This window comes from Pecten maximus, chromosome 13 (assembly GCF_902652985.1).
Source record: "Pecten maximus chromosome 13, xPecMax1.1, whole genome shotgun sequence".
In the NCBI taxonomy this organism is placed as follows: Eukaryota; Metazoa; Mollusca; class Bivalvia; order Pectinida; family Pectinidae; genus Pecten; species Pecten maximus.
In genome coordinates, this window is record NC_047027.1 from 3,478,578 (window position 1) to 3,550,666 (window position 72,089).

The following is a 72,089-nucleotide window of genomic DNA, read 5'->3' on the forward strand; positions in this document are numbered from 1 at the left end:
CCCAAACATGCTACAGGCATAATATTGACCCCTTCGGGCAGGTGAGCTAATACACTGTCCATTAACGCCTCGTGTAAACCACGTGGTTGGTTAATAATACGCTTCTTAAGAAATAAATCGTGCCGACACATTATGGATTAACGTTCAATAAAACGTTTTATGATACAACTCGGGAATATGGGTAATGTTAAATGTCTAATGTTTAAATTTCAAATGTCATGAAGAGTTGGGAATGAGAAATCCAATGGGAAAAATGCTGGAAAAAGGCCATCCACAAGCCCCCTACGCCAGGGCCAGTGGTACTAGCACACAGGAATTGAGTGGCGGACAGGCAACACAGGAAGTGGTTCCAGGCCGACAGGAAGTTGAAACTCGGGGTGATTTGCAGTCTGCAGGGTCAGCCATGGTAGCTGATGAACAGAGCACTGAAGGTATAACCATCTGTAACCCTATTCTAAGCATTGGAGAATGTTTCGGTAAAGAACAAAAATAAAATCAACGACGAATGTGTTGATCTAGGGATTATATTAGAGAACTCCTGGGTAGCTCGGCAAGATTCGACCCCTAAATCCTTGTATTTTTTATTATAATGTTTATATGTTTTGATTATAACTTTCAACCCGTGTAATTACGCCCATGTGTGTACCAGGTATGGTGGGGGTGGGGGTCATCCTAAAATGAATTGTAGGACACAAGGGGCAATGGGAATAAACAACAATTTTCGTCTCGCAAAGGTTCCAACACCCCAACCCAGCATTCAAACACAGGACGGCCAAGACATATGGGCCCTAGGTCATACTCCAATTAAAATTGAACCCCTGACAAATACTTAGAGGTGTATATAGAGAAACTAGCTGCTAAGAATTGATAGAGGGATTTTCTAAGGATTTTCGGCTACATTTTACAGGTCCTCGAACAGCTTTTATATCAAAGAATTTGGTCTCTGCCAACCAACACCCCCGAAGCAGTTCAAAAGAAAAAAAAACATCGGAGATTGAGTTTGGTAGAATTATGGGCCCATTTTCAAAACCCCCTATTGCAAATTTTCCTATCTCTCCCATAAGATATAATTAAAATCTAGATGGCCATTCTCACTACGTTACATGAGGAAGGCTGTGGGTTCTATCCACTGGCCGAGACATACCAGAGTCTTTACAAATGGTAGTTGCTGCTCCTGCTTAGCGCTCAGCATAATAAGAGTGGGACGACTGGTTCGCCTGTTGTCAGTATAATATGACCGGATGGGGTGTCCTGCTGGGTGTCTGCGGCAGTATGCTTCAGTGAGGTAGCACTATATAAATCGGCAAAAGTTCCGGCCTATCACATGGAGACCTAACACAAACACGCATGCATGTCGCGCGCATAGGAGGTCGTCTTTAAATGACCTTAGCTGTTAATAGGACGTTAAACGAAGACGCACTAGCACTGCAAAAATTCATCCTCTAATGAAAGTTTGCGGGGTTTCCCACATTTCTTGGTGACGCGTTTGTGATGCACTGATCCCCGATCATACTGAAGTCGACTGGCTTTGGTTTTGACATAATTAAACAGTGAATCAAAGACAGTTTTATTTGGTAATCCTGTCCAAAACTGTCAAACTATCACTGCTCAGCATAGCCCTAGCACTGAATGATGGAACTGATTGTTTTTGCCGACTATGTTTTTATAAACTGATATGGCATTTCAGAGATTTGATATACTCTGCATTTTGCTATAAAAGTAACTGTTCACGAACATTTTGATCATCACTTGTCTTTGCAGACATTGGCCCTGCTATTTCATCAGTATGCATACCCGAGTGTGTTAGTTCTGTCACACCACTAGATGTAGGTATCTTTGCATATATATGGTCACTGTCATCAACAGTGAGGCATTCAGCTATGTTAATTTCTTATGGTACGGGCACAACCTGCAATATTGAAAACAGGTAATTAGTATACATATGTACACATGATAATATCATTGATGAATGACATCAGCGGTGTTATCCAGTATTGTTGTTAAAATACATGTATAGTGCCATGTATATATGAATATCATGTAGTAAGAGTAACAAAGATTTTTATTGTTCATTATGATATGGAAACATTTTACAGCTTCTAGCACAAACTATCAAACTTACATGTACCTTTAACTACACGCACATGCTTTTTGATAATTTAAATCTTAATATAAAAATTATTTATATTTTATTTACTGATTGTCATGTATAATTATAATATTTTATGGTTAATGCTGATTGATTTGACAGCAAATCATTCTCTGACCGAAAATTTATACCTGGGGCCAAAGGGCACTGTTTACAGTGTGTTTGGGTGAGTTGAAGGTGGTGGGGGTTAGGTTGTAAACATTATCATAGTCAGTGCAGTCACTATTTACAGTCAAGTGTACGAATATTATATATTACCATTTTGGCACTTGCCTTTGCGTCATCAGTATCTATTTCACTGCCGATATCGTTTCCCACATGTGTTTAACTGGGCAGCAGATTGTATTCCCTTGTCCAAAGCATCGCTCCATTGTTTACTTTTTTGGCTATTTGTATGTAACCCTGGTAAATACTAGTCGCAATATACCGCTCGGCTAGAGATCTTTTCTTTAGCTCGATCGGTTGAGCGTTAGACTAGTAAGCCGGAGGTCCCAGTTCGATCCGTAGCGGAGGCAGTGATTTAAGTTTAATAAATCACGCGCTCTTGTCACATAGGCGCACATGTAGGGACCATGGCATTATGTGATACCACAACTACTGGAGACGTTCATTGAACGCGCCCCGCACGTGTAAATATACCGGATGTGGAGCAAAAACATGTGTTCTTCACAGCAACAGTTTTCAGCTTTGTTTCAACTTAACACCCAGTTCTTGTTGCCTTTCCGTGGTGTACTCGACTGCCTGTGTACCCGTAAGCTGAACTTTGGTGCTCAGGTTTCCTGTGATTCAGACATTTTCGAATGATTTCCTTCGTTCGAGCTCGAGTCATGAGCTTATAGTGTTCACACTGACATTTTGTAATTGCCGGATCGCGCCGCTGAAAGTAAAGAGGAGCCTCACCATATAGACTTTGTCTTTTTCGCTAATTAAAAATTATTGTGATCACTATATTACTGCCTATATTTATCAATATTATCTACATTGCTATTGTATTTCATTTGTAATTAATGGTATGTATTTTTGGTGAACGTTTTTGGTAGTTTTGAGCAATATGGGTTATAAGTTGTTTTTCTAACTTGCTTTTTCTCTCGTGACCCGACCTTGACCTGTGTATGCACATCCGGTCTAGGGTTGACTTCCGGTTGTATTGTAAACATTGATTTTTAGGTCACCTGAGACGAAGTCTCAGTTGACCTATTGCAATCGCCTTTTGTCCGGCGTCGTCCGTCGTGCGTCGTCCGTCGTGCGTCGTAAACAATTTACATTTTCAACTTCTTCTTAAAAACTGCTGAACCAAATTCAATGAAATTTTACAGGAAGCTTCCATGGCTGAGGGTGAACCAAAATTGTGAATTATATGGTCCCCACCCCCCAGGGGCCTGAGGGGCGGGGCCAAAAAGGGTCAAATTGACTAAAACTTCAAAAATCTTCTTCTCTACTCTCAGATAAGGTAGAATCAAACACTCTTCATAGATGAAAGGGTCTGAAGGTGCTTTACCAAAATTTTGAATTTCATGACCCTGGGGTCTCACGTTTGCCCCTGGGGAGGGGGTAAACTTTGCTATAGTTTATATAGGGAAATCACATTTTTGACTATTATTTGTTGGATTTGTATTGGAATTCATTCTAACTTGTATCAAATTATCAGCATGGGAAGACACTTTGATGGTATGTACATGTTGGCCCTAGTTGACCCTCAGGGGCTGGTGGGCGGGGCCAAAAAGGGTAAAATTTACAAAAATTTCAAAAATCTTCTTCTCTACTCTCAGATATGTTAGAATAAAATACTCTTCATAGATGGAAGGATCTTAAGGTGCTTTACCAAAATTGTGAATTTCATGACCCTGGGGTCTCATGTTTGCCCCTGGGGAGGGGGTAAACTTTACTAGTTTATATAGGGAAATCACATTTTTGACTATTATTTGTTGAATTTTTATTGGAATTCATTCTAACTTCGTTAATATTATCAGCTTGGGATGACAGTTTGATGGTATGTACATGTTGGCCCTGACTGACCCCCAGGGGCTGATGGGAGGGGCCAAAAAGGGTCAAATTAACAGAAATTTTAAAAATCTTCTTACAGCCCATTTAAGGTAGAATTAAATACTCTTCACAGATCGAAGGGTCTTTAGGTGCTTTACCATAATTGTGAATTTCCTAGCTCTGGGGTCTCGCGTTTGCCCCATGGGAGGGGATAAACTTTACTATAGTTATAGGGAAATCACATTTTTGACTATCATTTGTTTTGTTTTTAAATTCATTCTTTCATTCAAATTTACTGAAATATTTCAAAAATCAGGTGACCGTTAAGGGCCATGGGCCTCTTGTTCTGCATTAATATAGTTGTTTTGCTGTTATATCATCTAGCCCTGCAGGTAGGGCGTAAGAATTCTCAATAACCAAAAGGCCCAGGGACTTGATATTGGGCCTGTAGTATGCTGGGGTGAAGGGCTACAAAGTTTGTTCAAATAAATGACCTTGACCTGCATTCAAGGTCACATGGGTCAAATAGGCTATAATCTTCAAATGACTTCTCAATAACCAAGAGGCCCAGAGACTTGATATTGGGCCTGTACTATGCTGGGGTGAAGGGCTACAAAGTTTGTTCAAAGAAATGACCTTGACCATCATTCAAGGTCACATGGGTCAAATAGGCTATAATCTTCAAACGACTTCTTCTCAATAACCAAGAGGCCCAGAGACTTGATATTGGGCCTGTAGCATGCTGGGGTGAAGGGCTACAAAGTTTGTTCAAATAAATGAACTTGACCTTCATGCAAGGTCACATGGGTCAAATAGGCTATAATCTTCAAATGACTTCTTCTCAATAACCAAGAAGCCCAGGGACTTGATATTGGGCCTGTAGCATGCTGGGGTGAAGGGCTACAAAGTTTGTTCAAATAAATGACCTTGACCTTCATTCAAGGTCACATGGGTCAAAAAGGCTAAAATATTTAAACGACTTCTTCTCAATAACCAAGAGGCCAAGGGACTTGGTATTGGGTCTGTAGCATGCTTGAGTGAAGCGCTCCAAAGTGTGTTCAAAGTGACCTTCATTCAAGGTCACTTAAGGCCCTGCCCTGCAGGTAGGGCGTAAGAATTGTACCTGCTGCCCCCATTGCATGATCGTAAGAGGCGATTAAACTTGGGATCTTATCTTTTCTCCTTCTTTCTGAACAACTTTCTTCTTCCTAATGTCTCCCTTGACAATGCCTCACTTTTGGCCTTTAGTTGAGCGTTAGCCCCTGTGAGGAAGGCTTTGGGTTCTGTTTCCCTGGCCGGGACATACCAGAGTCTTTAAAAATGGTAGTTGCTGCTCCTGCTTAGCGCTCAGCAAATAAGGAGTGGGACGACTGGTTCACCCGTTGTCAGTATAATGTGACCGGGTGGAGTGTGCTGCTGGGTGTCTTCGGCAGTATGCTTCAGTGAGGTAGCACTCTAAATCGGCAAAAGATCCGGCCTATCATAAGGAGACTTAACACGAACATACCGCAGCCTCCCAAAACACGCATACATGTTGCACGCATGGGAGGCCGTCCTTAAACGACCTTAGCTGTTAATAGGACGTTAAACAAATAAACCAAACCAAATATATCATCTAGTGTTAATACTTGGTGGTGCATACTTAGTTTTTCCTTTAGCTAGTATCTTATGAGCTTATTTTTCCATTTATTTATTTTTGTTGTGCCCAAACACTTCTTTGTTTTCATCTTAGTTTTCTTGGCTTACTTAAGTGTTCCTGTGTTAGGTAATTCTATCTAGTGACACTTCCCCTCCCCCCCCCCCCCCTTTTTTTTTTACTTAAAATACTTTGATATATTGACATTGTTTGACATGGGGTATATGAAGTGACCTACTTCATTTTTATTTCCTGCACCCCTTCAAATCATTCTATAATAAAGGCTGAAAAAGAAATCTGAATAACATTAACCAGTTTGGCGTTACAGTTTCTACAAAATGAAATGCAGAAGATTAGGAAGAATAATAATAATAAGAAGAAACAGAACAAAAACAATAGGTCTTTTGACCACAAAGTGAAAAGCCCTAATTATTAGCTCATTCTTCTGATAAAACTTGTATAATTTTCCAAAGCCGATTACAAGCGATATTTAAGGATTGATTGTCAATTTTGTTGCTTGCATGGACTAATGAAGGGAAGTGAACCTCGTGCAAATGGTACATGAACTGCGAAATCAATCCTTATATTTACGTTAACCAAAATTAAAACTTCGCCACCAGATTGCAAAATTCGGTCGCAACAGTGTGACGTGGGGTGCGTCACTTTGTAACATTGTTATACTTATCGTACATGTGTGCACAGTAGTGGAACAGCAGACAGTCGACTATTCTCGTCGCCAAAGCAACACAAAATATAGTGCCATACACGTTTTGATTATTACGATGTTGATACATTGGTTTGGTTTGGTTTATTTTGTTTAACGTCCTATTAACAGCTAAGGTCATTTAAGGACGGCCTCCCGTGGGTGCGACATGTATGCGTGTGGTGAGTGCGTATGTGTGTTTTGGGAGGCTGCGGTATGTTCGTGTTAAGTCTCCTTGTGATAGGCCGGAACTTTTGCCGATTACGATGTTGATACACATAGATACGATATTTTCAAGGTGAAATATTCATTTATACCAAATATTTATGATATTGTATAATAAAAACTTAGCAATACCCATATAAATACGAATTTAAAGTGCAGTGTTGACAGTAGCTCGAGAAAAAGTGTAACAATGTGGATTTTAGTCGAAGGTTAGCTGGTGATGTACGAGGTGTTCTTGAAATGTTGGATTTCATTGTCGCAGTGGAGTTTTGGGATGTAAATTCTGATAATAGTAAGTAAAGAAACATTGATTTGAAAATTGGCGGTATTCGACGGCCGGAAACTTGTGTCCTCCATATGTTTAGATTGAGTGAAATTACGACAATAATGTGTCCCTGTTCTCGATATAGCATACTTCTGCTGCCAGTCTGTTTTGTGTTGTTAAATAGTGTTTAAATTCAGGTTTATGTTCTGTGACCACTGAAATGGTATTAAGCATGACTTTCGAGATACAGCTTACGTTAGACCTACTGCGCTACGTAGGTCATGAGCTCGGTGCTATCGAGAGTGTCAGTGTTCTGTCAGATCCTGTTTTCTAAAATGTCTGCATTATACTGGCATTTTTATTAGCACATCAAGCGGCTATTCCACTTCTGTTCATATACGTTTAAAACAATAACAATGTTACACAATTCACAAAGTGAAAGTGCATTCAAGTCTGAGGCGGTACAGAACTCGATCGCCAGTGTAAACTCAGTGAATGTATTCACACGCCGGCAAGAAAGTGATTCGCCTCTCAGAACAGAAGCATGCGACCCAAAATCTTCAACGGGAAATGAAGTGATCTGAGTTCACTATGTTCATTGAGGCGGAGCGAAGTGCAAATGTAAATATTACATATTATATGTCTGCAATGGCATTTTATTAAATGAAAATAAAGAACAAAACGACTTCATGTTTTTGTTACTGTACATATATTCGTATATTTCGGGAAACTAAGCAATGGAAAAGGATTGAAATATATATCAGATAAAAGAGAACAATTCTTAATTTGTGTATGGAATTTCAAGAAAATCTATTGCAAAAAATAGTTTTTACAGGAATCCTCCAAAATGTGATGTTTTTTGTCAATAAAGTACATGTGATGTATGTTTCTATATCGTACGCAGCACAAATCGACAATTTTTGCATAAAAATAGTAATACATTATATATTCAATTGAAGCCAAGAAAAAACCGATCAAAATGCACAATTCTATCATTCATAACGTACCAAATAAATGATGCAGAGTTTCCACAAATCCACATTAGGCCTATATGAACGAAACACCATAGTAACTTAGGCGTATACAATCCTCTCTGTGGAGGGCGAGAGCAATCCGCGTTCGATATTATCGATGAGTCGCTTCGTAAAACAGCTTTTACCCGATTGGAAGTCCATCATGGAAGTCGAATGGAAAGGACGTAACAAGGTGATGTGTGTAGTAGACCACAACCTTAGCCTGAGCATATCACGATGCAAAAAACAATGCTAGATTAACCTTAAACAAAAACTTAAGCTAAAGAACAAAACCGCCGATTCCGCGATAGCCGGATTCCGGACGGTCCTCGAGAAACGGACGGCCGCGTTGCATGCGCTTTTATTAGTGTTGACAGTTTTATCAAACATGTCATCTAAAGAAAAAATATGATGTTGACTAAAAATCTACACAGGTTGATCATACACTTCAACATTATAAGGTATTTTTACTTTCAAAAACTTGATATTTTTGTTTTGTTTCAGGTATAGAGACTGACCATAAGACCTGTTATGGCCGTAGGAATGCACGTATGGACCACTTGAACTCTCTGTTGGAGCTAACTATGAGCTGGTGGCGGAACCGCAAAACGGGTTTCATTGTAATGCTATTGCTGTTCATGATGGTCCCAGAAAGGTTGCCACGCCTAAAAGAGACTGTGCGTTAATAATGATCTTTGCCCTGAATGTAGAGATATCCCAGAGATCACTGTATCCTCTTAGAAGGGTAGAAGTTATGAACCGGAGGTTGGGACCACGGCAGTCGTAAGCTGTAAGTTAGTAACATTGTTGATAAAAGATAACGATGAATGTATTTTGAGACTTTGAACTATAAAAGAGGTGGATTCGCGCGCCAATTTGTTTCATTTTCCTTTGTGAATTAAATTAGAAATAATGAAATTAAACATTTTTAAAAACACGAAACTGACGAGTTAAGGTCCATGTTGACGACATTGGGGCGTCTGTCATGACGATCTATGGACACACCGGTCCTGAGCCCGTCACCCCCGACCTTCTCTTACATTCAACAAAACTACCTTAGTATTGTACATTATACAATACCAACACATAAGCCAAATTAAAGTCAACACATTTTGCTTCAAATGGTATACGACTCCTTAGCCTAAATACACCACACGAATATGTAGCAATAAAAATATGATTGGAAGTGACGACTCGAGGTCCTCGTACGTTATATGGTTAACTGAGTCAAGTCGCCTTCACCAACATTGACAAGCAAACCCAACGAACCTAGGTTGACGGGCCGATACAGGGTAGTGAGCCGGGTGCTGTTTGTACATATGTGACACACGTCTACATATGTATCAAATAAGTTGCATCTCTAACTTAACGATAAACCTGACTAATAATGTTGTTCGTAACCCTGAGCTTGTTTTTGGGTGTTATACCTTTCCGGGTCGAAATGGTTTGAGCGTAAACGACACACGGGTGCCAGACGTTTCGCCCCAATATCCCAAATTTTGATCCTAACGTCCCAAAATATCTTGCCAAATGATACCACAGGTACTTGGGGTCAGGAACTAAAGTTAAAAAAACACCCGTTTCTGGTTGTTAGCTCACCTGCCCGAAGGGCAAGTGAGCTTATGCCGTGGCGCGGCGTCCGTCGTCCGTCCGTCGTCCGTCCGGCCGTCCGGCCGTCCGTCCGGCGTCAACTTTCCATTCAAGCAACTTCTTCTCAATAACCAAAAGGCCTAGAGACCTAATATTGGGCATGTAGCATGCTGGGGTGAAGGGCTACCAAGTTTGTTCAAATGAATGACCTTGACCTTCATTCAAGGTCACAGGAGTCAAAAGGCTAAAATCTTCAAACGACTTCTTCTCAACAACCAACAGTCCCAGGGAGTTGATATTGGGTCTGTAGCATGCTCGGGTAAAGGGCTACCAAGTTTGTTCAAATGAATGACCTTGACTTTCATTCAAGGTCACAGGAGTCAAAAAGGCTAAAAAAAAATTAGACGACTTCTTCTAAATAGCCAAAAGACCCAGGGACTTGATATTGGGTCTGTAGCATGCTGGGGTGAAGGGCTACCAAGTTTGTTCAAATGAATGACCTTGACCTTCATTCAAGGTCACAGGAGTCAAAAAGGCTAAAATCTTTAAACGACTTCTTCTCAATAACCAAGAGTCCCAGGGAGTTGATATTGGGTCTGTAGCATGCTCGGGTGAAGGGCTACCAAGTTTGTTCAAATGAATGACCTTGACTTTCATTCAAGGTCACAGGGGTCAAAAAGGCTAAAATCTTTAAACGACTTCTTCTCAATAACCAAGAGTCCCAGGGAGTTGATATTGGGTCTGTAGCATGCTGGGGTGAAGGGCTACCAAGTTTGTTCAAATGAATGACCTTGACCGTCATTCAAGGTCACAGGAGTCAAAAAGGCTAAAATCTTTAAACGACTTCTTCTCAATAACCAAGAGTCCCAGAGGCCTAATATTTGGCCTGTAGCATGCTGGGGTGAAGGGCTCCCAAGTTTGTTCAAATGAATGACCTTGACTTTCATTCAAGGTCACAGGAGTCAAAAAGGCTAAAATCTTTAAACGACTTCTTCTCAATAACCAAGAGTCTCAGGGAGTTGATATTGGGTCTGTAGCATGCTGCGGTAAAGGGCTACCAATTTTGTTCAAATGAATGACCTTGACCTTCATTCAAGGTCACGGGGGTCAAAAAGGCTAAAATCTTTAAACAACTTCTTCTCAATAACCAAGAGTCCCAGGGAGTTGATATTGGGTCTGTAGCATGCTGGGGTGAAGGGCTACCAAGTTTGTTCAAATGAATGACCTTGACTTTCATTCAAGGTCACAGGAGTCAAAAAGGCTAAAATCTTTAAACGACTTCTTCTCAATAACCAAGAGTCCCAGAGACCTAATATTTGGCCTGTAGCATGCTGGGGTGAAGGGCTACCAAGTTTGTTCAAATGAATGACCTTGACCTTCATTCAAGGTCACAGGGGTCAAAAAGGCTAAAATCTTCAAACGACTTCTTCTCAATAACCAACAGTCCCAGGGAGTTGATATTGGGTCTGTAGCATGCTGGGATGAAGGGCTACCTAGTTTGTTCAAATGAATGGCCTTGACCTTCATTCAAGGCCACAGGGGCCAAAAAGGCTAAAATCTTTAAACGACTTCTTCTCGATAACCAACAGTCCCAGAGACCTAATATTTGGCCTGTAGCATGCTGGGGTAAAGAGCTACCAAGTTTGTTCAAATGAATGACCTTGACTTTCATTCAAGGTCACAGGAGTCAAAAAGGCTAAAATCTTTAAACGACTTCTTCTCAATAACCAAGAGTCCCAGAGACCTAATATTTGGCCTGTAGCATGCTGGGGTGAAGGGCTACCAAGTTTGTTCAAATGAATGACCTTGACATTCATTCAAGGTCACAGGAGTCAAAAAGGCTAAAATATTTAAACGACTTCTTCTCAATAACCAAGAGTCCCAGAGAGTTGATATTGGGTCTGTAGCATGCTGGGGTAAAGGGCTACCAAGTTTGTTCAAATGAATGACCTTGACCTTCATTCAAGGTCACGTCGATCAAGTATGCTTAAATCTTTAAATGACTTTTAGTGAAAAGCCAAAGTGCAGAGAGACATTATATTGGTCCTGTAGCATGCTTTCAAATAACTGCAGGATCCATATATGAAAAGATCACTGCATTGCAGGTGAGCGATTTGGGCCCATTGGGCCCTTGTTATAATATAGAGAAGGTAACCAACTCCCACATGAAAATTTTACCGTCGTCAGTCACCTACCTCGCTTCGGTGCTTTATATCACATGAAATTCCCACTAAACAATCAAACGGCCGTTATGGACCGCTTGCGGACATAATTTCCTCTAAATGTAAACATGTTTCACTGTATCAGTCCGCGTATTTAAGCCGATAAATCGACGACATGCTCCAGTTGGCTGTTGGTTCAACCATGACAGAGACAACTTCAACGGAAGTAATAAGTTCACGACACCTAGTGGCGGAGGTCAAGATCTTCGAGGTGTTCCGAGTACTATTATCGCTACGAACAGGTAAGAGAATCTCGATGTATTTGTTTTGTTTTGAGATTTAGAAAGTCCGGGAAAATACATTGTAGTGAAAAAATGGACGAAGATCAAGCAAACGCGTTTGAATTGGTAAAAAACGGACACAACGTGATAATCACGGGCCAAGCTGGATCTGGTAAAACATATTTAGTGAAACATATTGTGAAATATTCAAGAAAATGCCACAAAAACGTGTCAATTGTTTGTTCCACTGGGATAGCAGCCACACATTATGGCGATCTGGGTGCACAGACATTACACAAATGGTCAGGTATTGAAGACGGGAGACATTTAAATGAGGAAATTGCACATTTGGTGAAAACGGATGAAAGATTCATGAAAGCAAAACAAAATATAGAAACTGTTGATGTGTTAATAATTGATGAAGTGTCTATGGTTAGTGCCAAAGTACTGAACCAGGTTCAATTTCATTGCAAACATGTCAGAAACTCTAAGGAAGTATTCGGCCAAATTCAAGTTGTTTTGGTGGGCGATTTTTATCAACTCCCCCCAGTTGCAAACCAGTTACATGGTGATTCTGGCAAGCCATGCTTCCTTCTGCCTTGGTTTGATGACTTTTTCCCCCACAAAGTAGTCTTAAATGAAATTCACAGACAGGAGGACACAACCCTCATCCAGTGCATTAATGAACTAGAAATAGGGCATCCCTCGGATGACACTGTTGCCTTCCTCAAGTCATTGGATCGGCCTCTGGCAAATGAAATGGACTGCATACAGCTGTTTGCAAGAAACTTAGACGTTGATTTGTTCAATTTTGAAAAACTGAACCAGCTAGATGGTGAACTGAAAAGATATAAGGCCACCGATGAAGGTAGTGAATACTACCTGGGCAAGTTTTTGGCGCCAAGGAATTTAGCACTTAAAGTTGGATGTCCAGTGATGCTTGTGCAAAATCGAAGTGACGAGCTTGTGAATGGACTACGTGGCATTGTAACAAAACTGTTATCAGATTCTGTGGAGGTAAAATTCGCGATGGAAAAAAAGACAATTACAACAAATATTGGAAGGACTACTTTTACCACTTTTGATCCTGTGAAAAAATTATTAGTTGCCAAAAGAGCCCAACTTCCGTTGAAGCTTGCCTACGCAATGACAGTACATAAATCGCAGGGCATGAGTTTAGAGAATGTGGTTGTAAATTGCCAAAATTGTTTTCAGGCAGGACAGTTGGGTGTGGCTGTGGGGCGTGCGGTTTCAGTTGATGGTCTGAAAGTTGTGAACTTCAAAAAGTCACTATGTAAGCAACATCCTGTTCACGTGAAACAATTTCATCAAAATATTTCTGTTGGTGACGTCAGAGCTGATTTGACATGTTGTAAACAACAAATTCAACAAGATCTACCATCAGAAGACAAAAATGATGAGCCTTCAGATACAAACATGCACGACTCAGATTTTTCTGACAGTGAAATTGAACACTTGACTTTTCTAGACAATTTCATTGAAACTAACATTCTTACAGCTGAAGAGTCTCTATCTCCATCAAAAGTCGCGTTGGATTCGGTTCTCAAAGAATTCCTGGACACACCTACAGAAGAAAGAATGTTATCCTTCAAACAAAAACTTCTTTGTGATTTCCAGAAATATGATGATTGGTTCAAAGTTCAATTTTCAATGGTCGAGGATTTCGGATTGAACTGTTTCCCAGAGGATGTAGCAAAATTTTCACAAAAACACAGAAATGATTATTTCAAGAAATTTCACAAATACGTCAACTCTGTGGAGTATGAAAGCAGTGTTGTGGAAATTCTGACATATCATAAAGTTGACATTGACGGACCAGAATTTCAGCTATTTGCGTCAGTCATGTTTTACCTTGAAAGGAAATCTTTTGAGTTATTATCTGCTCATCTTCAGCTTGACACTGTGGAACCAATCAAGAACATCTCGTCTCAACAAGAACTGGATTCATCTGCTCGTGGAAAAATCAGATATGTTGGTGGTTATGTAGTTGCCAAATTGAAATATATAACTTCCAAGAAGTTGAGAAATAATTTGTTTGCGGAGGGAATGGAATAAAAAGTGGTAAATCTGAAATGTCAAATGACAATCTTAAATGCTCTGTGTGCATCATATGAGGATGTTAAAGAAATCACAGGTGACCCAGACAGTTTGAACATTACTCAAAGAAAGCAAAATGAGCGGGAAAGTCTTACAAATATATGTGACCCTACTTTTGACTTCTTTATGAAATTAGAAGTGCTCTGTCGCAACAAGCTATCAAATGAAAGCCTAGTTAAATTTGGAAAGAATTTATTTGACCATTATAAAGATGAACTTTGCGAAAATTCAGAACTGTTTGAACTTTGGGCTATAACATTGACAAAGTTGAGAGCTTCTGCTGACAGCACTAGGGATGAGTCTGATGACATCAACAGTATCTTGTATTCTGTTGTGACCATGTGTGAAAAATGTATAGAAATATTTCATTCTGTTTGGGATTTGTTTCTGAAAGTCAGTTCAAGCCAATTCAGAAGAGACTACCTTACATTTCTCAAAAAAGAAAAGGGAAAAGCTTTGAGAAAGAAAGTTATGGAAAAGACAAAGAAATCAACCAAATGTTTCAATATGAAGTTCTTCCATGAAGACAAGTCAGCCAATAAAGAGATCTCCCACTTACGGCTGAAGTCTGAAATGTTGCAGAATGAAAAGTTTCTGCTACTGCAACCATTCACAAAGCAGGATTTAGTTTCACTATGTGTTGCATACAGACTCAAGCTTTCCAGCAATAAAAAGAAGGAGGACATCAATAATGCTTTAGTACAAGCTATATTGAAAGATGGAACCTTACCACAGATGGATGTCCCGTCCATTTCATCTGATGAGCCAGTAGCAGGATCAAGTGGGGTGCAACAGGAAGAAGTAGCTGGTCCAAGTTTCTCCCAGTCTTCGACAACGGACATTCAGGTGACAAGACCTATAGCTAGTACCCAGTCTACAACATCTACTGTTTCTGCTGGTGATTCTGACTATGAAGTCCCAAAGGCTGCTAAAAAGGGAAGAAAAAGAAAATCACAAATGAGAGGGAAAAAGGGCAAGGGAATAATAAAAAGTAGGCGTACGTTTGTTACAGAGGCTACTGAATCTGATGAAAACTGTGGGGTCTGTAATGCCACATATAAGGAGGGAGAACAATGGATATGCTGTGACACTTGTTCATTGTGGTTCCACAGGAATTGTGTGAAAATTAATGAAGAAGATTGGTCGCGTTACACAGATGATGGAGAACCATTTTCATGCCCAATGTGCCAATAATAGAAGGTATTATATTTTCAGATTAGTTATTTACAATCAAATCTGTCTAGAAAGGCCACTCATTGGACCATTATATAGGTGGCACTTATAGGCCAATATTTACTATCAAGGTTGTCTTTAAGCCAAGTTGTACAGTTTTTATAGATAATTAATTACAAATCAGTTATTACATATTAGGCCTAACAGTTGATATTTGGATTCACTGGTTTTACACAAACACAAGTAAGTTACATTTGTTTTTCTTTATCACTTCAGAATTAACTAGCCAGGACAGTTTAAGGTACCTTTTTCTGCTGTTGAGGTTTGCAAGGCAACACTGCACCAACACCACAACCTGCATTGGACTTTCTGGATACTGAAACTTGTCCCAGTATTACTGAATTGACACTATGGCAGTAACCTAAATAGGTAGGATTAGTGTTTGCTCCATTATGTAATGTGCGTTGTTGACAAAACATGTTTTCTATGGCATCACTGTTTACGCGACTTGGTACCACTGATGCATGTGACCTTTGGAATTTATATAAACACAGTTCATGAAATCCTAAAATTGAGGAAACAATGTCTTCTCTGGTTTGGTGAGATATCAGGTGTTTTTCCTTATTTTTGATGGTCTCGTCTGATTTTATGGACTTTTCCCATTTTATAAACCACTGCAGCGAGTCATAGATCTCCTGTAGTCGATCATCGCTTGCATCTGTGATGGGTCGAGGGTCTCTAAAATTTCTTATCAGGGCACTGGTACTTTTCAGTAGACCAATTGTGGCATCAAGCTGTGATCCAGCTTCCCCTAAACTAACCTTATACTGTTCCATCAGATACAACATCTCACTGTTGAGTACATCCTCTGCTAGATGGTTCCTCATTTTACCCTCAGAGGTCAGGAATATATGCTCCTGTGTAAGTTTATGATGGATTGGGAATGGATGGGTAGAAATGTCCCAGAAATATGCTTTACGAAAGTGACTCCATTCAATGAATTCATTATTAAGTTTCATATGCCTTTTACAAATTTTTTCGACACCACTTTTCAATATGTTGTTTCGTATTTTCTTCATTACGTGCGAGTAATCCATGATGAAAAAAAGCTTGGGATTCTGTCTTGAATATATATTTGTAAATGAGCATGTCTTAGGATCAGCTGAATCAAAATCTGGTAATAAAAGTTTGAAGAGATCTCTGTTACTCACCGTCTGTACTGATATACTGTATTTTAAAATCAAACATTGACAACATATTTACAGACTTCCAGACAAGTAAGTACAGTTCATGTCCAGAAGCAGTGGTAGTTGGGAAATGTGCGAAGGGAAACCGAAATCCTGTGAATCCGAGGAATACAAGTTGGGAGAACATGTGTTGCCAGTACTTTTTCCTGTTTATTAGTTTTCAGTTGGTCGAAAATGACGGACTCAGGTGTACACTCTGTGAATCCAATCAGCTTCAGAGTTCCATTAGCCTTTTTAAATTGAAGGTCTGGTTGGATAGACATTTCATCGATGAGTAGGCCACCATATAAACCCTCAGGGGGAATATTTTGTAATTTTGTCTCATTAGTCATCCAGTGAAGCATGTCTTTGTTGATACCTGCCTCTTGGTTAACAGTGTTTTTATATATTTGTAAAATATTTTTAGAAGGTAAAATCATGAAGTTACTGTTCCTAAGTTCAGTATAACCCCTTGGACTTCTACACCATCAAGTTAAACACATTCTAATGATGTCCTTGTCCCACCTCCTTCCATGAGGATCTCTCTCAATTGCCATTTTTTGAGACATAAGAAATGTTTTCATATTTAAATGACAGCCAGGGAATATTTGTTAAAAAATAGTACACATGTCTGTATGATCACTTTCACATAAAATCACATCATTGTTTATGTCACTGTCATTGTTGGTTTTTGTCTCATCTTTGATTTTGGTTTCATTTTTTGCATCACAAGTTTTCTTGTTGTCAATTTCATTTAATACATGTACTGAATTGTCATTAGATTGTAAAACAGGGTTAACTGGTATATACTTTTTACATTGTATGCATGTTAAAGATGATTTAAATGGTAAAATGGCTGTACAAGTTTTTGCCCGATATCTGATGATCTCCACATTTTCATCTGAAATTTTTGAAACATGTTCGCGAAAACAATTCAAATCATGATGAGATGAGTCTTCATTTGTCAGCCCTTCACAGTAACGAAACTGTCGAACAATCTTGAATATGGATCTATGGTCTACATATGTATTGCTGATCTCCAGATCTTTTAGGTTGACAGTTTTACCATTAACTTGAACAGACCACTGGCGACATATATAATTTATAATTATTTCTAAAAGAACTTTAGCACCATTGATAATTGTACCTGTAAAATACCCAATTTTGACCAAGTTCTGTTCAGATGATATTATAAAAAATTCTGGTGGCAGTGAAGATGGTGAAAATTCAGTTGGTGTACTCTCTTTCCTCCATGTGACTCCATAATACCGCTGTGTTAATTTAGCCCAGCAATCCCTGCATCTCCCTGGTTTGGTTTTCACTGTAAAAAACTGTTTTACCAATTTCCCAAACCATCCTGCTTTACATCCAGTTTTTTTCTGAATTTCTGCTAAATCAACATAGTCATTGTCACTAGATTGAATGATATTTTGAAAAAGCCAAGATACCTTGTAATCCTTGTGAAAATCTGACATTTTTCACGTGAAGATAGAAAAAATATAATCGAGGATCGATCACTAGGAAAATTGACGTTCAAAAATTCCGCCAAAACAAATACATCGAGATTCTCTTACCTGTTCGTAGCGATAATAGTACTCGGAACACCTCGAAGATCTTGACCTCCGCCACTAGGTGTCGTTAACTTATTACTTCCGTTGAAGTTGTCTCTGTCATGGTTGAACCAACAGCCAACTGGAGCATGTCGTCGATTTATCGGCTTAAATACGCGGACTGATACAGTGAAACATGTTTACATTTAGAGGAAATTATGTCCGCAAGCGGTCCATAACGGCCGTTTGATTGTTTAGTGGGAATTTCATGTGATATAGAGCACCGAAGCGAGGTAGGTGACTGACGACGGTAAAATTTTCATGTGGGAGTTGGTTACCTTCTCTATATTATAACAACCAGAAACGGGTGTTTTTTTAAAAAGCGCTTTATAATCGATTCCAACGTTGTATCGGTGCATGAAATGATGTTACAAATTAAAATTAGACAATTCCATTATAACTTTAGTTCCTGACCCCAAGTACCTGTGAATGATACCACAAAAAATGATGTCCCAAAAATATTTCTCATGTTTTAAATAGATGGAAAGTTGTGAGAGTGAACTAATATCATATGCATTGGCTACTTACCACTTATTACAGGATTTGTACTCGTGTAAAAGTTGAGGAATTTATAAACTTTATTGAATAGATTATATGGTGACTTACAAGTTACGACTGTATTGTTCGATATACCGGCTGTTTATACTATTCGGAATTCCTTAGTCATTTGACAGCGGAAGTGTTCCGAGTACAGGTAATTTGGCGCGAATATTGCACGTGCGGATTGCCGCGGTTGTCTATATAAGCCGGTACACCTGTGTAGTTCGCCAGTCAGATGGAAAGTCTTTGTAGGACTGCTTGGCTCAGCTCTCCCCGACTCACGTAGTCAGATGGAAAGTCTTTGTAGGACTGCCTGGCTCAGCTCTCCCCGACTCACGTAGTCAGAATGAAAGTCTTTGTTAGACTGTTATGGTAACACTCACTGTCAGTAGTTTTGTGTACTATCGTTATAGTATGGCCATGTAGCCGCTAGTTTACTAAACTACTGTCATGTTGTCCTATAGTATGTGTGTGTTGAGTACGTGACAGAATTGTATAATTTGTCCCTGTGTCTCTGTATATTTTTACATAGTGTTTAGTGGTATCCTAATAAAACTACCTGAACTTTATATATCTTGAGTTGGTGTTTATTTGCCAGACTTCACGTACAAATTATGACCCAGAATGTAAGACCCTGACGGACCCAAGATCACCGAACCTGGGTATAAATATTTTAAAGGTGTCGGTTTGAGGTGAAAAGCCGATCCTTTTACATTGGTGCCGTACTGACCAGGATCTTGGTAACCCGTTTTGGGCATTTTTGAAATGTTGGTGCGATGAGATTTGTAAAACTGAAGTGAAGCAATGGCAAATAGACTTTGTTTGTGTGTGTTTACTTGGAGTGAGTGGCAGTTTTATAAATAAACTTGGTATTTCCGGGAAAATCCTGATGTATACCGGAAGTATGTTGAACACAGGGACCCGTCTTTAATCTGTCGTTGGAAAAGTTGTTATAATTGGCTTGGTTGAATAATATAGTCAGAGGTTTCCTTTGTTAATGCTACAGGGTATGGTGAAGGTGGAGTGTTAGTTTAAGTTTAAATCTATACCAAAGGCTAGGAGGCCAGAGTTGAAAAGCAGAAGTGATAATGCTCTACTCAGCCTCAGGTGACAGGTTAGCAGTGTTTGTGGTTTATATTAAACTTTATAAGGATACTTTTGTTGCTTGGTTGAACTACTTGTGTAGTTAGTAGTGTGGAATTCTTGGAGTGATAAGATTTCCTGTCTAAATATGGAAGAGGAATCCATTTTAGAATATGACTCTGAAGGAAAGGAGTCGGGTCAACCTAGAGCTAACTATGGGTGTGTGAGATTGTCTCAGTGCTAGCTGACTAGTAACGTCAATTAGAGGTTGTAGAGGTATGTCTATCTCATAAGTACAGTGGGTATAGTGGAACCAACTATTGGAGTAGCAACTAATGGGTAGTAAATGACTTTGTGTTTTGCCGGAAGCTGTGTTTTTGTGCGAGTTGCTTTCATTGTGTGTACAGCTTAAAATACTTTGTGATTTGGATACTTAAAAGTTACTGGAACTGGATACTTAGTGTATCTTGCCATTATGTAGTGATTCTGTACATATTGTCTGTGGTTATGTACAAAATGAATCTGATGTGGCAGAGCTCGAGATAATCAAGTGCTTGTTTTGTTATGCATTTTGTCTTATATTTTATTGTATTGTTATTTTGTTATACAGGAAATTGTTTTTATTGTGTTTATGCTTCTGAAGAGTGAGCAACCATGTAGGTAGTTTTGGTAAAACGCAATGGTTGACCATGTTACCCTGGCATGGTAAGCATATTCATGAGAAAACTGTTTACTGAGCACTTTGAATTATGCTCTTGAAGCTATTAACACAGAGAGGAGTGTGCTGTGTAGTTCTGTGATTGAAGTTCCATTTTTATATTGATGTTGTAACATACATGAAGTAACACTATCATTACATTTTGCAATATAGGTTTCTAGGGGAGTGGATATAATGATTTAAGTCATGTTTGTGATTGTTGTGTGTGCTCAATCTGATTGTTTAGTGTGTACTTTACACGAGTGATGTGCAGTGTATGGAATGTAGGTGTTCGATTTCTGGTTGATATGTTGTCTATGAATTCATGAATTATTTTTAGTAATGAATTTCATCCCAAATCTACTGTCACATTGTACATTATGTAATTAACAGGCAGGGTTCATGAATTATTTTGTAGTAATGGATTCTATGCTAAATTATGTGATTATTTTTGTAGCACCTATAATGTTTGTTTACATGTTTTTAGAAGAGTTCGTGAGAGGGACGTATTCCTATTTATGTTAAATGTTTTTGAAGATTGTATCATGTGTTGAATCAAATATATATGTATGATCATTGTTTATAGGTAGTAAGTTGGCATCTCCATCAGAACTAATCGGAGCCTTAATTGTGTACAAAACTTTGTGAAAGTATGTTTGTAGTGACGTTGTACTTTGAAACTACAATTGTGTGTTAAAGCTGATGTTGTGCAGACCTGTGTAGTTTTTATACGATCTGCTGAGATATATTTCTTTGTCATCAAAGTTTACAAATTATGTACATTTTGACAAAAAGTTGTAACTTTTGTCTTAAGGGGGGAGGAGTGTAAAAGTTGAGGAATTTATAAACTTTATTGAATAGATTATATGGTGACTGTCTACTTACAAGTTACGACTGTATTGTTCGATATACCGGCTGTTTATACTATTCGGAATTCCTTAGTCATTTGACAGCGGAAGTGTTCCGAGTACAGGTAATTTGGCGCGAATATTGCACGTGCGGATTGCCGCGGTTGTCTATATAAGCCGGTACACCTGTGTAGTTCGCCAGTCAGATGGAAAGTCTTTGTAGGACTGCCTGGCTCAGCTCTCCCCGACTCACGTAGTCAGATGGAAAGTCTTTGTAGGACTGCCTGGCTCAGCTCTCCCCGACTCACGTAGTCAGAATGAAAGTCTTTGTTAGACTGTTATGGTAACACTCACTGTCAGTAGTTTTGTGTACTATCGTTATAGTATGGCCATGTAGCCGCTAGTTTACTAAACTACTGTCATGTTGTCCTATAGTATGTGTGTGTTGAGTACGTGACAGAATTGTATAATTTGTCCCTGTGTCTCTGTATATTTTTACATAGTGTTTAGTGGTATCCTAATAAAACTACCTGAACTTTATATATCTTGAGTTGGTGTTTATTTGCCAGACTTCATGTACAAATTATGACCCAGAATGTAAGACCCTGACGGACCCAAGATCACCGAACCTGGGTATAAATATTTTAAAGGTGTCGGTTTGAGGTGAAAAGCCGATCCTTTTACACTCGTTTTATACCATTTATTCGCGGAATAATCACTCTTTTGTTGCATGAAGATCGTCTGTAGTGTACTAAGGGGAATAACGTGTTATTAGTTTCGTATTTTTGCTAGCTCTCGCTAAGATGTTCAGGGCCTCGTTTTCAATTCCCATGTGCTTGCTGTATCATGCTGCTGCCGCCATGTGCTTGCGGTAGGCTTGCTGCCTAATTGCTTAATCGCTACTTACTCATCGCAAAGACCATATACTGAATACCAACATGAATCGTCAACGACGACCCAACGCAGGCGCCAGATTAAACAACATCATTCAGCAAGTATTAGAAAACGAAGACTCCGATGGAGACGAGTTTCACGACTCCTTCCAACAGCAGCCGGCACTAGGAATGGCGGACAACGAAAACGCTATTGAACATGTACAAAATGCCTTAGCGACGGAGGCGGAACATTTACAAAACGACCTAGTTGTAGAGACGGAAGCTGATGCTAATCCCCTACCAGACGATGCCGAAGTACAGGCTTTACAGCTACAGCTGACAAAACTACAGCTGGCCCGCCAAACAACTCGAGCTACGAGCAAAAATCGAAAAAGAACGAGAAGCCCTACGGAACGCTACCGTGATGAACACATCGGAATCCACGCACTGTAGATCTAGATCTAACCCTACTCCAGCCGCAGAAGTGGGACTGGCGACAACTGGTAGTACAGGCACAGGTGAGCGTTTTTTATCTCCCATAAATACTGATGTGTTGTCGGATAACAAACAAAAAGCCCTAAAGATTGTGGACTATGTTGTGTTTGTATTGGTTCTTTTACTTATAAACTACCAGGACAACGCACCACTGCTTAGAACATTTTAATGGCGGGTCACAACATTACAAACATGCGCAGTACACAAACCGGAACCATGCGGTTCTGTTATAGGAACGTACTAACATCAGGATAATGACCACGGATAGTAACGGATACATACATAACACTTTTCCCTCTCTCAAGAAAGGTTTCCCTTATCCATAATAATCTGTAATTAATTACAGCTTTCTTAGCTCACATGTTTGTTAAAATTAAACAAATTAAAGTTCATAAGTTCAATGTCCAAAAAATCAACATGAATCTTTAACACAATAAACACTGAACTAAACACACTGCTATAAATTTAACAGTTTTCAATCAGACGCGATGGTTTGATTATATCACGACGCGGATAGCGATGTTCGTGTGTCACATTGGTCGATGGATCAGTCTGGTCAGTATCTGGTGTAGAAGTAGCTACTTCACTGGTTTGAATCCTAATTGAACAATCTGCTGAAGGAATCCTCTGAGTACCAATGGTTGGATTAGGTAAGATACCTGGAAGACTGTCCAGAGAATTTTGAGTGTCTGGAACTGCTTGCTCTCTTGGTTCAAAGTTACAAGCTGGATCACATGTACGTATTTGATCCACATGTCTTTTCCATATAAGGTTGTCCACCTGAATGGTATATGTCATTGGTCCTAGCTTGCGGATAACAATACCTTTGATCCATGAAGGTTTCCGTGGGTTTCCACGGTAGTCGCGAGTAATGACAATGTCACCAATTTCGAACAATCGTGTTTTTGACTCTGTTGGTGTAGTCTTTTGTTGAATTTTCCCAGAAAGATCTGGACGCATAATATCCAACCTGGTCCTCAACTTCCTTCCCAAGAATAGTTCACTGGGTGGAGTCTTGGTGAGACTATGTGGTGTTGTACGGTACGACAACAAAAACGAAGCAAGTTTCTGGTTCAGACTACTATCTGACTGAACCAGGGATTTCATAGCTTGCTTGATTGTACGTACAGCTCTCTCTGCCTCGCCGTTTGAGCTGGGGTGATAAGGTGCAGAAAGTATATGACGTACTCCATTTTCTTTCAAGAATGTGACAAACTCTGCTGCAGTAAATTGCGGTCCATTATCTGAAACTAGTTCTTTGGGTAAACCATACGACGCGAATAGATACCTCAACGCGTTGATAGTACTGGCTGTGGTCGTGGAAGACATGCGTATCACATCTAACCACTTTGAATGTGCATCGACCACTACCATGAACATTTCACTCATGAATGGTCCAGCAAAATTGATATGAATACGGTTCCATGGTGCTGACGGCCATCTCCAAGGGTTTGCAGGAGATTTCGGTGCATTTGGTAGTACTTTCTGACATGCCTCACAGCCCGACACTTTCCGTTCAATATCCACATCCATGTTTGGCCACCATGCATGTAACCGAGCCAGGGATTTCATTCTAACAATTCCTGGATGGTTGCTATGCAGTTCATTTAATATTTCACTTTGATATTGGTTCGGAATGATTACTCGTACTCCTCTGAGTAAGCATCCTTCCTCCATGGTCAGTTCATCACGAATTCTGTGATATGGTTTAAGTTCATCTCCCATTTCCACATTTGGCCATCCACTTCGGGTAAATTCTATTACGCGTGCCAAAGTTGTATCTCTTTTTGTTGCCGCAGCGATACGCATAGCAGTAACAGGTAAGCTGTTAACTTGCATTTTGTTCACTAACTGAGCTTCCTCATAGAACACATAGTTGTCGTCAACTCCACTTTCCTCCTCTTTCATAGGAAAACGTGATAACACATCAGCATTTCCGTTTTTATCCGTTGAACGAAACTTTATGTCGAACTGGTACGCAGATAACTGTATCGCCCATCTTTGCAATCGAGACGCGGCCAAAACCGGAATGCCCTTCTTTGGTCCCAAGATAGTTGTCAGCGGTTTATGGTCCGTCAATAGGGTAAAACGTCGCCCGTACAGATACTGGTGAAACCGTTGAATTCCAAAGATAATCGCTAACGCTTCTTTTTCTATCTGCGAATAATTCCTTTCCGCAGATGTCAAGGTGCGCGAAACATACGCTATGGGTTTGTCGTTCGACCCAATGGTGTGCGAGATAACAGCTCCAAGTCCATATGATGAAGCATCGACAGCTAACGTCAATGGTTTCTTTGGGTCATAATGTACCATAACTTCAGATGAAACCAAAAGTTTCTTGATAGTCTCACACACGTTGGGCTCCATTGCCATTCGACATCATTGGCAAGCAGATGAGTAAGAGGCTCAAGGACAGTCGCCATGTTGGGAATGAATTTCCGGTAATAATTCACAATACCGAGCCAAGATTGAAGTTCACGCTTATTCTGAGGATCAGCCAATTTCATGCTGGGGTGAAGGGCTTCCAAGTTTGTTCAAATGAATAAAGTTGACCTTCATTCAAGGTCACAGGGGTCAAAAAGGCTAAAATCTTTAAACTTCTTCTCAATAACTAAGAGTCTCAGGGAGTTGATATTTGGTCTGTGGCATGCTGGGGTGAATGGCTACCAAGTTTGTTCAAATGAATGACCTTGACTTTCATTCAAGGTCACAGGGGTCAAATATGCTTTAAAAAAAATAAACGACTTCTTCTTAATAGCCAAAAGACCTAGGGACTTGATATTAGGTCTGTAGCATGCTGGCGTGAAGGGCTACCAAGTTTGTTCAAATGAATGACCTTGACCTTCATTCAAGGTCACAGGAGTCAAAAAGGCTAAAATATTTAAACGACTTCTCAATAACCAACAGTCCCAAGGAGTTGATATTGGGTCTGTAGCATGCTGGGGTGAAGGGCTACCAAGTTTGTTCAAATGAATGCCCTTGACCTTCATTCAAGGTCACAGGAGTCAAAAAGGCTAAAATCTTTAAACGACTTCTCAATAACCAAGAGTCCTAGGGAGTTGATATTGGGTCTGTAGCATGCTAGGGTGAAGGGCTACCAAGTTTGTTCAAATGAATGACCTTGACCTTCATTCAAGGTCACAGGAGTCAAAAAGGCTAAAATCTTTAAACGACTTCTTCTCAATAACCAAGAGTCCCAAGGAGTTGATATTGGGTCTGTAGCATGCTGGGGTGAAGGGCTACCAAGTTTGTTCAAATGAATGCCCTTGATCTTCATTCAAGGTCACAGGAGTCAAAAAGGCTAAAATCTTTAAACGACTTCTCAATAACCAAGAGTCCCAGGGAGTTGATATTGGGTCTGTAGCATGCTGGGGTGAAGGGCTACCAAGTTTGTTCAAATGAATGACCTTGACCTTCATTCAAGGTCACAGGAGTCAAAAGGGCTAAAATCTTTAAAGGACTTCTCAATAACCGAGAGTCCCAGAGACCTAATTTTTGGCCTGTAGCATGCTGGGGTAAAGATCTCTCAAGTTTGTTCAAATGAATGACCTTGCCCTTCATTCAAGGTCAAAGGGGTCAAAAAGGCTGAAATATTTAAACGACTTCTTCTCAATAACCAAGAGTCCCATGGAGTTGATATTGGGTCTTTAGCATGCTGGGGTGAAGGGCTACCAAGTTTGTTCAAATGAATGACCCTGACTCACATTCAAGGTCACGTCGATCAAGTATGCTTAAATCTTTAAATGACTTTTAGTGAATAGCTTAAGTGCCAAGAGACATTATATTGGTCCTGTAGCATGCTTTCAAATAACTGCAGGATCCATATATGAAAAGATCACTGCATTGCAGGTGAGCGATTCGGGCCCATTGGGCCCTTGTTTGAAGAACAACGGGAAGACCGAAAGAAACGTTTGGCAATGATGGGCAACTTAATTGATGTGCTGAAATCATTTTCAGATAAATAGGAAAGGTAAATGGGAGAAGTTCCCGCTATGCTGTTTTCTTGCCAGTTGCTAATTCATTGAATGACAGGCATAGGCTTTATTACATGTATTATATCTGAATGATATGGGCGGTGCTTTAGTAATGTTTGATTTGCCGATACCAATTAATAATATGTTTATCACTAATTCAATTAGTCATGTCAATAACTTGCATTCATAATGTTAAAAAGAGGACCTCCAACTCAACACCGAATAAAACATTTCTTGTGCAAAATCTGCACTTAAAAGCAAATGGAGAGTATGAAGAGTATAATGGAGAGTTGCATCATACTTAAAGGATAAAGGGTTTACTTCATAAATAATCGTTGTCTCAATTTTACCACATTTAATACCTTTATATTTTTCAGAATGTGTGGTCTGTATGACTGACTTGAGAAACAGAGTTCTGTGCGATTGCGGGCACTTAGTTTTGTGCAGGGCATATGCATATTCATGTGTCAACTGCCCTATTTGCAGATTAGTTATCCGTCAACGCATCCAAGTGTTAATGTGATCATGTGATTGACGTTATTTTTGATTGACATGGATATCAATGACTCTCTTTTATTTTACGACATGTACTGGTAAAGCAACCTGTGATATACTTTGAAATTCCATTCTCATTTCTAGTCATATAGCATTGAAAGATTCAAATAAATCTTGTTCAGAGTTTCAAACTGATTCCAAAGAATCCAATTAAAATCCATATAAACCTCAAAATGAAAATGTTCAACAATACAGATTTTTGTTATTTTAATACATGTAAAACAGGAATTCATACAATACAATCTTGTTTTTTGTGATCCGTCTAGTTTGCTCTTCTTGCTTGCAGATTTCTTGCTATTAAATTCCTTCTTACAACACCCTCACCATCATGCTCATTAATAGCCAAGCTATGCCCAATAGCATCATGTTCAGGCTGGTCTTGATCCATACACTCTTCCAAGTTTTCATGCTGTAGAATGCAAATATTGTTTATTTATCTATTTAATTGGTTTTACCAGGTCCGGCACACACTGCTTATCGACCTATATAGGTCTATTCACCAATAATATCTATAACCACCTAACGCCGACTGCCCTGCAGGTAGGGCGTAAGAATTGTACCTGCTGCCCCCTTGCATGATCGTAAGAGGCGACTAAACTTGGGATCTTATCTTTTCTCTTCTTTCTTAACAACTTTCTTCTTCCTAATGTCTCCCTTGACAATGCCTCACTTCTGGCCTTTAGTTGAGCGTTCGCCGCTTTGAGGAAGGTTTTGGGTTCTGTCCCCTGGCCGAGACATACCAGAGTCTTTAAAAATGGTAGCGCTCAGCATATTTGGAGTGGGACAACTGGTTCACCCGTTGTCAGTATAATGTGACCGGGTGGGGTGTGCTGCTGGGTGTCTTCGGCAGTATGCTCCAGTGAGGTAGCACTATAAATCGGCAAAAGTTCCGGCCTATCACAAGGAGACTTAACACGAACATACCGCAGCCTCCCAAAACACACATACGCACTCACCACACGCATACATGTCGCACGCACGGGAGGCCGTCCTTAAATGACCTTAGATGTTAATAGGACGTTAAACAAAATAAACCAAACCAAACCAACCTAACGCCGATAGTTATATACACCTATCGCGACAAACACGTGTATTTTAGGCCGACTCGAGAGGATAGTCGCAATAATAAGTATTGATTTAACTTCCCTTACTTTCTGTATCGATGTGTGCAAGGTCATGGCCTCCGACCGGATATAGTTGGCGTGACCTAGATTCCGGGTACAGAGGCGGAGAACATATAGTCCGCATCGGCCTGGCGTAAATCTACGGCAACACAGAACGGACAACCACTCAAAATACATGTTAGTAGTATAGGCGTCTCTTTATCCCCCAACTTGACCTACATTTGAGCGCGTCATTGACCCCTCACGTGACACCTGTGTGACCTACTTAACCTTGGGATACTTTAAACCCCAGACCCCCTGACGTCATTGACCCGTCTCACGTGAACACCTGCATGACCTACTTTAAACCCAGACCCCATGACGTCATTGACCCCTCTCCACGTGAACACCTGTGTGATCTTGAAACTTTAAACCGCATACCCCCTGACGCCATTGACCCCTCTGACGTGAACACCTGTGTGATCTTGAAACTTTAAACCGCAGACTCCCTGACGTCATTGTTCCCTCTCACGTGAACACCTGTGTGACCATGTGAAACTTTAAACCCAAACTTGACCTACCTGTCGAAGAGACTAATTCAACCAAAACTTTTACTTACAAAAACGTATAAAAGGTCCAGGATTCTTGGCATACGGCATCAGTCTTCTCAGGAGCAAAGAACGATTGCTTGGCTACCGCTGGTAACCCTTGCGGTGTCGATTGCTTGGCTACCGCTGGTAGTCTTTGTGGTGTCGATTGCATGTCTACCGCTGGTAACCCTTGTGGTGTCGATTGCCCGGATACCGCTGGTAGCCCTTGTGATGTCGATTGCTTGGCTACTGCTGGTGTCCCTGATGTCCACTCACTTTGCAAGTGAAAAAGACATATATATATATATAAATTTAATTATATTATATTCGTGTATTCAATATTTGATACTTTTACTGCGTTCCTCGATTATAGGCAATACAGAATAAGAGAATTATAATTATACTTACTCAAAAAGGGACTCATCAAACTGTAAATTAAAAGAAAAAAATATTATAAAAATAAAGAAAGTTGAACGTAAAATATAGAAAAAAAAATATTTGCTTAACGTCAAAGTAATTGTTTAAAAATAATTGGTACTTACTATTTACCGATATCCTGGAAGTAAATTCCTGTCACTAGTAGTTCATCATCCATGTTGATTTGACCTGTGTAGAATGGTTAAAATGTGCCTCCTTTTATAGATCTAAATCAGACATGACTCCAGGATCACGAAACTGTCTTTGATTTTTTTTACTCGTAGACGAGTCAGGGGAGATGGCATTATGAAATATAACTTCCTTTGCGATTGGCCGAGTAAAAAGTCTAAAATTGTTTCATAATCACGGAGCATGGTTTCGTTGACGAGTCGTCCACCTGGCTGACCAAATGTGAAAAAATAACCACCTTTATCATACCCAAATAATCATGAGTTAAATTGCATCTGCCTCCTGACTTGAAGTTGTGACAAGGACAATTTTATGACCCCATGGACTTATTGTCCTTAATTCTATTTTTTTGCATTTAAATATTAGATAATGCTCTCGTGATATAACATCTGCCTTTTTGACCTCGATTTGTGACTAGAGCATCTTTATGACACCTGGACTTACTGTCCTTAATTCATTATTTTTTTGCGTTTAAATGTTAGATCATACTATTTGGTAATGTTCTCGTTGCACCTACCTACTGATCTCAATTCTATATGACTAGAGATTTTTCACGACACCTGGACTTCTGTAATCTTTAAACTTGTGCCTCTGCCGAATATTTAAACCACTCCATAGACATGATTGAAATGTTCGCGTACAAGATTAACGGTAAAAATATGCTAATTAAGTTGTCGGTTTGAAAAGTGAAGATAGAGAATTTATTGATTGAATCATACGATACCTTTTATCAATTCAAGGAAAATATATGTAAACATTCCTAATACATTATTTTACATCATGAATTTATAGTAATCCCATTGATAGAATATTATTTTTACGTTCAACTATCTAAAACGTTTCATTTAATATGCGTCACCGTACGCGTGTCAGGGACTTGATTTACATAATTGTTTGCCGCGGCTAGGTCACACAAAGGAGTCGTACGACACACCACATAGCTAAAAAATATCACTTACCACATTAAAACATTAGTCGGCAAACTATATTTATTTTACAACCTATTAACAACATTTATTCAAGTATTAGAATACCCCTATTTATTTTTCTGCTAAAACAATGAAAACTAAATCTACAAATTAAATTTGATTTTTCGACACAACAGTATTAACTTTACGATCCGGTATTGTAGTAAGTGAAGAAAAATAACAATACTTTAATTAATGAACCCAATGTTTGGAGAGTTTGTTAAGGTGTAACATGTGTGCTTAAGTCATCGGTGATGAAGTCAATTGAATATGCGTTATCCTAACAATAGGTCTCATATACGCCCATCTCTATCGCAAAGTTAATGAGGCGTAACGCTATCACTATCTGTCGGCATAGTAAATTCTATACATAACGTTCATTCATAAAACTACTCAGTGACCTCAAGCTAATTTACATTTCAGTCAAAACATGAAAGGGGTCCAAGACGGGGAATTTATCTATACGGACAGATTTAAAATAGTTTAGAGTTATCGTTCTTTGAACTGTTTTTTTCCCAGAATGGAACATTTTTCCGAATTAAGAAGCATCGTCGATTCCTTTGATAATAGCGAGGAATTGGAAGAATTTGCAGAGTTCACTGGATTCTTAGACGATCACTACGTGAAACAAAAACTCCTGGAATTGAACTGGATTTACCATCACTACCAAAACGACAAAACAGTTCAAAACAAAGACGGCTGTTGACATCAAATATCAGATTCATTTAGACAAGGATTTCTGGAACAACAAAAAACTAAAAGACATACACGGTGATCTTCATGGCATGTTTAAACATGTATTAGATGAAGCTAAGGTTGGAGCTGCAGACAACGATGTTGGACGTGTCCTTATCCATCATCCAAGTCTGGACAATGCCATCGTGGTTCCTTTACACCCATTAGAGGAGCTTGACGCCGAACTGGTCATGGAACATGTCGAAAAGTTGCTGCAGAGTCACGAGGAGCTAACCGTGACGGAAGGATTCGATATTGACATTGGCATTGTCAACGTCCCCAAAGGTAGCGGTAGGAGAAGGATTACGGACATATCCGGTGGAGATGATTCCATCAAAAATAAGACGTCTCTTGTTCAAATCGTCAACGAGGACAACATGCGTATGGCTCGATCCATAGCCGTGTGTTGGGCACGTCTCAATACGATTTCTAATGAAGAATGGAAAGAATTGACCCGAAACGAACCACAAGCACCCATGATACAACAGATACTCTGCCATGGGAAAGTTCCAGATTGGTTTTACAGAAGAACGCTTGACCGACAAAGAAAAGAGCAGGGATCTTTGGCTGCTGCCATTTCCGATATGGCCGATGTTCCGACGGACCGACCGGCCAGTTTAAACGACATTCCGACATTTGAAGAAGTGTTAGGCTTCAACATTTTAGTGGTCAGTGCCAGACTGGGAAACAACTTCATCAAGATCACGGACAACGTCGATAGGGAAAACCTGTATTTATACTTGGTGGAAGACGAAGAGATACAACATTTCCATGCCATCGTCAACATCAGTGGATTTTTTTCTCGATCTTATTTCTGCGGGTCGTGTTTGGATTTTTTTCTCGATCTTATTTCTGCGGGTCGTGTTTAAAACCTTAGTCACAGGGAACGTCATTCCTGTAAGACAAATAAATGTACGGAGACGAATGTACAGATGTCATGCATAAATTGTCACATGGCCTGTCGATCTTTGGAATGTTTTCAGCGTCATTTGGATAAACCGAAATACGTGACGGGACCTAATAAAGGGAAACCACGCCAGAAGTCCGAATGTGAAAAATGGTGGAAATGCACTGTGTGTTACAAAGTACTGGACGGTACTTTGCGTGAACCGGAACAACACAAATGTGGAGAGTACCTGTGCAAATCTTGTCAAAAATACGTATTAGAGGATCACCTCTGCTACCTTCGCGCCAACCCTGCTAACGACATGCACATACCCAAGTTTGTCTTTTTCGACTTTGAATGTACACAGGACACATTATTGCAATGCGACGAGGGTTATCTCCTCGGAACATCATGTCGAAATTGTAACGATGGGACGTGTAAGGATTGTACCCGCTGTCAACATTGCTCGTTTTCCTGGTGTGGAAAATCCGAACACCGTCCAAATTTTGCTTTAAATGTAAGGATAAGCCCGTCCACCAACAATGTAAGACATGTGGAACCCGGTGTAAAAAAAGTGTGAAGGATCAAAAACACCCTGCAAGGATACTTGTGGTGTAAGGGAGGTCGTATTCCAAGGAAATGACACCAGCTTACAATTTGGGAAATGGTTGTTTTCTTCTCAACATAAATATTTCACCGCCATTGCACACAACATGAAAGGATACGACGGCTATTTCCTGCTAGAATATAGCATTTGAACAAACTTGGTAGCGCTTTACCCCAGCATGCTACAGACCCAATATCAACTCCCTGGGACTCCTGGTTATTGAGAAGAAGTCGTTTAAAGATTTTAGTCTTTTTGACTCCTGTGACCTTGAATGAAGGTCAAGGTCATTCATTTGAACAAACCTGGTAGTCCTTAACCCCAGCATGCTACAGACCCAATATCAACTCCCTGGGACTCTTGGTTATTGAGAAGAAGTCGTTTAAAGATTTTAGCCTTTTTGACCCCTGTGACCTTGAATGAAGGTCAACGTTATTCATTTGAACAAACTTGGTAGCCCTTCACCCCAGCATGCTACAGGCCCAATTTTAGGTCTCTGGGCCTTTTTGTTATTGAGAAGAAGTTGCTTGAATGGAAAAGTTGACGCCGGGCGGACGACGGACGCCGCGCCACGGCATAAGCTTGACCGTTAAGGCCCATGGGCCTCTTGTTCCATTTTCTAGCAGCCCAACCCCATAAATATCGGCTTGTCCAGGTTTCCACCTCGCGTCGCAAAGCTGTTTTGCTATTTTAGGCCAGTAGGGGGATATTGCTGCAGGCTGAAATTTTTTAATGAGCTAGGTGGTCACGTTGTCCAACGCATCATCTGGTTCACATCTCGATGATAGCGTCTACTCAGTTACATGCATTATAGAGAGAAACTACAAATAGTTTGATACTATTTTGTAATTATGGAAAGCAATGACAGTGATTTTCCTGATGTGGGCTCGATTCCCAACATACTTCCGTATCAATTTGAGCCTATCATCAACAATATAAATTAACAGGCTGTCAACGAGGAGGTTACATCATCAGCTGATTCAGACATCGATCAGGATTCTCAGGACGACCGAGTGATCAACACAGCATGGTTTGTGATTTGTTTATTTTACAATATGTATCGGTAGTGGATGTGTGATCTTAAGATCAATTGTCTATACTTTTCTGTGATAGCCTATGAAGAATTTGTTCTTTATAAAAGCAACAAAACACCATTCCAAGCCTCCACTTATTTCAGGTAAACATGTTGATATCTAGGTAGACAATTAGTCTATTACAAAGTTTGAAATGACGAAATGACTTTTGAACACTGACGGGAAACCGTTAATCCATATACATTGAGATATATCTTACTATTTTTTCATGTGGTATCCACGTCTGACCCGACTGTATAGGCCTATAATGGCCGTTAAACGTACAGATACAGTAGAGCACACTTATTCTTAAATTGGAGCTTCTTATATCAGTAAAAAATACAAACAATAATTTATAGGATTTTCGATTATGAGTTATCAAATTTGTTAAATGGCTCATTATTTGCTCTTGGACCCATTACCCATAAAAAACAAAAACGTGTTATTACACATTATTTTGTACACTTTTGTATCCAACTTGTGTACTTACATCGAGAGAATATATTATTTTAATAAAAAAGACAATTTGAATGTGTTTTGTTGCGCCGTTTTTTATTTTGGGCAATATTTTATGTGCAAAGTCGCCATTTACGGCAAGCTGAAAACGGACAATTTCAACATCGAATTTTTAGACTGGTATTAAATAAACTCAAAGAATAGTTTTTCTAATCGTTATTTAAAGAACATATTCTGTATGTAAATCAGTCTTTAATCTCGTCGGTAAAGGAATAAAACGGTTTTGTAAGCGGCACGTTTCTTCACGTAACGTCTGTCACTTTGTTAACATATTGATGAATGGTCTAAATCTGTGAAAATATAACAAAATGTGGATGTTTCAATGGTTATTCCTCATGAAAAGATATTATATTTGTAATATATGTAAACAAATCATAGTTATAAAGCGTAGGTTTCCACACATTCATCGTCGTTTAACTCATGCGTAATGTCTGTCACACGGAGTGCTGGTTACGTGCTATAATTAGATCATGTGGAAAACACATTTTGGAAAACACCGTGTGCAAAAAATGTGTACAATATTTATTTGTGAGCTCCCGGTATGCTTTGCGGTGACCTTCCCGGGAATCGGTGATTGTGAAGATGGTACACACTTGTTGAAGACGGTCCGTACGGAAGTTACGTGATCGAGGTAAGTAGTCCAAAGTTACGTGAATCACAACATATCAACATATACAAGTCAAACTAAACGATATATTTTGTAAACAAATGTTTTTTTTCACATACGATACATTGACAAATCAATGTTTGAGGCCATCACGTTCGATGACAGAATGTAAACAATCACATATGTGCATTTTGTTCACATATGACGACACGATCATCGATTCACGTAACACCTGACAGACAAGCATGTTACGTGAGATTGAAACTTCGGTTACATCGAATTAAATAAACTACTGTTTACTCTTGTAAAATATGTATTCTAATGATTGAACTTTGGAAAGTATATTATATGACAAAATAAAATCACGGTCTTAAAAATAACTGATATATTACACATGTGTCTGTCATTTGTCCACACATGTTACGTGACATTTCTGTACCGTTACGTGCGATGTTTGATAATTGTAACCAGTTTAATATTTAAGAAAACTGACTTTAGCTTGATTTTATTTCCTTTTTTATAGAAACAATGTTAACAATAGGTTCAAGATCATTTTAAACTACACTTAATTTTAAAAAGATAAAGTAAATATGGCCCATTATGAACTTATCATTGCATGAAAATTTGCTGAATTTTAATTTTAATCCACGTCTGTTGTCATTCAATATCACAAAGAACTATTATTATTTCGTTCAGCCAATGTATACGTATGTGTATTAATAAATTATTATCAATAATCATGATTAAATAAAATTAATTTTGAATCATCAAGGTGTTATATAAGATCTAGTTAGACTTTTTGTATCTAAATAATTGGAATTTTAAGGAATGTTTTCAACTTTAAACTGTGGAACGTTACATATATTAATATTTTATAATTACTGTTATAATAATTATATAGATCTATAAACATATATTGATCTACATGTAACACAAAACAGTAACAAATTAATACTATTAAAGTAGGAAATATAATGTAGGCACTCATAAATTGAAAGTTTAAAATGTACGTCCATGCTCGTTTAATCGCATTCATATAGGCTACCAAGGGCAAGTACTATTCTGGTTGAAAGTTGACCAGGATTTAGTAGCAAAAATAAATAATCTTATTATATATTGTGTCAACAATTACATGTACGAGAATCTTTTGTATTGTCTCTTCGACTGAATCATCCATTTCAGACCAGATGTTGCCTTATTGGTCAAATAGAATGGTTTTATTATATATATAAAAAAAAAAAATTTATGTATACATTTTAAAACAAGTTTTGTGATATGAATAAATATGAAATTCATTCTATTTGCTTAATAATTTGATATGACACTAGCTAATATTGGCTCAAAACATACATATAAAAAGTATTTACTTGGTTGATAAATTCCTTATTGCATATTCACTCAAGTCAGATCCTCATTAAAAAAAAACAAATTTCATTGTAGAGTACCAAGCAACATGCCCAGCAAACTTAAAGTGGTATTAAAGAATACACACGATAAAGAAAAACATGCTGAGCGAATGCGAGTGGCCAGACATGAATGGTCGGAGGAGCAAAAGCAAAAAAAAACGAGAAATGTCCAAGATCAGAATGAGGGAATACAGAGAAAGAAAAAAGACGGAGAGAGAAAAGACAAACAATTCAGAAGTCCGAAAAATGGCAACAAGACAAGAAAAAAAAGCAAAAGAAGAGCAAAATAAAAGAAAAGCTGAATACAGAAAGAAATATAGAGCTGGCTTGTCAAGCCAAAAGAAAAGGCGTATACGAGAAAAAGATGCAAAAAGAAAGCGAGAAAAGAGGTGCAAGAATATGATAGGAGCAACGACTGTTGTCCAATCAGTACCTATCACAACTGAGAACACAAAGACCCCTTTGTCTGACAGTGCTTTAAAAAAGGCTGTCTACCGGGCTAAAAAGAGATTGCCAAAGTCTCCATCCAAATTTGCAGATGTTGTTTCTGGCCATGTAAGCAATGCCACACCAAGAAAAAAACTTGCTTTAAGCAATAAAGGATTGGATTCCTCTGAAACAAAGAAAAACTTGGACAATATCCAGCAATCTATCAAAGATGTGGACTTAGATATGAGAGGAAGGGACAGAGAGAGTCGTATGAAAAGGAAGAGTTTTATTGGGTCCCTCTCTGAACATGTTAAGAAAAGACACGGAATGACATCAACTTTCAGCGCAGCACTTGGCATACAAAGAAAGTACTTTTCACAAGGGTGTCTTAAAGAACAAAAGAAAAGAAAAGACTGCATTGCTAAATAAACAGAAGAGTCAATCCAGAACTTTTTTTGTCAAGATAATGTGTCGACTAACTTACCAAACAAAAAAAACATCAAGAAAGATGCTGTAGAGTGTAGAGTTATCCAAGGATCACTTCACAGTGTATGGAATAAATGGAAAGAAGCAAATCCCAACAAAGCTATTTCATATGACAAATTCACCAAACTCAAGCCTAAGGTTGTTAAAACACAAAAACACAGAAAATACCTGCAGTGTTTGTGTGAATACTGCGAGAATCTAAGATTGAAGATGGTAGCTATCAACAAGCTTTCTCAAGAACAGAAGCCTACACTAAAAATGAAAAGTATCCAGGAGGCCGTGGAGAAGACTCTTTGCCCCAGGACTGGTCCATTCCACAGCCTTGAATGTATTGACAGGGAATGTGTAGACTGCGGAACCGGAAAACTGCATGCAGACCTCATTGCTGCATTAGAAGAAAAAGACCAAGAATGGAAAAAGTGGGCGCTACAAGTATCGATAAACAAAAGAAATGGTAAAGAAATAAAAAAGAAAGAACTCACAGTTAGTAAAGGAAAAACATCAGAATTGATTGCTGAATTTGAAAAAGAACTCCACTTCCTCTCCAAACACTTATTTGAAGCCAATTGGCAAATTTCGCAGTTCGGAATTCTGACCAAAAACATTCCACCTGCAACAATTGCTTTAGCTATTGACTTTGCCGAGAACTACTCTTGCATGTCTCAGGTTCTTGCCCAGTCTGTAGAAGATATTCAAGCCCAATCAGTCCATGACGAGACACAAGATAGTAGGGTAAGATAATGAATTATTTCAATGATATCATATTAGGGTATTATTCAATATGATAAAGAGCGAAATAACTTTAAAGCTTATCTGAAATTTAATTTTCTTAGAAATAAATTGAATTTGTGTAGCATAATGAAGTTCATTTGTATTCTTCAACTTTAGTCTGAAAGAATAGATTGCAGCCTAGATGAAGACGATATGGACATATCAGGCCTTACTGGAATTTTGGATGCTTTAGAAGAGGTAAGCAAGTTATAAAAAGCTGACCATTTGCTGAATTCATATACATGTATATAATGACGTTTTTTTTTCAAAAAAATTAAAACTTTGTGAAGACGCTGTAAACTGTAGCAATATCATTGTCCTTGTGTTTGCCAAATCAAAAATCTCTTCTATCTCGACTATTATTTATTGAAGTCATCAATCTGTCTTTTTGTAGGAACCTGAAGATATGGCATTATCACCAATCCTGACATTTATGGAGGTAAGGAAAACATATGGTAGTTATATTCCACTGCTTATTTTAACAAAAAAAGGTTGTAAACAGTGAACAGAATTTTTGGCATATGCTTAATTAAAGTTTGTCTTTCTTTTAGGATGCTGTTGTTGCAGAAAATGATTGTTCTGAAGAAGAGAAAGCGCCACGGTATGAAAATTATTATACATTCAAATTACTAGTTAACTATTTTCATTTAGTCAACATGTTTCACACGGAATAATTTGTTTACATGACTGTTTCAAATTGCATTAATGACAGGTATATTTTCGCTTTGCTTATAATTACAGACCAGGGGAATTCCTAAAAATTAAATTTGGGAATTCAATATTGCCAGCTGTGGTAAGAAATAAGAGTTATTGTTCATTGTTTTGTTTACTCATCATGTTAAAAGTTTTCATTATATATACAATTTGATTTAATTAACTAATTGATGCTTCTGACTTTATTCTGTTCAGTTTTAAACTAGGACTCAACTCATAATTGAATAGCTATATATTTTGCAAAAATTCATCTTCATTTATGCAAATGGTTTCATTAAATGCATCACATCTAATACACGATTTCTATCTTATTGTAACTAAATGAGCTTCAAGTGGATAATTGATATGAATGTTTTATTCAATTCCAGGTTGATAACATTTGTCCATTATTTTAAGAAGTGTACAAAGGGTTGGGCTATGCAAGACATCCACCATACCATTATTTTTGAAGATATTGATGGTACACTAAAAGCACCAGCAATGGAATCCCAGGGAAGGAGGATAATTTACAAATTTGAAGGTCAGCTTGATGTAAATATTGTAATACCATATAATTTTTGTTTGTGTGGTTTCCTTGAAAGAACATTATATATATCAATCATGAATTGATGTTTCTTTTGCTGTACATAGTGATCTGTAATTTCTTTTTTTCTTTGTTTTTAGAATTAGATTCCTAGCTCTTAGTCATGAGCTGAATGAAGTGAAGTAAAAATTCATTAAAGGTTTAGGTAAGGATTTTGTTAAACTCATAACTTTATGAAATAAGCATGTGCAATAAATTGGACATAACAGACTTTTAATAATAGAATTTATTATTTTGATTTGTAAAAGCTTGATGCCATTTAACAAATATTATATATATATCAATATTATTATGAAATATGCATTTTTTTTCTCTTTCAGAAACACTGGATACCTTGTCTGTAAACTTCAAGAGAGAAAGAATGAAAAATTAAAAGATAGCAAATAAATAATGTTAATGTGAAGAACTGTCTTATTTTTTATATTGAAAATTGGCAAAAGCTTCGTGTCAATCGAGTTCTAAACTGAAACTGAAACAACTGTTCAGTCACTTAACAATCAGATCTAACCAGAATAAATATTCAATGAAATTTCTGTCATGTTACATGAAATGTCTGTCATGTTACATGATACGTCCGTCAAGTTACATGATTTGTCTGTCAGTGTTACATGATATTTTTTTCAACAATGAATAAAAACAAGATTTCTAATTTTATTATCTTTTAAAGTGTTTATTCTTAATCAGTAAACCTAGCTCACTCCAAAAAAGCAGAAAAAATAGAAAAATGTTTATTTTGAAAATTTTATATGTCTGTCCCATAGAATGTGACCAAGAGCAAATAATGAGCCAAATTAAAAGCATTTGTAATCAACGTAGTTTATATTTATTAGTACTAATTTTCATTTTGACAGGTGTTCCTTTGGTAAATGCGAGACCATGGATACTGCTTTGGAATGCGTTTGCTGTTACGAGATCAGTGCTGTTCATTACCTTGTAGAAAGCAATGATTTACAGTGTGTGACAGAACATGAATCATTTCAAGCAAATTGACTCAACATACACGTACTCCAGGTGTGCATGTATGATTATCTTCAAAATATTGGACCACTCGACGATAATGAACCAATTAACGAGTAAGGAGTTTTCATTTCATTTATTTCCATGATAAGCATTTATCTGTGTCATCATGATTAACATATAACTTTTAACAGTATCAGATTATTTATAAATCTACAGCTGTTTTATCATGTGTTTGTGCTATTGATATTAACTTGAAGATGATAGTTAATTAAAGTAAAATAGCGATAGGTACATGTTAAATATATTCAAATTCAAACATCAAAATTGAGGTCAATTATCCAATAAACCCTTCAACAATCACAGATAACCTTGAAAGAAAGTGTTACAAAATGGCTTTAAAAACTATATACAGACTGTATACATTATCTGAGAGAAACATGGACACTGCATGTTCATTGACCTATGTACATAACATAGAAATTTATTTGTAATGAGAAGTGTAATGACTCCGACGGCCACTACATAGTACAGACACACGTTGAATGTTGACATTAGATTAAGGGTTTGGTTTGGTTTGGTTTATTTTGTTTAACGTCCTATTAACATCTAAGGTCATTTAAGGACGGCCTCCCGTGCGTGCGACATGTATGAGTGTGGGGAGTGTGTATGTGTGTTTTGGGAGGCTGCGGTATGTTCGTGTTAAGTCTCCTTGTGATAGGCCGGAACTTTTGCCGATTTAAAGTGCTATCTCACTGAAGCATACTGCCGAAGACACCCAGCAGCACAGATTAAGGGGGGGATGTTTGGTAATTAATATTATAACCATGCCTTGGTCAGCTAATTTAATCACCAACAACAATACTTAGGACAGGGTCCAAAATAAGGTCCGGGGTATTGGAACCCATCGAACATTTGAGAGTAACATGGGGGGACTATAAGTAAGCGACAGTGAGAGGGGTGGGGAGAGAGACGGAGACAGAGGCCCTGGGAAGGAATGGGTACGGACTCCAATGTACTGAGAGAAGATATTGGAACCTTTAAGAGCTGTTGTTTTGTAACAACGATGACACAATGAAATGACATTCCAGTATTATTTTTATATTGCTGGCTACGATATTTCTCATGTGACAAATTTGTTGAAAAGCATAATTTTGCTATTTTGTTTCAGGGTTTATCGACATCTGTCCTACCGACGATTTGTGAGATGGGTTTGGCAAAGACTAAGTAGACACCAGCGCAAAGTATTACCGGCATGTGTTGTGAAAAAAATCAGAGATGCTTTTCCTTCCGAATCGTACTGTGGTTTCAAGTATCCGAGGTTTATTAGTGCATGACTGCCCACAGTCCATGGTTGTATCATGCCCGCTCAGAGTGCTAATGGGTCAAATACGTCACCAAATAGCATTCAACTTATGATGTTTCAGTACACCTAAATCGGGATCTGTGACGTCTGACGAGGTCACCTTTAGCAAATTTTGGAAAGGTTGATGACACTGATGGTGGATGATGTGAGTGGATGATCTTGATGTCATCTTCTGCCAAAGAATAAGTTGGACAGTCCACTAAACGACGCTCAACAATAGCATCTTGGATATGCGATACGTATTCTGTAAAGACAATAAAAACGTAGCAAGAAATAACATCATCACTGATTCTTTTAGGCGTTTTGTAATTTATGTTGATAAATGCCCATTACATACATAAAATGCGTATTAGTTCAACAATAGTGTTAAAACTTTTCAATTATGTATTAGACAAACACTGATGTAACTTATAAACCAATAAAATGAAACCCGACAGTGCATACTATATGGTTATAGGTAATACAATACTTTTAACTCACCAAATGTAGGTGGTAACTTCACAGGTTTAACCACGACTTCCTGTCCTTTCTTTGTTTTGGGATGTGATTGTGCATATCGAAGCTCTCCACCTTTTGTCTTTGATTGTGCCCTGCAGCTGTTTTCGTTATAGTGTATGACTACAACTCCAATTCTATAAAATAATACCTTTGTTATACATAGTATTCATTATGTTATTCACATTTTGTTCCACACAACATCGAAAACTGCCCTGCAGGTAGGGCCTAAGAATTGTACCTGCTGCCCCCATTGCATGATCGTAAGAGGCGACTAAACGTGGGATCTTATCTTTTCTCTTCTTTCTTAACAACTTTCTTCTTCCTAAGGTCTCCCTTGACAATGCCTCACTTTTGGCCTTTAGTTGAGCGTTCGCCCCTGTGAGGAAGGCTTTTGGTTCTGTCCCCTGGCCGAGACATACCGATTCTTTGGGACACATTAATCACAGTTAATGGCAATTGAATAATACAATTATATTAACACGATATTCCCCGACCCCGACATAGTCTTTAAAAATGGTAGTTGCTGCCCCTGCTTGGCGCTCAGCAAATTAGGAGTGGGACGACTGGTTCGCCCGTCGTCAGTATAATGTGACCGGGTGGGATGTGCTGCTGGGTGTCTTCGGCATTATGCTTCAGTGAGATAGCAAAACAAAAAACATTTTACGAACATATTTTACCCTTTCTTTACATAATATTACCATGAAAAATATCCGGTTTCTTAGTTATGCACGATATATATTTGATTAAGTGTTAATGGTTTTTGAGACATATGTTGTTCTTTGGACTTACCAGAGGACGTTACCGTAACAATTTTGTTTATTTAACTTGTGATTTCTCTTAAATAAAAAAACACAGAGTGTGCGAATAATATGAGAGAAATGAGTTGTATTTTAAATTAGGTAATATCAGCTCAGAAACGATGCGAGGGAAAATGCATTAAAAATGCAAACTTGCATGAAATGTATGGTAAAATATAGCAGCGTGAATATAAACACAAACAGATTTGAATTTAACTTTTATCTAAGACGATAGATGTTTAATGAATAACGGGGTCATCAACGGAGTACATGTAACCAACACCCTGTACAACATTAATCTAATTTACTGGTGTAACCCAATATCTTAATGTAACGACAAACGACCATGTGTCAGTCTTAATTATCATCTCTGATTTGTAAGTATTTTCAGTATCTGGAGGTGACGTAATACCTTGGCATGGAATGTTATAAATGGGATATTTCTATTTCTTATTTCTTAACATGGGTGTCAAACTTCAAAACTAGTAATATTGGTTAGTTTGTTTTTTTATAATTTTTTTTATGACATTTGTCAATTGAGCACAACGGTATATAAAGGCAGCAGTAAAGGAAAATTATTATATATATATAAACCCAAAACACTCGCCTCTGCTTTCTGACGTTTCCTGTATGCTCCCCGTGGTTTCGCAGTAAGAAGATTTCCATCACCTGTGTTTTGGGTCATAGACCTGATTTGTAAAGGTATGTCGGGAACAGCATCCGTGTTCAAACGGAGCTTGATGTATTGTGAACTAAGCCCAGGAAATTTCTTTGGGTGTCTTTCAAAACAATTTGGAGAGAAATGTACCTCACATAAACGATGGCTACATGTTGATTTAAATTGATCCCGTCTAATGTAGTGTAGCCATGCACTCTGTAGATTATTGTCTTTTGGAAACCGAACAAAACTCACTTTTGTTTTACTTCTGTGACTATTGTTGCACCCAAAAGCTGCACTTTGCACCATGATGAATTACGGCACTGTTGCAATGATTGATAACGTGTAAGTAGTGTTTTTATGTGACACACCTGGGTGTCCGTAACGTTTGTTATACTATTAGTTGATCTGTCGTCTAGGCAGCAGTGAACCTGTGACGTAGGAGGCTGACCGACCTCGTTATCGCAATGGAATTTTGCATATAGGTCAGCTTCCCAGATGGACCCATGTCGTGCCCTGTATCTCGGCGTGTGTATACACAACCCATTGAGTGTTGGGGGGTTTAGACCGGCTTTTCAGAAAACTAATATATAGACAAATTACACTTTTTGTGTCTAAAACCCTTTAAGATCTATGAACTTTCTGTCTGAGAAACATCAATAAAACTGAAAAATAGAGGATGCCTGCCTGTCCGCTTTTCCTATAATTTCCTATTAGCTACATCTAACAATGTAAAATGATATTTGCGCTATGCTATTTGGTATTTTCAATTGGTGAAAGATCTGGATAAATGTTGGCTATCAATTGTGATTTTTTGTTTTTAAAATGCAAAGAAATAAGGCACGTTAGCAAATCCCCATTCTTCTGATATTTTTTCCAATGTCTTTTTCTTTCAGACGCAAATCTCCATTTCTGCCCCCATGCTGTACTTGTGTTATTTGGGAAATATGTCTGTCCACATATAATCAATTATCTAAAGTGCTGTCTGCCCTCGGCCCGACGCCAAGTGCTTCTGTAGTGATGGGGTCGGAAGCCTGCTTCAAAAATGAATATTGAATCATCCTCCGAAACGCTTTCACTTTGGCTCTCGTTAAGATAACTAATGATATCTTTCATCCGTTCTTCTGCTCTTGCTCGATTGGGACGTGCTGCCGTAGCCATAGTTCAGATGGCAAGCATCGGCAACAGTCATGAACTGTACTAAAAAGATGCACGCGCAGTGATGAGTCAAAGTAGCATAGGCGCTTAACGTATAAGCAGGAGTATACATCACAGGCTGTTTAGTTTGGTTTATTTTTAACGTCCTATTAACAGCTTAGGTCATGTGTGTTATGGTACAAGGGAGATAACTCGCAAAGATGCTTGAAACGGTGATGTGGGATGACGTGACCCATCTGTTCCTGCAAATAATAACATTACTGATGATGGTTGATCTTTGTTTCTATGTTTGTCAGAACTCGGTAACACGGCTAGGCTAGAAGTTGGTTCATCAACAGAGGTCAAGGAGATGAGTATACACGAACATACCGCAGCCTCCCAAAACACACATACGCGCTCACCACTCATACATGTCGCACGCACGGGAGGCCGTCTTTAAATGACCTTAGATGTTAATACGACGTTAAACAAAATAAACCAAACCAAACCAGATGTCTTCGCCAATAAAAAACATTAACGGCAGTGACAGGAAGAGTTGTCAATGTAAGTGAAATACTTCAATAAGAAGGAGAAATTAATACCTATTTTAGCACAACCTTTAAATGTTGTTTCCGAATCATTCATTCAGATTCCGAAACATGCAGAATTTCTTTAGGTGATATTTATGTTCCCTCGAACAAGTATTATATGAGTGTTTGTGTCTACCAGTAGTGAAATTAACGACGAGTTAGAAATGACAAATCGTACACAAATACAGTCCGTCTATCAAATTGAGATATCTTGGGACTTTATATTTGCAGGATTTTGATTGACCTTGCAAGCAAAACACATGTAAAGATTAAAACGTTCACTATAAGAGCAAAATACATATCATTTTGACGACCTAAACTTTATTTTAATGAAGAGATGCACATTTAAAAAAAATACATCAGAATAAAAAAGGCTGAATTACTCTTCATGTCTCAAAACTGTCATTTCAGCTTCAGTTTATCTTTGTATAAAATTCCTTTTTTGAAACCAAAAACATCTATGTATAAATCCAGTTTTTTCTGTTATCTTTTGCTTCCCCTTTGGTAGTTTATTTATATATTTCTGCAGCTAGCACCTGCTTCGACTCGGATAATTGTTGGCGCCGAAAAACCATTCCATGAAATATCCTGAAAGACCCCACTGATCAAAAGAGTGGTTGCAATTTGGAAAGACATGGTTGACTAATATCCTGTCGGTCAAGTTCTGAAACTTTCAAAATGCCGAGTTCGACTCTTTGGAGAAGACAAAAGAATGATGACTTTAAAAGGTGGCTAGTGTGAGGTAAGATGATTGGTTATGCTTGTTTTATGTATTCATATGTCGATAGGATCTTTGCTGAACTCGGTCTCATGATGATACTCGGTACTCTACATATTATATAGAGATCGACCTGTACTAGAGACAATCTAGATAGTTGATGCTATTGGCCACTTACTTGACTTCATGACGCATTATACTGACAACGGGCCAACCAGTCGTCCCACTCTTAATGTGCTGAGCGCTAAGCAGGAACAGCAACTACCATTGTTAAAGACTCTGGGATGTATCGGCTAGGGGACAGAACCCAAAGCCTTCCTCACAGCGGCGAACGATCAACTAAAGGTCAAAAGTGAGGCATTGTCAAGGGAGACATTAGGAACAAAAAAGTTCTTCAGAAAGTAAGAGAAAAGATAAGTTCCCAAATTAAGTCGGCTCTTACGATCATGTATTTAGGGAAGTAGGTACAATTATTTCGCCCTACCTGCATGTCGAAAATCGAGATGATCCTGCAACAGGGAATGGCGTCATCGTAGCCGTCGTTGATGTTGACCCTTATCTGGCCATCTTGTAACAACACCAAACTTGTTCTTGTTCTCAACAATGAAAAGTGTGTTATGCATTTCAACAATTGCAATTCTAACGTGACCGCAGGTGCCGCCAGCCACAATAATGGTCGACTTTGCAGAGGACAATCAGAGGAAAGTGGCAATTTCAACCGTGGCTATATTATTTATCATTTGAAGCCCAAAATTATGAATGGGACAATGACAACGACGAGAGAGATACCCTGATGTCGAACATTCTGACATTGTGCCAGTGCAAATTAAAAGTTTGGTTAGGTTTATTTAATTTAACGTCTTGTTAATATCTAAGGTCATTTAAGGACGGCCGCCCGTGCGTGCGACATGTATGCGTGTGGTGAGTGCGTATGTGTGTTTGGGAGGCAGCGGTATGTTTGTGTTAAGTCTCCTTGTGATAGGCCGGATCTTTTGCCGATTTAGAGTGCTACCTCATTGAAGCATACTGCCGAAGACACCCAGCAGCACACCCCACCCGGTCACATTATACTGACAACAGGCGAACCAGTCGTTGACAGCATTCACGTCAACTTGCAGCATATTTATCATTGCATATTGGGCACGGCATCCTGAATTGCTCGTCTCCCTTTATTGTTGATAACTTTTTGTTGTTTCAAGCTTTCTATGTGCAGGAAAGTTATGGGTCCATTTTAAAACAATGCAGATATGACCCCGCTGACGCCACCTGTAGATGCCTCGTCTTCATCATCTGCTGACCTACCTTCTAGATCGTTATCGTGGCTGATTAACTGCAACATCAGTAATTGATATATCTCTATATATGATATGTTCTCTTCCTTATGTTAATGTGTTTTAGTATATTGCTTTAATATTATGACACATTGATATATTTAACTATGGATCGCTTCAAACAGTTTGTGCTATTTCCCTTTTTTTTTAAAACAGTGGTGTGTGATCCATCATAATATTGATGTTCTAATCTTGCCTGAACACGATAATATGTACTCAAAATCAGCTAATGTCCTGTTGCCTGGTTTGGTTTATTTTGTTTAAAGTCCTTTTAACATGTAAGGTCATTTAAGGACGGCCTCCCGTGCATGCGACATGTATGAGTGTGGTGAGTGCGTATGTGTGTTTTGGGAGGCTGCGGTATGTTCGTGTCAAGTCTCCTTGTGATACGCCGGAACTTTTGCCGATTTAAAGTGCTACCTCACTGAAGCATACTGCCGAAGACAACCAGCAGCACATCCCACCCGGTCACATTATACTGACAACGGGCCAACCAGTCGTCCCACTCCAAATATGCTGAGCGCTAAGCAGGAGTAGCAACTACCATTTTTAAAGACTCTGGTATGTCTCGGCTAGGGGGACAGAACCCAAACCTTCCTCACAGCGGCGAACGCTCAACTAAAGGCCAAAAGTGAGGCATTGTCAATGGAGACATTAGGAAGAAGAAAGTTATCGAGAAAGAAGAGAAAAAGAGAAAAGATAACATCCCAAGTTCAATCAGTCGCCTCTTACGATCATGCAATGGGGGCAGCAGGTACAATTCTTACGCCCTACCTGCAGGGCAGGAGATTTGGGGAGGACAATTAGAAAACCAGAGGATATTATTTATGTCTGACAATCAAGCAGTCGTACAAGTAATCAATAAACAGTCTTGTCGCGAACCAACTTCAATGAAGTTAGTTAGGCGCTTAGTGGTCACTGTATTACGCTACAATATATATAACTCCAGGAAGCTCGAAGGCAAGCACCCTGGTTAAATCAAAATCCTACGATGGTCCCTCTACATCTACATGGACTTTTTTAAAGCAGTACTTCATCTCCGGCGTTGTTTGTGCTCCACTTTTTTGGCTATATAATAGGCGTATTTTGTGCTTATGTTGTAAATAATATCAAAATACTGTATGTTGTTGGCGTATTTTGTGTTCCACCTTTTTAGCCAAATAATATCAAGATATTGTTTATGTTGTATATAATATGAAGATACTGTTCATGTTGTAAATATGTTAAGGCAGCATGGCTGACATTGTTGTTACCATGTCTGCCATGTTATGCGTCTTTAAAAAAATGACATTTACTGGAAACAGTTCGTCTCTGTTGTTCTTGATATATACTTGTGACTCATTATAGGTAGCCAAAACATAGCTAAGTCGTGACTTTGTTATCGTGAAGATTTAGACATAAATTATTTTGTATTAATGTCACATTCGTGAATATTTTACATGGGTTTCATCTATGGATGTTCTCGCTTTAACAGCGGAACTTCAAAAGTTAAAAGTCAGGAATCAATTATACATGCTTGAAAGAAGAGAAAGCCACTGAAAGTGTTCGGTGTTCCCATGTTAAAAAACAAGATCAATTCAAAAACTTGTTCAAATATTACACTGGCATAACACATGAACGTTTTCTGGGTTTGTTGAACTTGTTCCTCACATGTTTACATTGAATTATGAGGCAGGTGATAAAGTTGTTTGATCGGTTGAAAGTTTCTGTCTTTGGTTTTAGTCTTCTTTGTTTCTTTGTGTTTCGGTACATTTGAATTTCGACGTCGTTGAAGCCGGAGCTAGGTTTTCGAATTCATCTGTCATATATAGAGTCGTATTCTTGTTTTGGTAAAGTTGATATCTTTCTTTAGTTGTTTTCCCCGTTTCTGTCTCTGTAAGATAAGATCATGTTTTCCATATTTTTGATACTTTGAATAAATCCACATATATATGTACTGTACACGGTTAACGTACAGCAGATATATTTCTTATCAATGTAATAGTGTTAATATTGAAACTATTGTACAAGTGTGAAAACTATACTTTATTCATTATTCTAGTAATTCTAATAATATGTTGTGCGGTATGACAATCATGGAAGTGAGCAGTGTTAAGCCTTACGTTGATGCACTGTACGTGTTGTGTGTGATTTTATATTACCGAGTAGTCGTCATTATCGGTAATATTTTATCGTGTTAGCGTTGTGTCGGAAATATTATTTATTTTATATTATTGTACACGTGATCTATTGTTGTGTGGTATAGACGGAATTCTCGTCGTCTGCGACTAGGTCTGTCAAGTAGCTTAGGCTAATCGAACGTTTTGTGGCAAGTGACTGTAGTGGTTTTGGCTCTTACTAGGTGTACGTACCCTTAGTCGCGATGTTAGCCGTACTCTGGGGGGGGGGGGGGGGGGGGGGGACAGCCTAGGGTTTTCGGAGCGATATCGTGTCTAAATAATTATTTTTGGTAAGCAGAGAAGAAACATTCTGTTTCTCCTATCCTTTTCTTCGGCAAAACCCTGTAAATAGTTTTAGCTCGGGATAATATGGCAGGAATAATAAAAAAAAAAAATCCTGTGTTTGTGGTGTGCAATAGTTAATGAAAATTTAGCTGAATATGTTTTTGTTATTATGCTGTAAATATAAAATGAGGCGACTACAATTTTTAACTGGCTGCGCAGAATTAATGGTTGGAGAGGCAGCCATAGCTTTAAGAAATGCTGACGAGGTTGAAATCCTCCTTGAAGTTAAGTTTTAATTGTTTAATCTGTTAATAACTGTACAGAAAGTTTTAAAGGTTTTCTTCCAATATGAAGAAAGTAGTAAAATGTTAAGGCCTAATTATAAACGTGAGGTGTCTGTTGGCCTGGTTAAAAACTAGGTGTTTGCCAGTTGTTGTTTTTTTGTATTTTTTTTTCAGGGGGAAGGGGATAGGTTAGCACTATTGTATATATATATATATATGTCAGCACTGTGAGTAGCTACACTGCAGTCATAGTTTTAGAGGGAATGTTGTGCTGACTACAGGGTACATGGAGGCAGTAATGGTAAATTAGGGCAGGGGATGTGTTAGGGTATGTTGTTAGGGGAAGTATTGTGAGAAATACATTTGCTTGTTTACATGTAGGTAGGATTTATATTTTTTGTTGTTGTGTGTGTGCTTCACCGGGAACTATGAGTAGTTTCATTTTAATTTCAGGTATTATTTGATACAAGGTAAAAAAAAAAAAAATGAGTGATCCCCAACTGTTGGATTTGTTGGCTGATGCCAAAGAGCTGGAGGAATTCCGGACCATGGAAAGGCCTCTGTGGCCTTCAGCGGGCATGGCATGCCCAGTGGAGGGGTGTGCGCCCCAAGTGTATGGGAGGCTGGGGGCCTACCTCACTCACTGGAGCAGGTTCCACTCTCCAACTGCCAGGCTGTATGAGTGCAGCCGCTGTGGTAGGAGAGTGCGGGGGCGTCCAAGGGGAGTGAGGCATATTAGACAGCACCGCCAGGGGGAGGTAACAGCGGTAATAGTCCCGAACAGGGAGTACAGATCCCCAGGAGACATTCTACTCCCTAGACCAGGGAACATGAGGGAGAGGGAGTGCCAGAAGGAGGTGGATGAGCTGGTGGAGACAGCGGCGGAGAAGGTCGAGGACAATGTACTCGACCTACTATAATTATGAATTTTTGGACTTTTTCCTCAGTTTATTTTTTAAATTATTTGTGTTTCCTTTCTAGGTACGCGTCCGCGCTCGCGGGAGTAAAGAAAAAAAATGTCCATTTTCAGTCATACAGATTGTAAATTTATTTACAGGCTACAGTAATTCACTTCATGTTTTGAGCATACATGTGTATTTCAAACACTTGAATAGCCTTCTTTGTAAAGATGTAAAGCTTATACTTGGGTTCACCAAACGTATTTGGACAAAGTTAGATTTTGAGAAAACTTACTTTGATCTTTTGGTGGGAGGTATGTGGTATAGACGGAATTCTCGTCGTCTGCGACTTGGTCTGTCAAGTAGCTTAGGCTAATCGGACGTTTTGTGGCAAGTGACTCTAGTGGTTTTGGCTCTTACTAGGTGTACGTACCCTTAGTCGCGATGTTAGCCGTACTCTGGGGGGTTCAGCCTAGGGTTTTCGGAGGGATATCGTGTTTAGTTTGACATGTGTCTGCTTCGGGTTGTTGTTTTGGCCATGTTTGGAGATGGGCCGTGCTCAGCATGTATCGAGTGCTGTTATTGGTCGAGGCTACGGCGGTGGAGCCAGTCGCTGGGTCTCATAATTAGGTTCACTGGGGTCACGAGGTCACGGGTATAAAAGTCGAGCACGTGGGTGAAATTGTGCCTTTCTGCCGGAGAATTGGTGATTTGCAGTCGGTTTCCGCAGCATTTCTGACGCTTTGAAAACAGAGCGACTCAGAATAATGAAGCTAGTTTAGACCCTTATGCATTGAAAACAGAGCAGACTAATGTTTGTTGTTAGGCTCTTTTAGAACATGACACGCTCGGAAAACTGAGCGAGCTCTCGGCATGTTTACATTATTAACGTAGGTTTACTTCAGCTACGCTCTGAAAACAGAGTGGTGGGTTGGACTTTAAAACACTGGGCTGGAGTTAATTAAGGAGTCAGTGACGTAATATTAGGATATTAGTACTGTTTGCCTCCACAGTTATGTAGGTTTCGTAATGTATGACATATAGTCTTTCCACAGGGAATGGGGTTGGAAGTAAGGCCCGTCTCGTAGGCTCAGCTATGTATTCTTAGTAGTCACAAGTTCTTGGGACAATGGTTGGTGTGTAATCTTAACTAAGGTATTGAGTGAAGCACCTGTACGGTGACTGTTCCAGCCTCTATGTTAACATAGGTCATATTTGAGTTCCCATTTTCCCTAAGTTTATTTATTGTTTATTTTGTTGGTATTTTATTTAGTAAACTATTTTTCTACTGGCTTTACACCTAAGCTTTATTATGTTGAACTTTAATTTTGGTTATCTACAACTTTTTGTTACTTGTTGATTTATATACAGGCTGCCTCCATGAAACATAATTAAACTTGTAAAACTTATACTGGTGTTGTTGTGGATCTTTCCTAACACTTCGACTAATCCGGAGAAAGAACCGGAAGGTGAGACCGGGAGTTGACTGTTAGCCACGGTTAAAGTTCTATTTTGTAAAGTTTCGGCCTTGTACAACAGTACATTCTAACAAGAGGCCCATGGGGCCTGTATCGCTCACCTGGTTGGATTTGACCAAATGTCAAAATAATGTACATGTTCAATTTGTCAATACATATACAAAAATGTACTCTCTGAAAGACCATATGGATTATTTTTACACAATAATGGTGTTAAAAGAAACTAAGTCCCTAAGGGTGGGGAAAACCCTTTGGCCTATTTTTACATAAAAATTGTGTTTATCCCTTAATGACCAGCGATACTATACATAGTTATGGGATTGAGGGTCACAGTAACCATTTATGCAAAATCTGTTCCCCCATCACCAGGGATGTTTCTGACCAAATTGGGTTCAAATCCATTTAAAACTCAAATCTCTATTTCCCCTATTTGGCCCCTCCCTTCAGGCCCCTTGGGGGTCAGAGTCAATATTTATATAAACTCCCTTTCCCCCTTCCCCTAAGGATATTCCAGACCAAATTTGGTTCAAATCCATTCATAACTTTATGAAAATAACGATTTAAAGGAGTAGCCCCTATTTCCCTATTTGGCCCAGCCCCTCAGGCCCCTCAATATTTATACAAACTCTTTCCCCCCCCCTTCCTCTCTGGATATTCCTGACCAAATTTAGTTAAAATCCATTCGTAACTTAATAATTAATAGCGATTTAAAGGATTAACCCCTATTTTCCCTATCAGACCCCACTCCTCAGTCCCCTGGAGATTCAGAGTAAAACATTATACCAACTCGGTTCCCCTTCTCCAATGAATATTCCTGACCATATTTGGTTTAAGTCCATTTAAAACTTTATGACTAGTAGCAATTAAAGACTAATCTCTATTTCCCCTACTTGGCCCCGCCCCTTAGGCCCCTAGGGGTACAGAGTAAAAATTCATATAAACTCTGTTCCCCCTCCCCTCAAGGATGTTCCTGACCAAATTTGGTGAAAAGCTATTCAATACTTCAGGAGTAGTAGCGATTTAAAGGAGTGACCCTATTTCCCCCCGCCCCTCAGGCCCCTGGGGGTTGAGAATAAAGATTTAAACAAACTCTGTTCCTCTTCCTCCAAGGATGTTCCTGACCAAATCTGGTTCAAATTCATTAATAACTTTAAGACTAGTAATGATTTAAAGGATTTACCCTATTTCCCCTATTTGGCCCTGCCCCTCAGGCCCCTGGGGGTTCAAAGTAAAAATGTATACAAACTCTGTTTCCTTTCTGCCAAGGATGTTACTGACCAAATTTGGTTCAAATTCATTCATAACTTTATGACTAGTAACGATTTAAAGGATTAACCCTATTTCCCCTATTTGGCCCTGCCCCTCAGGCCCCTGGGGGTTCAAAGTAAAAATTTATACAAACTCTGTTTCCTTTCTGCCAAGGATGTTACTGACCAAATTTTGTTCAAATTCATTCATAACTTTATGACTAGTAGCGATTTAAAGGATTAACCCTATTTCCCCTATTTGGCCCCGCCCCTCAGGCTCCTGGGGGTTCAGAGTAAAAATGTATACAAACTCTGTTCCCCTTCTGCCAAGAATATTCCTGACTAAATCTAGTTCAAATTCATTCATAACTTTATGACTAGTAGCGATTTAAAGGAGTAACCCTATTTCCCCTATTTGGCCCCGCCCCTCAGGCCCCTGGGGGTTCAGAGTAAAAATTTATACAAACTCTGTTCCCCTTCTGCCAAGGATGTTCCTGACCAAATCTGGTTCAAATTCATTCATAACTTTATGACTAGTAGCGATTTAAATGATTAACCCTATTTCCCCTATTTGGCCCTGCCCCTCAGGCCCCTGGGGGTTCAGAGTAAAAATTTATACAAACTCTGTTCCCCTTCTGCCAAGGATGTTCCTGACCAAATTTGGTTCAAATTCATTCATAACTTTATGACTAGTAGCGATTTAAAGGAATAACCCTATTTCCCCTATTTGGCCCCGCCCCTCAGGCCCCTGGGGGTTCAGAGTAAAAATGTATACAAACTCTGTTCCCCTTCTGCCAAGGATATTCCTGACCAAATTTGGTTCAAATTCATTCATAACTTTATGACTAGTAGCGATTTAAAGGATTAACCCTATTTCCCCTATTTGGCCCCGCCCCTCAGGCCCCTGGGGGTTCAGAGTAAAAATGTATACAAACTCTGTTCCCCTTCCCCCAAGGATGTTCCTGACCAAATTTGGTTCAAATTCATTCATAACTTTATGACTAGTAGCGATTTAAAGGAATAACCCTATTTCCCCTATTTGGCCCCGCCCCTCAGGCCCCTGGGGGTTCAGAGTAAAAATATATACAAACTCTGTTCCCCTTCCCCCAAGGATGTTCCTGACCAAATTTTGTGAAAATCCATTCAATACTTTAGGACTAGTAGCAATTTAAAGAAAAAGTTGACGGACGACGGACGCTGCACCATGGCATAAGCTCACCGGCCCTTCGGGCCAGGTGAGCTAAAAATTAACACAACGCGAAGTCTTTTGTGTGGCAAACTCTCGTCTACTGACCACGCCTACTACAGTTGTATTAGAGATGTATGGTTTGTGAATGAAACTAATACTGTTTTATTATGTATGTTTCAGAACGGGGGTGTTTGAGAAATAATAAAACCTTTTATATAAAACGAGCCCAGCGGCATTGTCATAAATAATTACGACAAATTACACCCCGCTACAAAAGAAATACATAAAAATATATTTAGGCCAATGTATATTAGGGCGACTACGATCAGAGGCCGAAGTGTCCAAGGCCGACTAGCAAGTGGGGTTGAAGTGTCCAAGGCCCACTAGTAAGTGTGGCCGAAGTGTCCAAGGCCGACTTCGCCAGAGGGCCGAGATGTCCAAGGCCGACTACGCCACAGGACCGAGGTGTACATCACGCCTTTCACTGTGTACACATGTATGGTGGTGACCGTAGTATATACTAGGGTCATGTAGTGTCTCGGGCCGAGTTGACCAGATTGTTTACGCCGCCGGAAGTGCGTGACGGTCAACTGGCCCGTGTCAGGTAAAGATCAACCCCGTGAACCGTGTAAGCGTCTCTTCACACCTGGTCGGCCGCGGGACCACACGTGTGTTAGACGTCCTCTGTTTTTAACGGAGTAATCTCTACGTAAGAAGTGCCAGTTTCCTTAGTGCTCTGGGCTTTTAGCTAGGACACTAAGCCAGTACATTCTATTGGATAAGTATTCGACTGCTATATCATCACCTTATCCTGACCTGTGCAGCGACCCGTGGTGATATACAGTGACTTCCATAGTGAACCATTAATTCCACGTGCTCTATAGTGAGGTAACTTAGCTTGTAGTATAACAGCAACGTTACTTTAATGGTGTCAGAAGTATTGGCTAGCAATTGATAAATTAATGCATTATATTCTTTTAATCCTGTGTTTATCAATTTTCGCGCAGTTTTCCTGATTTTTCTGTGGTTTCAATTACGATTTCATCGAATTGTTCCTCAGCCAGCAGTCACGTGGTTTCACAAATTCATGATACCGTTCCTGTGTCTTATTTTGTAATACGAGGATTAAATTTTTATCATTTTTATTGCACAACATTATTCTTAACCACATATTCCAGTGTTATTTTATAATACGGAGTATTTTTTACGGTGGAATTTTGTGATTATTGTATGCCAATTTTTTTTAAGAAAAACAAATCCAACCCAATTGTTTTCTAATAAGTCTAATGGGAACCTGGATCTTCTAGTATCCCGTACAGTTAGTAATGCCAATACTAAGCCGTCGTTTGTTTGGTAGATTTAGGCGACAGTTTTAGAACCATTAAGAAAGGTGAAATACTATATAGCTAGCTAACGCTTTTGAAGTTCGGGGTTATTTTAACCCGAAATAGCGGATTTTACTCGCTCCAATATAAGCGCCAGACCTATTCAGAGGCATCCAAATGATATAATAACATTTCGCGATGTTGGCGAGTCAGACTAAACCAAAACCTTAACTGATACTGGGAAGGTACCCGAGCATCTCCACAGTATAAGGACTTAGTTGAACTTCTCCGTCATTATTCGGACGTTTTCGCTAAGAATGAATTTTATCTCGGAGTGTTTTTTTGGACAAAATTGAGCATGCAGTAGACACCAGCGACGCAAAGCCTGTAAAGCATGACACAGACACCAATACGGTAGCTAATTGCCCTTTACCAGCGTCCTCTAAAGATATGGAGCGGCTTCTCGGATTGGTGAATTATCACCGTACCTTTATCAAGGATTTCGCCGAGTTAGCTCAATCCTTGTATAATCTCACAGGAAAGAACAAATTTCATTGGGACTTGGAACAGCAACAGGCCTTCGAGAAACTGAAGGCGGCGCTGAAAAAACCTCCCATCTTAGCGTTGCCCGATACTAAGTAAGGATCCATTCATCTTAGATAGAGATGCCTCGGATGTAGCAATTGGAGGGGTGTTTAATCAAGTACAAGACAGGGTTGAGAGAGTCATTGCTTTTAGCAGTTTCCCTCTTACAACCGAACAAAGGATACTACACCACTCGGGAGGAACTGCTTAGTATTGTGAGATTTACATGACAGTTTAAATACTACCTTTTAGGTAGACAGTTTACCGTCGGGACGGACCATACAAGTCTAACATGACTGTTACGATTTAAGGAGCCGCAGGGACAGCTCGCACGATGGATGGAAGAACTTTCTTAATACCATATGATTGTGAAACGCAGACCCGGAACCAAACATGGAAATGCGAACGCGCTTTCCAGAATCCCGGATGAACTGACTCCATGCCCATCGTACATAGCTGGAATCAAGCCTGAGAACTTGCCCTGTGAAGGCTGCAATTATTGTAAGCGCGCTGACAGACAGTGGGGCCAATTCTCACGAGAAGTCAACGACGTAACCGCCCTGACGGGAAGTAATACTTGCGGTGATAAGGGGTACCTTATAGGTACCAATAATGTGGCCACATTAGATCCGCAAGGCCGGTTGGGGGACTCTAGCCCTATAGAGCCTCCTAAATGGACAATCAACTCGACACTCATGCCAGGGGTCAATTCATTCTTGAGTGGTTCGAGTTACCTTGTTCACCCTCCAGGTGAACATGACAGTTATCTTGCATGTCAAGGCACTCATGACAGTTTTCCTGCTAGCGATCAACGCCCGTACGAAAGTGCCACGGCTGGTTCCGTGTGTAACTCTGCCGGTAAAGAAAATAAGCCTACCAGTTTCCTTGAGTGCCCCCTGAACATGCATGCCAGTATATCTTCTGAGAGTCCAACTCCGGGTAGTCATCAGGTAAATAGGGCTACTCCGGTTTTCCTTGGCTATCCTCACCCTGATTGTGGTAGCCATGACAGTCGGCTTAAAGATGACAGGGCCATTTGTATTGGCCAACCACCTTCTGCAAGTCAAACTCCGGGGAGTCATCAGGTAAATACGGCTTCCTCGGTTTTCCTTGACTATCCACATCCTGATTGTGGTAGACATGACAGTGGACTTACAGATGACAGATCACACGGATGGATCAAGTTTTCGATATAGAGCTTCTAGACAACCAGCTCCAGATTAGGAAAAGATACAGACCTCCAGTTTATCCGGAAATATCTACTGGATGGATCAGAACCTGGACAAGGAGAAGCTAAGTACTACTGGTGGAATAGAAAAGTTGGTAAACTCAGATGGTGTGTTTTATCATATCATTGCCATCAAGGTCAGGATTACAACCATGTATTTTACAGGGTGGTGTGTCTTTTTAGAGACCATCCAAACCTTAACCCAGGATTTCACTGTCAAAAGGGATTTTATCCCTACTTATTCCTCCATTTTGGAGGAACCAAACAACAGTAGTACCCAGAGTGATCTCATCGCAACGCTTTTAATGTGCAGAGTCAATTTATATAGGAATTTGATCAGGACTCGGAAGATCTTTATATTACCATTACGAAGCCTCCGACCATCAAGGACTTTCATTATAAAGTTGGGAGGAATGTAGTGTCTCGGGCCGAGTTGACCAGATTGTTTACGCCGCCGGAAGTGCGTGACGGTCAACTGGCCCGTGTCAGGTAAAGATCAACCCCGTGAACCGTGTAAGCGTCTCTTCACACCTGGTCGGCCGCGGGACCACACGTGTGTTAGACGTCCTCTGTTTTTAACGGAGCCAGTATTCGCTACGTAAGTAGTGCCAGTTTCCTTAGTGCTCCGGGCTTTTAGCTAGGACACTAGGCCAGTATATCCTATTGGACATGTATTCGACTGCTATATCATCACCTTATCCTGACCTGTCCAGCGACCCGTGGTGATATACAGTGACTTCCATAGTGAACCATCCACGTGCTCTATAGCGAGGTAACTTAGCTTGTAGTAAGACAGCAACGTTACTTTAGAACAGACCGCTTTTTCAACGTTAGACCTTTTATCACTATGTTAAAATCTACCTTTCAGGTGTATAATCATGAACTCAGCTTTGATGAGGGCACATGTCCCTTCAAAGGTAGAGTGAAATTTCGGGTTTATAGTCCGATGAAATCTAATAAATTTGGCATAAAGTTATACCAAGTTTGTGAGGCTGGAAGTGGCTATTGTGTCGGTTTCCATATATATGATGGAACAGAGGGTGGTGCCGCATATGCTGAGGTATTAGACCTTGGCACTGAGGAGTTATCTACCACTACAAAAGTGATTTGGTTTGTTTTATTTTGTTTAACGTCCTATTAACAGCGAAGTGGTCTGTTAGAAAAAGGTCACAAAGTTTATTTAGATAATTATTACAACAGTAGTACTATGCAGTGTGCAGCCGTAGACATTGTTGGTCCCTGACATAGAAGTAGAAATAGGAACGGATACATTATTGTATCTGGGGACTATTATACCAAATGGAGAGAAGCCTTTGCTGTTCCAAATCACCAGGCCCTTACAGTAGCAGATAAGTTGGTCACAGAAGTGTTTTTTTAGGTAAGGTTGTCCTTTACAGCTACACAATGACATGGGTCGAGAATTTGAGTTATATATGTAAAAGTTCTGAGGAGTTACGGCACTACTGTAATAGTTCCGACTCCTGAGACCAGTGTATCCTCGTATAGTGATTTTCAAGCTCGTCAACTCTGTGGTTCTGTCTCGAAATTTACAGCTGGCTACAGATCAATGGAATGACAACACAGTTTATAAAGTTCAACATTTTATTATATGAAGATTAGAAGTGATGAAACATGATAACTGAATATATACACAATGCTCACGTAACCTAACTGTGCGTCCGGTCCATATCTCGTATGAAAAATATCCACCCCTGTCCCTCCCTGGGGATAAACGTACCCAAAAATACAACGACTATAACATGCCTACAACGGGAAAAGACCACCCGAAATAACAACGGAATTACTGACTATATCATGCCTATAAAATACCACCCAACCCGGGATAATTTAGAGGTTTAAGTCCGAAATCTACTGCATACATGACTCTGTGAAGGAGAAAGACGAGCCGGCCAGCTACATGTAAGCCTCTGCCAGACTGTCGTATAATACTAAAAATCTCCTTCATATCATACTTACCTGCTAGGTGAACTTTCTACATATGGCTTATATCACTCTTTCTATAATTACCCGCCGAAAAAATAAAAATTAATGCTCCCCGGATCCAGCCAATGACTGGTCCCTTCGCGCATGCGCACCAATCTTTTTCTCGGCGGTCATTGCACATGGTTGCCGTTTTCATCACTCGCTTCGTTTTGTAGAATATTTTAGTCAACAGGTGAGTTTTTATCTCGATTTGTTGCGATACAGATTGTTATAAGGTGTTTGTTGACACGTTTGTTTATTTTTTAACGGGTGTCATTTGCTTTATTTGATTATTTTACTTGTTTTTGCCGACCGTGGGGTTACCACGTGGCTTACCGGCAGCAGTACTCGACCGGCATGTCGAGATCTAACAAGAAGTCCGACCCTGGTAAAGGGTCGTTGGGGATTTCTGATAGAGAGGACCCTGGTAAAGGGCCCAGAAATGTCTCTCATAGCGAGGGACGGGAGCGAGCCACTCCCGAAATAGAGAAACCGACCGAGGGTACCTCGGCAAGTAAATCGCCCACGAAAGGGTCTAGATCGACATCTCCGTCTAGATCTCGCGCCGCTAAGGGCATTTCAAAGTCTGAAGTAATGAATATCATAACAGAAGTAGAGTCTCTATTAGCGAAGAAGGCTATAATAAAGCTGGATTCCAACCCAGAACCAGGGTTCTACAACACGTTATTTGTTGTCCCAAAGAAGAGTGGGGGTTTCAGACCCATTCTAAATTTAAAACCATTAAACCAGTTTATAAGGTACCAACATTTCAAGATGGAAAATTTGAGGTCAATCATTCTAGCCTTAAACAAGGGCGATTGGGCAGCGTCTATAGATCTTACAGACGCCTATCTGCATATCCCTATTCACAAGGAAAGTCAGAAATACCTAAGATTTGCCTTCCAAGGAAGAATCTACCAGTTTGTAGCTCTTCCATTTGGAATAGCATCCGGACCAAGGGTATTTGTAAAGGTAATTTCTGTTGTCCTAGCTCATTTAAGAAGTCTAAGGCTACATCCTCATGCATACCTAGACGATTGGCTTCTTCGAGAACACCTCAAAAAGAAGCTATCATTAGCAATCCAGAATACACTACCACTTCTAACTCGTTTGGGTTTTCTTCCAAACTGGCTGAAATCTCAGCTGGTCCCCTCACAGGAATTCCTGTATATCGGGGCTCATTTTCGTCTAGACTTAGGTCTAGTGTTCACACCAAGGGAGAGAATCGACACTCTGCGAGAACTGTTCATGGATGTGGAGCAGAAAAGCACTGTACAGGTCCGTCAGATCCTTCAGATTCTGGGACTGATGAACTCGTGCATAGAGGTGGTTCCTTGGGCAAGATTACATTCTCATGTCCGTCCCAGTCAACAATTTGTTGACAGAACTCTGACAGACAGACCGGTAGATTTAGTACTAACTACCGACGCGTCAGGAGAGGGCTGGGGGGGCCCATATAGAAAATCAGAGAATCTCGGGGCGCTGGGGTTCTCAGGAGAGGTCACGAGACATCAATCGGAAGGAGCTAAAGGCAGTTCATTTAGCCACTTCTCAGATACGACGTCTGATTCAGGGAAAGAAAATCCTGGTACAGTCAGACAATTCAACGGTGGTGACCTACATAAACAAGCAGGGCGGAACACGCCCGCCTTCTCTGTGTATGTTGACATGGAGGATTCTTCAGTTCTGCATAGCAGAGAGGATAGAACTGCAGGCAATTCATATTCCCGGCAGGTTGAACCTGACAGCAGATGCTTTGTCCAGAAAGTCACAAATAATTCCGACAGAGTGGACATTACAGAAACAGGTTCTGAACCAGATATTTCATATTTGGGGAGAGCCACAAATAGATCTGTTTGCATCAAAGCTAAACCATCAGTTACCAGTGTACATGTCTCCAGTCCCAGACAGCCAAGCCTTAGCTGTCGATGCTTTAGCTCAGAATTGGAGAGGAATGTATGCTTATGCATATCCCCCAATATCTCTGATTACGCGAGTAATCAGAAAGGTTCAACAGGAACAGGTGACACTAGTCTTGATAGCACCATTCTGGGAGAGACAATCATGGTTTCCAGACCTCGTAGATCTCCTGACAGAACATCCAATCAGATTACCTCAGAGGGAAGACATTATCAGACAACCTCACAACAAGAGGCTGCACCCGTCCCCGAACATGTTGAGGTTGACTGCATGGAAGTTGTCAGGAGACAGTATAGCAACGAGGGTTTTTCAGAAGCAGTTGCAAACAGAGCAGTTGGGGCTAGAAGAGCTAGCACCTATCAGACATACAATGCAAAAGTGAAGTTGTATTCCAAGTGGGCATCAGAGAAAGGATTAGATCCCTTTTCTACCACAGTTGCACAGGTTGCTGATTTTATGGAGTATCTATTTTCGGTAAAGAATCTCCAGGTTCGCACAATACAGGGCTACCGATCAGCTATTTCATTAATCCATCCCGGCTGGGATGGGATTAAGGTAGGAAATCCTCCTAGATTGGAAAGATTGTTAAAGGCCTATTTTAACAGTAGACCGTCTAGAAGGAGATTGGCTCCATCATGGAGTCTTACTCTAGTTTTAAATAGGTTGATGAAGGCTCCTTTTGAGCCTATTGCACAGATTCCATTGAAGTTTTTAACTTGGAAAACCGTATTTTTAGTTGCTGTTGCTTCAGGAAGAAGAAGTTGTTTACAGGCCCTATGTTGCAAGGAGGGTCACATCAGATGGGATCAAACAGGTTTATCTTTGATTCCTTACCCAGGTTTTTTTTAGCAAAGAATGATTCTTTGTCTTATGTTGCAAAACGCATCTTTCTTCCAAAGATGTCAGGTTTTTCTTCAGTCAATGAAGATAGGTTAATCTGTCCTTGTAGAGCTTTAAGTTCTTATATGTCTAGAACCAAGCAGTTCAGAAAGAATATTGAACAGTTATTTGTTACTTACAAGGATAACTTGTGTCGGGCAGCATCAAGGGATACTATCTCTAGATGGATAGTACAAACAATTGAAAGGTGTTACAAGGACTCCACCGACATGGAGTTCAAAATGGCCAAGGCTCATGATACTAGAAGTCTTTCAACTTCCATGGCCCTATTCAAGGGGGTTTCGATGGAGGAGATCATGGAGGCAGCTTCCTGGAAGTCGGAAACAACCTTCATCCACCACTACCTGAAGAACATGAGTCAAGAAACCGGCAGGTTTGCTCGCACGGTTTTGTCTACGCAAAAGGAATGACAAGCCTTTTTGGGAAAGTTGGGTAAGTAAAAATTTTTATTGCCCACCACCTATTCAAGCTTTGGATTCTTGAGTAGCCATATGTAGAAAGTTCACCTAGCAGGTAAGTATGATATGAAGGAGATTATACCCTTTCTCTTGTGAGAGGGTTATCTCCGAGTATCATACTTACCTGCTAGGTATACCCGCCCTCCTCCCCACAGTACATATTGTACAGGGTGTTTATAGATACCTTCGAAAAAGATTGGTGCGCATGCGCGAAGGGACCAGTCATTGGCTGGATCCGGGGAGCATTAATTTTTATTTTTTCGGCGGGTAATTATAGAAAGAGTGATATAAGCCATATGTAGAAAGTTCACCTAGCAGGTAAGTATGATACTCGGAGATAACCCTCTCACAAGAGAAAGGGTATATTCCCAGCTATATAGCTAAATTTAATTGTATGCCTCGAAATACACGTGCAGTTTGTCCCAAGACTATAGATAGACCGATACCTGAGCGTAGATTAATGTACAGGTAAGGTGATTATAAATAAACACATACCCCGAACATTAGCCAATCAGAAACGTCGACAATACAACCGGAAGGGATTCCCCAACGGGAATACCCCGTATAAACAATATGGACCGATGATCACAACAACACGCACTCTGATTTACAGGATGTAAATATGGTACTATATACAACAAGTAAGTGTTCAAAACCCAAATCTTTTACATTCGCCCTCCCTTAAAAAAGACAAATGCCCTCATTTGGTATAATCAACAATCCAATGGTTTTGTAACACTATATCAACCATCATAACAGCGTTGCCCAAAAAACATGATAAACCATGCGTCCATGGTTTTGGGAAAAAACAAGGCCTTTTCCATAAAAAACAATTCAAAGTTGACAATTATGACCGCAGTTGTACAAAGACAACAGCAAAAAGATGTTTAAGTATAAAAAAATGACATTTTAACCATCTGGTACAAAAACATAACTAAATACCAATTCATCAACCCACATATAACATACAGCTGTACCATGACAACATTCATAACCAGATATATAGCCCATAAGACATAAATGCTTTAAAATATCCCAGATCCAAAGACCTGCATGCATACTTTCTGATAATGGAATAATCCCTCGGACCTTGTCTTCTATATAAGACCCTGAAATCTACCTTACATGTGATGTTATACACAGCAGGTGAACTGTGATCAGCCCCAAATACTTAAGTATTAGGCTGCTTACGCTAAAGTAACAACACATGAAAATAAAAATCAATTCCGATATACCTTCATTCCATACCAGAAATATACATAAACCTCCACTGAAAACAGTGGACAGCACTTCCTGTCTTACAGCTACACATCATACACAAAAATAATAATAAAAAAAATTACACAAAAATAAACAAGAACAAGAGGCCCATGGGGCCTGTATCGCTCACCTGGTTAGATTAGACCAAATGTCAAAATAATGTTCATGTTTAATTTGTTGCATTTGTCAATCTCAAACAATGCTATACATGTATATGGTTATGGTGTGGGGATCCCAACTGCTTTAAAGAAATAACGAAGTCCAGACTCTCTAACTACAGCAAGGGATATTTAAACCCCCAAAGGGAACCTAATACCATGTATTACTAAGCCTTTCAACACTCACAACATAAACTTAACACAAAGTCCACAGATTTAAAACAAAAACACAGATTTTAAAGTTTTACTCCAGGAAGGGATTGTCTTACTCCATAGGGACTCTATTGCCAAATATCAGCACCCTAGTACAACTATAAAGTGATGTATTAATACCTTTCAACACTTGCACCAAAAACTTAACACAGAATTTAATTCTCAGTCCAAAAATATAAAAATTCTGGTTTTTTCCCAAAAAAATCTTTTAGTTTAACTCTGGCAGGGGATAGTTTAACCCCAGAGAGATTCTATTATCAACTATCAGCACCCTAGTACAATTATAAAGTGATGTATTAATACCTTTCAACACTTGCACCAAAAACTTAACGCAGAAATATTCTAAGTCCAAAAATTTGAAAATCCTATTTTTTTCCCCAAAAAATCTTTTAGTTTAACTCCGGCAGGGGATAGTTTGACCCCCACAGGGACCATATTACCATAGATTACTATGCCTTTCAACACTTGCACCAAAAATTTAACATTTGAAAAACCAACGCCGATGCCGACACCGGAGTGACAACATAAGCTCTCACTCTTCTTCGAAGAGACGAGCTAAAAAAAAGTAAACCACTGAACAGGATAAGTGTTCAACCCTGACAAAAGGGGCACACGTACAGCCTTTCAGGGTTAATACCATCCGTGGGCTTTACGCATGCCTCGTGTACCCAAAACCACTCACATCTGTCGCATCCAATCTGAAAATGAAGCGTATTAAAAACATATTAATGGCATGTTTATAACAGTAATGAACTTTATAACGATACAATGAAAAAGTGCATTGAAAAGTACAAGAAAGAAAATTATAAAAAAAAAAATTCTTTTAACTTTCAAGAGTGAAATGATATTTTGATATATGGTGTAATGCAAGAAATATAATATTTTAATGATAATCTTCCATGATTAACTGCTAAACATTAGTTGTAGATGAGAACTTGTGATAAACATAAATAATTTTGAAGAAGCAGACATAACAGGATCAGATATTTAACTAGACTTGTTGCCATGACTATTTCACCCCATAGCGGCATGTCTGTATTTCCTTGCAATTACTAGGTTCTACATAGGTAAATTATCCATCTAAGACTTTTATGGCAAAAGGTCATAAATCAGTAAAAAAGTGTTAATGAAAATTAAATATAGTTGTTCACAAATTTGTTGAAATTGACCGTATATATAGTTTAGGAGTTGTTCTGTTGAACAAAAGTAACAATTGAGGACCATATCTTTGTATAGATGGAGTTAATCCTATTTGGTAGGATCTATAATTATTATATGATTGAGTGCTTTAGATGATTGTGTGTACTAGGATTTGTAACCCAAGACTTAAACTTGGCTTGGAAACTGTTACACATAACACATATTCACACAATGTAAGGATTCATAACAGCTTGTGTGATTAAACTCAGTTATGTGCAAAAACTTGTGAGTATACAGACAGACAAACAACCTGTTTCCAGTATTCCTCCTCCTAATTTCATTTAATAATTACCCAGTTGTCTTGCTGGTCTCTGGTTTCAGGAAGGTAGCAAAACCTGCACAAATTCCCAACAGTCTGGATGTCTGCAAGACAACACAAATTGATAAATAAAACATATGGTACACAAACAAGAAGCCCAAAAAGGCCAATATCTTTCACCTGCTTGTAATGGTCATTTATGCAGATGCTAACATGATAATCACCTGATTGAAATAGAAGGGTATGCTAGATTCTTATTATAATTATTTCTTAAATCTAATACTTATCAAAGAAACAAAAATGGTGCTATACCTTGATGTTCAATGATTGTCTTTGATTGTGGGTGGTGTTGGGGGGGTCACTTTAATAACTACATGTGATGTAGGTTCCAAATTAAAATCACGTTTATGGGTTTGGTGGGGTTTGAAATAAATTGATGTTGTTGTTAGGAGTATTTGATGTTTTTGTACCAATCTTTACATTAAATCTGCTTCTATACCGGGGTACAGTTCCAAAGAAAGTGGATATGTTGGATGGTGATCAAGATTTAAAATAACTTTGATAGTTGGGTCCCCTAATTTCAGTGCCTTCTCCCCGTCCCATTCATGTTGTTTTCCTGGAACTAACTTTTGGTCACATCTTTTGATTTTAATGACTTAGCAGTCAATTATTAAACAATGACTTTACACAGTGTAAAACTATATCAATCAGTATCCAGTAAACCTTACAAGTGGTTAAATGTACAGCACAAACATGTATATAATATTAAACATTGCACAATAACAAAGTCTACCCGTGTTCAAGTGGATCAGTAAAAACGGATATTTTTAGGCCAGACAGATGCTTGAAAAAAGCAATGTTTAAACTCTAAAAAACTGTTAAATCAAAATCATAATTTGGAAGCAAAACTAAATGTCATGATAATGAAGCCAACCAATTTCAAGATGATTTTTAAATAAATACAAGAGGCCCATGGGCCTTAACGGTCACCTGAGATTTGAATTATTTCAGTTTATTTAATTGACCCTTTTTGCCCCCCCCCCCCCCCCCCCCCCCCCCCCCCCCCCTCCCTATCAGCCCCTAGGGTCAGTCAGGGCCAACATATGCATATTAAAAAATGTGATTTACCTATATAAACTATAGTAACACAATGGTGACAATGTTTACAAAATTAGAATGAATTCCAATAGAAATAAAAGTCAAAAATGTTATTTCACTATATAAACTTTAGTAAAGTTTAGCCCCACCCCAGGGGCAAACTTGAGACCCCAGGGTCTTGAAATTCACAATTTTGGTAAAGAACCTTCAAACCAAGCCATCTATGAAGTGTATTTGATTCCAGCATATCTGAGAGTAGAGAAGAAGATTTTTGAAGTTTAAGTCAATTTGGCCCTTTTTAGCCCCGCCCATCAGCCCCTGGGGGTCAGTCAGGGCCAACATGTGCATGCCATCAAACTGTCATCTCATGCTGACAATGTTTACAAAATTAGAATGAATTCCAATAGAAATAAAATAAATTAAAGTCAAAAATGTGATTTCCCTATATAAACTATAGTAAAGTTTAGCCCCTCCCCAGGGGCCAAACGTGAAACCCCTGGGTCATGAAATTTACAATTTTGGTAAAGCACCTTAAGACCCTTCCATCTATGAAGAGTGTTTGATTCCAGCATATCTGGGAGTAGAGAAGAAGATTTTTGAAGTTTTAGTCAATTTGGCCCTTTTTAGCCCCGCCCATCAGCCCCTTGGGGTCAGTCAGGGCCAATATGTGCATGCCATCAAACTGTCATCTCATGCTGACAATGTTTACAAAATTAGAATGAATTCCAATAGAAATAAAATAAATTAAAGTCAAAAATGTAATTTCCCTATATAAACTATAGTAAAGTTTAGCCCCTCCCCAGGGGCAAACGTGAAACACCTGGGTCATGAAATTTACAATTTTGGTAAAGCACCTTAAGACCCTTCCATCTATGAAGAGTGTTTGATTCCAGCATATCTGAGAGTAGAGAAGAAGATTTTTGAAGTTTTAGTCAATTTGACCCTTTTTGGCCCCGCCCCTCAGGCCCCTGGGGGGTGGGGACCATATAATTTACAATTTTGGTTGACCTTTAGCTATAGAAGCTTCCTGCAAAATTTCATAGAATTTGGTTTGTGGGTTTTGGAGAAGAAGTTGAAAATGTGAATTGTTTACGGACGCACGACGGACGACGCACGACGGACGACGCACGACGACGGACAAAAGGGGATTAGAATAGGTCACTTGAGACTTTGTCTCAGGTGACCTAAAAACCATATGATGATATATAACAATGAGTATATACAATACATGTAGAAATTTTCGTCCACCCCCCAAGAAAACCTATCCAAATGTCACATACATGTATATGATATATTTATCACAAAAAAAAAGTAAATGAAAAATAACTGTTCACTCAACATCCTCTGGAAAGCTAGAGAAATCTTCATCCACGGGGATGTAGAGCGATCCCGCGTCCACCTTGCGGTACCACCGCGCACTGTCCCGTAAAACTCCATCAGGGGTGACCTCCTGGTCCCGCGACACAGTGTTCTCCCGGCCAAGGAGTGCAGCGGTGCTCTCCGGGGCTACCTGCTCCCTTATAGACTGGGCCTCCATCCGGAGTTCCTGTGCCTTTGGGGTGACACCACGCCGGGGCATCCTCTGTCCTCCTGGACTGATGAATCTTACATTCATCTGGGTAGTGCCAGGCTGATGGTACCCGAATATCGTCATGGCCTCCGCCTGGGTTTTCCTATGTTTCCCGACCAGGTGTCTCCGTATTTGGTTTCTTCTGGTGTTTTTGAATGAACATAGAGGACACTGGAACTTATCCGTGAACTCTAAATGGGTCAATGCCCAGTGCCTGGCCAGTAGATTATACCGGGGGTACATCCTGTCCCCACAGGCTGCTACAGGACAAACCATCCCATCAGGGTTCCAGACTGGTCGGTCCTCCAGGTCCCCATCTAGTATCGCCAAATCCTCATCTTCTACGTCAAGGTCTAAATGTTCTGACATCACTGTTGTTCTAAAACATCCAAAAATTCAGAGTCCGCATGACCATGATGCTTTTTTTTTTTTTCTATTTCTAATTTCTCTTTATATATACCTATATGGCCAGCATTGTAAAATGCTTTCACCAGAAGGTGGGTGTTAAAACTAAAACAATTCTGACACCTAATTTATTTCCCTTCTTTTTAAGGACTGAATTTTTGTGGGGGTACTATTCTTCTACCCGTCCTGGTGAACCGTGGAGTTATCTCCCCTGGACTGTTGTCTATAGCTGGTGGCTGGGATTCCCCATCAGAGCATATCTCTGAGGAACTGTCACCGATATCAGAGTCTAACCCCACCCATGGATCTGGAGTATGAATACCCTGATATTGTTTAAGATGATCTGCATGGACGACTATAGGATTTGCCTGAGGACTTTTCTTTATTTCATAGTTAACATCTGATAACGTCCATCCCTGCCCTAATTTGTTACTGATAGCTGGGGGGTACCATCTCCAGACAAAACTGTCTACCGAGAATTCCCTCTCTTTTACATCCCTATCATAGTAGAATTTCTGCCGCCTAGCGGCTTCACCCAGTTTCTCAAACACAAACTTATCAGCAGACCTCATTGTTTCCTGTACCCAGTATACATACTGAACTGTACATATCCCTCGAGACCCTGGGGGTAAGCCAACCATCATATCTAAGGGACACGATGTTTCCCGCCCTAGCATGACTAAATTAGGGGTACACTCTGTACTGCTATTCCTGCTGGACCTATAAGCCATCATAACATAGGGTAAATGGTCATCCCAATCATCCATCTGTGTATTCACAAAGGAGGAAAGCATCTGTATTAATGTGCGATTAAATCGTTCTACCTGCCCATCTGATTCAGGTCTATAAGGAGTTGTTCTAGTTTTTTTCACACCCAACTTTGAACAAATAGTTTGAAATAGTTCTGATTCAAATTCTCTCCCTTGATCTGAATGGATATAGCGAGGGGTCCCAAACCGACAAATAAACTCAGTGACCAACTTGTCTGCTACTGTTAAGGCTGTGTGGTTTGGCACTGCATAAGCTTCTGTCCATTTTGAAAAGTAGTCACTTACAACTATGATATAGTTGTTGCCATTTGCTGTTGTGGGTAACCCGCCCATGATATCTATAGCAATTCTATCTAAGGGACCCGATACTGCCTTTGATGGGTGTAAAGGGGTTCTACCTGCATGGGGATTTGATTTTCTCCTAGCACACATATCACACGCCCTACACCAGTTTTCAATGTCCCCTGTAAGTCCTGGCCAGTAAAATCTTCTCTGTACTGCATCTAGGGTCTTATCCCTCCCTAAGTGACCAGATGTAATTGAATTATGAAGGTGTTGTAAAATTTCATCTCTTACACAGGCTGGGGCTATAATTTGTTTATTTCCTTTCCCTGGATGTGTGGAGGGTTTAATTCTGTACAAAATATCATCTTCTCCAATATGAAGGAGTTCCCACATATGATAAAGGGAGACAACTTCTTGGGGGAAATACTGGTACCTCAGATTTATGTGGCTTTTGAGAATTCTTAGTCTTAAGTTTTAGGAATGGACCTATCACAGGATCTTCCCTTTGCCACTCTACAAGCTGTGTTTTCCCCCATGTTTGTAACCAAGAGTTAAGTGAATCCTCATCAGTCTCATCAAAGACTTGGTGAACTTTGCCCTCTTCAGACTTGCTCAAGTCTTGGTGAGGATTCTGCTCTTGAGGATAGCAGGATGGACATGTTTCACGTTTGCACTTGTGACTTGTAACACGAGATAAACTATCTGCATTCATGTGCTGACTACCAGGTCTATGTTCTATTTTCATATCAAACATATCCAGAACACTTAGCCAGCGGGCTAACATCCCTTCAACGTCTTTGAAATTCTTAAGCCACACTAATGAGGCATGGTCGTACCAAGAAAGGTCTCCCCCAGAGAAAGTGTTTGAAAAACTTAACAAATGTCACAACTGCCAGTAATTCCCTGTATGTTGTACAATAATTCTGCTGGGAACGACTCAGAGTTCTGCTAGCATAGGCTATGACTTTTTCCTGCCCATCCTGAACTTGGGAGAGAACAGCCCCCAACCCAGTAAGACTTGCATCTGTGTCTAGAATGAAAGGGTCTGTACTTGTGGGGTAGCTCAAAACTGGGGCACTAGTAAGCAACTCTTTAAGCTTGGAAAAGGAGTTCTCACATTCAGAATCCCAAACAAAACGCTTGTTCTTCCTAGTTAACTTGGTCAATGGGGATGCAACCGAGGAAAACTCTGAAATGAACCTACGATAATAACCTGCTATACCTAGGAAACTTCTGACCTCACTTATATTACCAGGTACAGGCCATTCACATACAGCCTTGACCTTGTTTGGGTCACAGGTTATTCCTGAATCAGACACAACATGACCTAGATAAGATACTTCAGTCTGGAATAGTGAACACTTTTTAGGTTTAAGCTTCAGATTGGCCTTTCTTAGACAATGGAATACTTCTTTCAAATTGTTCATAGCTATCTCAAATGTACTACCAAAAACTATCACATCATCTAGATAACAGAGACATTTGGCCCAGTTAAGTTGACCTAGTGTGAGTTGCATCAATCTAGAAAATGTAGCGGGGGCATTGCACAGACCAAATGACATCACGTTAAATTCAAATAGCCCTTTATGTGTACTGAATGC

General features: G+C 39.4%; 4 protein-coding genes and 1 pseudogene across 4 annotated transcripts in view; 2 read left to right on the top strand and 3 right to left on the bottom strand.

Annotated features, from left to right (window-relative positions):
* The first annotated feature begins 12,100 nt into the window (after positions 1–12,100).
* On the top strand, positions 12,101–14,083 carry LOC117340346 (ATP-dependent DNA helicase PIF1-like). The gene has a single exon (XM_033902109.1). It carries the CDS (start codon positions 12,101–12,103, stop codon positions 14,081–14,083), a length of 1,983 nt encoding a protein of 660 aa, XP_033758000.1.
* Positions 14,084–23,137: 9,054 nt separating this feature from the next.
* On the bottom strand, positions 23,138–25,039 carry LOC117340348 (uncharacterized protein K02A2.6-like). Its single transcript, XM_033902110.1, has one exon. The coding sequence runs from the start codon at positions 25,037–25,039 to the stop codon at positions 23,138–23,140; it is 1,902 nt and encodes a 633-aa protein (XP_033758001.1).
* Positions 25,040–36,212: 11,173 nt separating this feature from the next.
* Positions 36,213–40,080, top strand: LOC117341535 (annotated as a pseudogene).
* A 29,496-nt stretch (positions 40,081–69,576) lies between these two features.
* Positions 69,577–70,536, bottom strand: LOC117340349. Its single transcript, XM_033902111.1, has one exon. The coding sequence runs from the start codon at positions 70,534–70,536 to the stop codon at positions 69,577–69,579; it is 960 nt and encodes a 319-aa protein (XP_033758002.1).
* Positions 70,537–72,072: 1,536 nt separating this feature from the next.
* Positions 72,073–72,089, bottom strand: part of LOC117340350 — a 2,117-nt gene continuing 2,100 nt past the window's right edge. Inside the window, exon 2 of the mRNA XM_033902112.1 lies at positions 72,073–72,089. This exon is cut by the window's right edge and continues 155 nt beyond it. Coding sequence (XP_033758003.1) covers positions 72,073–72,089 — 17 coding nt within the window.

Coding starts and splice junctions, on each gene's coding strand:
- LOC117340346 (XM_033902109.1), top strand. CDS start 12,101: ATGGACGAAGATCAAGCAAACGCGTTTGAATTGGTAAAAAACGGACAC.
- LOC117340348 (XM_033902110.1), bottom strand. CDS start 25,039: ATGGAGCCCAACGTGTGTGAGACTATCAAGAAACTTTTGGTTTCATCT.
- LOC117340349 (XM_033902111.1), bottom strand. CDS start 70,536: ATGGGCGGGTTACCCACAACAGCAAATGGCAACAACTATATCATAGTT.